Source organism: Arachis hypogaea, chromosome 12 (assembly GCF_003086295.3).
Source record: "Arachis hypogaea cultivar Tifrunner chromosome 12, arahy.Tifrunner.gnm2.J5K5, whole genome shotgun sequence".
NCBI lineage: Eukaryota > Viridiplantae > Streptophyta > Magnoliopsida > Fabales > Fabaceae > Arachis > Arachis hypogaea.
Genome location: NC_092047.1, coordinates 105,603,416 through 105,675,504, shown reverse-complemented (window position 1 = coordinate 105,675,504; position 72,089 = coordinate 105,603,416). Strand labels below are relative to the sequence as shown.

General features: G+C 36.6%; 3 protein-coding genes and 2 non-coding genes across 11 annotated transcripts; 2 read left to right on the top strand and 3 right to left on the bottom strand.

The window, feature by feature from the left end:
• The first annotated feature begins 11,992 nt into the window (after nt 1-11,992).
• On the top strand, nt 11,993-13,790 carry LOC112728040 (rubisco accumulation factor 1.2, chloroplastic). Its single transcript, XM_025778015.3, has one exon. The coding sequence runs from the start codon at nt 12,282-12,284 to the stop codon at nt 13,623-13,625; it is 1,344 nt and encodes a 447-aa protein (XP_025633800.1). The 5' UTR covers nt 11,993-12,281; the 3' UTR covers nt 13,626-13,790.
• A 17,108-nt stretch (nt 13,791-30,898) lies between these two features.
• On the top strand, nt 30,899-34,855 carry LOC112728039 (uncharacterized). 7 transcript variants are annotated; one of them, XR_003166093.3, is made up of 10 exons: nt 30,899-31,166; nt 31,571-31,712; nt 31,792-32,263; nt 32,443-32,560; nt 33,081-33,190; nt 33,412-33,497; nt 33,945-34,054; nt 34,136-34,163; nt 34,268-34,489; nt 34,584-34,855. XR_003166093.3 is itself a non-coding variant. In XM_025778014.3 (9 exons), exons 2-9 carry the CDS (start codon nt 31,622-31,624, stop codon nt 34,294-34,296), a joined length of 1,044 nt encoding a protein of 347 aa, XP_025633799.1. In that variant the 5' UTR covers nt 30,899-31,166; nt 31,571-31,621; the 3' UTR covers nt 34,297-34,597. The 7 variants fall into 7 exon arrangements, 3 of the variants coding, with proteins under 3 accessions (XP_025633799.1, XP_025633798.1, XP_072065716.1); XR_003166091.3 differs by having other exon boundaries at nt 34,131-34,163; XR_003166092.3 differs by having other exon boundaries at nt 30,915-31,166; nt 33,087-33,190; nt 34,131-34,163.
• On the bottom strand, nt 34,799-38,310 carry LOC112728038 (receptor-like protein 6). The gene has a single exon (XM_025778012.3). The coding sequence runs from the start codon at nt 38,308-38,310 to the stop codon at nt 34,990-34,992; it is 3,321 nt and encodes a 1,106-aa protein (XP_025633797.1). The 3' UTR covers nt 34,799-34,989.
• Nucleotides 38,311-55,109: 16,799 nt separating this feature from the next.
• On the bottom strand, nt 55,110-55,217 carry LOC112731882 (small nucleolar RNA R71). Its single transcript, XR_003167634.1, has one exon. It is a non-coding gene; the product is annotated as a small nucleolar RNA R71 (small nucleolar RNA).
• An 8,058-nt stretch (nt 55,218-63,275) lies between these two features.
• On the bottom strand, nt 63,276-63,383 carry LOC112730808 (small nucleolar RNA R71). The gene has a single exon (XR_003166616.1). It is a non-coding gene; the product is annotated as a small nucleolar RNA R71 (small nucleolar RNA).
• Between the last annotated feature and the right edge of the window lie 8,706 nt (nt 63,384-72,089).

Here is a 72,089-nt window from a genome sequence, read left to right as displayed (position 1 = left end):
TCACCTGTAAAACACAAGTTTCAACTTTTTTTACATTCTGTAAAACGCAAGTTGCATTTTATTTGTTTCAAGGAAAAAACGGTTTTTGAAAGTTTGTTACACAGCTGCATGCACTGCGTGATGTATATAAATTGCTTGTAAATTATAATGAATTCAATTTTTTTCTGTCATTTTTGTATCTTCTTTTTATTTTCTCTGATTTTTCTGTTTTGTTTTTTCTCTCTAGTTTTGTTCTTTCTCTGTTCTTTCACTCATTCAATAGAGATTGATGAGAGTTCATATCTCTTCTGCCATGCATTTTAACATGGTGCGGTGAGCGTGGAGAAGAGATAAGCACTCCGATCAACAAGACTGAGAGCAGAAGATCTGAATCCAGCAATAACGTGGATTCATCGACGTTTATCTTTATTCCATTCTTTCTCTATCAATTTTTCTTTTCTTGAACACTTTGTTCAGTAACAATGGCAGATCAATCCGTGGCTTCAACCAATTTAATGGATGCTCAATCGATTGCAAACTTCTTGAGCCAAATTTTTGCAATTCAGGCTCACATTGGCAAAAGTTTGATTAGTCCCATGCAAGATTCAGCAATCCCTTTCTTCATTCATCCAAGTGAAAGCCCTGGTAAACCTCTAATTTCGACTATTTCGAATGCCAACAACTATAGCTCATGGAGTAGAGCAATGCTATTGGCTCTTAAATCAAAGAACAAATTGAAGTTCATCGATGGATCAATCACAAAATTAAATGAAGATGATGCACTCTTCGAAGCATGGGAGAGATGCAATACCTACTTAGTTTCTTGGATAAACCTATCACTTAGTCCATAAATTTCTGAAAGCGTCATATGGAACAATGTAGCCTTTGATCTTTGGAAGAATTTAAAACATAGGTACTATCAAGGAGACAAATTTAGAGTGGCTGAATTACAAGAAGAATGATTTCAATTGAGGCAAGGGGATGCGAGTATCAGAACTTATTATACCAAATTGAAATCAATTTGGGAAGACCTGAGTAATTTTCAACCAATTCCAAGTTGCAATTCTTGCACTTAGGTATGCACGTATGGATTTAGAATAATGAGAGAATATAGAAGTGAAGATCACACAACTCGATTCCTTGGAGGTCTTAATGACCAATACGCAAGCGTTAAATCACAACTCATGTTGTTGAATCTTATGCCTGACATCAACACTGCCTTCTCTTAACTCAGCAATAAAGACAGTTCAATGACATGTAAGAATTGAAAGTTTTCTTTAATAAAGTAAGTTCAGCTGATTCAAAAAGACCAGCACATCAAGGCAGCAGTGATAGAAATGAAGGGAGAGACAGTGGAAGAGGAAGGTCTCAGGCTACAGGAAGAGGACGAGAAAGAATGCAATGTACGTTTTGTGATACGCAGGGCCACACCATCGACACATGCTACAAGAAGCATGATTTGCCACCACACTTAAGGCAAAGGCAATTCAGCAGCATTAATCACATTGCTGTTGAGACACCAACTGAGAAGAGAACTGATGATCTCATTACTAACAGCGCTAGCAATTATCTTCAGGAAGCTCATGATTCTTTACTATCTAACCTCACTTCTCAGCAAAAGGAAGCTATTATGATGATTCTCAAAGGACAAGAGGATTAGCAACATCCCCAAATCACAAATCAGGTTCAATATTCCCTAAACACCACTCTTTCAAACCAAGGTAAAGTCATCATTTTAAAATACAGCAGCAATATTTCATCCTTTGTCGCTGCAAAATCATCCCTGTAGGTCATAGATACTGGGGTTACAGATCATGTAACTTTTGATTTAAGTGACTTTCAATCTTATCACCAAATCAATCCTATAGTTGTTAGAATGCCTAATGGAAGCCACACAATTAGTATCATTGTTGGCACAATTAGGTTTTCGAACCAACTATTTCTCTCAAATGTGCTATTTATTCCAAGTTTTGACTTTAAATTAATTTCAGTTTTAAAATTAACTAACAGACTAAAATGCCAAATGCTTATAAATGATACCATTTGTGAGATACAGGACCGAGCTATTTTAAAGAGGATTGGAGTAGCTAAGTGTGCGGATGGACTCTATACAATGGATAGTCAAGTAAACTCACGCAATCCTCATCATATGCATGACACACACAAATCATCAATCACTCTTGCAGCAGTTGTCACAACGGATGGCACCCACACTCAAATTAGCACTGTATCATCTAATAAAGTGAATGCACTTTGGCATTCTCGATTAGACCATGTACCTCTACATAGATTGCAAATAATGCATAAAACGCATCCCTTTATTGATTGTAATGAAGGAATAAGTCCATGTCATTATTGTCACTTAGCTAAACAAAAGAGATTACTTTTTTCTTGTAGCACTTCAAAATCAAGTAACTATTTTGATATGTTACATCTTGACATTTGGGGTCCCATATCCACTCTTTCAATTCATGGTTACAAATACTTTCTAAAAATTGTCGATGATAAGAGCAGATACACTTGGGTACACTCCATGAAAGCAAAATCTAAAACTTCTAAAATTGTAAAGAATTTTGTCAAATTTGTACAAACTCAATTCAATAAAACTGTGAAATGTTTAAAAACTGACAATGGACCTGAATTTTCTTTAAAATATTTTTATGCATCAAATGGAATCATGCATCATACATCATACATCTTGTGTGAAAATCCCACAACAAAATGGAATAGTTGAGAGGAAGCATCAACATATCCTCAATGGTGCAAGAGCACTACTTTTTCATTCTTCTTTGCTAAAATACTTTTGGAGTTTTGCAGTTCAACATGCTGTACCTTTAATTAATGTGCAGCCAAGCCAATTTCTTAAAAATAAGTCCCGATTTGAACTATTTTTTAACAAAATTCCAGATTTATCAAACTTGAGAGTCTTTGGTTGCTTATCATATGCCTCTACTCTAACTAATGCAAGAAGTAAACTTGATCCGAGAGCTAAGAAATGCATTTTCTTAAGATTCAAAGAAGGGACTAAAGGTTTTACTCTTATGGATCTCAACTCCAAAAATATATTCACTTCAAGAGATGTAATTTTCTATGAATCTCAATTTCCATACTTAATAACATCTTGTGCATCTCATGTTGACTCATTGCCTCAACATTCACCATATCTGCATAGTTCAAAAATCATTCATTTGACCCATTCACTTATGACACTTATTATATCAGTGACACACACACACACACCGGCCCCAACTGCACAAACACCACTCACACCAAATTCACCAATTTCATCGCCACTAATCTCATCCCAAGAAAATCAAACTTCACAAAACATTCCATGTATTCATGACATTTCACACACACACACACACACACTCCAATTGAAACAAGAAAATCAACCAGAATTAAAAGACCTCCATCTTATCTTCAGGAATACCATTATAAGATAAATAGCACATACACTGCTGCCAACTCTCTTTGCAGGTACCCTATCTCAACATACATGTCTTATGATGCACTTAGTTCAACACACAAATCCTTCTCTTTGGCTGTTGCTACAACTGTTGTACCTAGTGATTATGGGGAGGCTGCTGTTCATCCTTGCTGGAGAGAAGTCATCCAAAGTGAACTTGAAGCTTTGAAGAGAAATCAAACTTGGTAGATCATGAAGCTCCCTGATGGCAAAAGAGCTATAGGTTGTAAGTGGGTGTTTCGAATCAAATTTTACCCTGACAACTCAATCGAAAGATAAAAGGCCAGACTTGTGGCCAAAGGTTTCACGCAAATAGAGTGTGCAGATTTTCTTGATACATTTAGTCCAGTCGTGCGCATGACCATGTTGAGGGTTGTTCTAGCACTAGCAGCAGCCAAGCATTGGCACATCAAGCAGTTGGATGTCAACACTGCTTTTCTACATGGTGACTTAAATGAAGAAGTCTACATGTCCCTTCCTCCAGCACTTCAACACTCTGAAACTGGTTCCAATTTGGTATATAAATTAGAAAAATTTCTCTATGGACTATGCCAGGCTAGTAGGCAGTGGAACTTGAAATTAACCGACACTCTCACCTCAGCTGGGTTCACAAAATTAGAATCAGATCATTCTCTCTACACTAAGGTTACAGCTCAGGGTGTGACCATTATCATGGTCTATGTTGATGCTTTGGTCCTAACCGGTGATGAAATCCATGAAATTAAATCAATTAAAGTTTTACTTGATGACAAATTCAAGATTAAGGAAATCTCAAATTCTTCTTAGGTATGGAGGTGGCCAGAACCTCACAAGGCATTCACTTGTGTCAATGCAAATATGCTCTCGACATACTCAAGGATTTTGGCTTCTTTAATTGCAAACCAGCAAGCACACCAATAGATTATACCTCTGTTTCAAAATTGTCAAAGGCAAAAAGGACAACGCTGGCCGATCACACTCCTTATTGGTAATTAGTTGGACGCTCTTATATCTCACGAATATTAGGCCAGATATTGCTTATGCAGTGGGAAGACTTAGTCAGTTTATTGTGCAACTAATATTCATATGCAAGCAGCACAAAGGGTTTTAAGATATTTGAAGGGTTTTTCATCGACTGGTGTTTTTTTTTTTTCAGAAACAAATGATCTAAAACTTATTGGATTCTTAGATGCGGATTGGGCCACATGCACAGACACTCGGAGGTCACTCACTGGCCATTGTTTTTATCTTGGGAGCTCATTGATCAGTTGAAAAAGTAAGAAACAAAGTATAGTGGCGAGATCTTCATCCGAAACGGAATATAGAGCTTTAGCCCTTGCTACATGTCAAGCTCAGTGGTTGAGTTACATCATGCGCGATTTAGGAATGTCTTTGAAAGAACCTATAACCCTGTTTTGTGACAATAGATCAGCTATACATATTGCAATAAATCCCATCTTCCATGAAAGAACTAAGCATATAGAAGTGGACTGTCACATAGCCAGAAATCAACACCTCTCTTGCTTGACACATTTGATGCCAGTATCCTCATCTAATCAGCTTGCTGATTTCCTTACTAAGGCTCTTGTACCAGGTCCCTTTACATCTAACATTGGCAAACTAGGCCTCTTAGACATACACAGATCTAGTTTAAGGGAGGCTATACCTTGAGTCTTAGTTTGAGAGAGGCTGTAATTGTAGTAGATAAATGTTGCAGCGTAATCAAACTAGTCATAGTTAGATTAGTTAGTGATTATTTATGCAAGCTAGCACTAGAGTTTGTTAGAAAAGTTAGTGAACTAGAAGATTAGGTTTTTGAAAGTTTGTTATACAGCTGCATGCACTGCGTGATGTATATAAATTGCTTGTGAATTATAATGAATTCAATTTCTTTCTGCCATTTTTGTATCTTCCTTTTATCTTCTCTGATTTTTCTGTTTTAATTCTTCTCTCTAGTTTTGCTCTCTCTCTGCTCTTTCACTCATTTAATAGAGATTGATGAGAGTTCATATCTCTTCAACCATGCATTTAAACACGGTCAATGAAGCAAAATTTATCTCGCGTATGGTGACATGTTTTCTCTCTCCAATGCATGCTGATTCTGCATCAATACAAAATGCAGATTGCATTATGATGCAAAGTATAACTTACATTTTGCAAGTCTGTTATATAATAGATCCACATTTCTACATAATACACCATGATGCAATAAGATTAAATTACAATATTTTTTTTATCTATTCTAAAATTAATTTCTGGACTTTTGTCCAAGATGCATATAAAAAATTTAATTGAAAAAAATAAATAAACTAAATTATCTAGTAAAAATAATTTTTGAGAATTTCTATTGAAAACTATATATAGTGCCCAATTAAAATTTATTGAAAACCAATTTAGATATTTATTTATTTATATTGATAAAGACTCCACGATTTTTAATCAAATCTTCATTTTCATTTTTTTTTTACAAATTCATAAATATTTCTTGTCATTTTATTTTAATAATATACCCCTAGCAAAAGTGATTTTGTGTGCACAAGTAAGAATTATTAAGGTTCTACCTTACCACCATCACATCAAAGAAGGCTGGAGCCACATGCCCTTGTGTTTTATTTATTTATTCATCCTTCCTTTTTGTTTTTCACCTTTGACTTCACATTTTGTTCTTCTTCTTCTAATTTTTTTTCCATCTACTATATAAATTACTACCACTAGCTATATTTCAGCTTTTGCTTTTGTGTTCCCACCAGCAGGAAGTTTCTGTCATCATGATTCATGAGTGTAACAGAACAAGTTCTGCTTCTGTAACATTGCAGTGTCACAAAGACAGTTAGACAAGAAGAACCAAACAGCTTTGCATAATAACCTTGTGATCCACCCAACAGTTTTTCAAGCACTCTTGCAAATTAAGGATAAAATATATAGTTATTTTATATTTTTAATTTAAAATTTTGACTCAATTAATGAAAGTTATTATGTTAGCCTTAATATTTAACTAAATAAATTCAAAAATTCTATGTATTATACAATAAAAATTAACTACTAAATCAATTATTATATATTTATATATAAATTTATATATTTTTTATTTATTTTCAATAAATATTTTATATTTTAATAAAGATTCTATATGCAAGACTGAGTTTGTGCCTAATTTTTAATATATTGTTAATACGATTGAAATAAATTAAAAAATTTAAGTGTTATTTTTTAAAAAAATAATAATCTAAGAATGTATTATGTATAATATAATTACAACGAATTTAGTAAAAATTAGTGAAAATTAAAAAAAAAGTAAAGAAGACAATGTTAGATGATGGTGCCATTTTGTTCAAATTTTCCATGCATGTTGGACCCTTCGATAAAAAAGAAAAATTAAAACACTCCGCTTGGGGAAGAAGGAAGAGACTTGGGTACCCCAACAAAGATACATGTGAAAAAACAAAACTTTGTTTTCTTTGGGATGTGTGTGATTTTAAAAATTGACTCTAAAGCCATTGTATTCATTCTAGTGGCTTCAAGCAAATTAAAATCTTGGTCTAATACCTTTTCTTCTTTCTTTCTTTTTTGTTTTTCCCTTCAAAAGAAGTGCTAATTGCTTGATTTGACCTTAAGAATCTTTTTCTTAAACAATTCTCGTTTCAACATATATGATGGTAAATCATTATTATTATTATTACTATATTATAATTAAATAGACATGCAAATTCTTACTTTTTTTTATATAAAAAAAAATCATCTTTCACTCTTTTATTAATGATCAAAATTAACTTGAAAAAAAAAACGATAAATAGATTCTGACTTTTTGTCTCAAAAATAAATAAATTTTTGACTAATTAAAAATACAAAAAAATTACTCGATCATTTTTTAAAATACGAGATATCTAAGTCTCTTTGAAAAATCTATTTGTCCATATATATTTTGGATAAAAAACTTAAGAGAAAAGGACAAATAGGTCCCTGACCTTTTGCCTCGCGGACATTTTCATCCCTGACCATTGAAAAATACTTCTAAGTCCCTGACCTTCACAAAACTTGGACGGATCAGTCCCTGACGGAGGCATTTGGACGGATCAGTCCCTGACGGAGGCATTTGGACGGAGGGACTGATTCGTCCAAATTTTGTGAAGGTCAGAGACTTAAAAGTATTTTTCAATGGTCAGGGACGAAAATGTCCGCGGGGCAAAAGGTCAGGGACCTATTTGTCCTTTTATCAAAACTTAAATATCTCATATTTTATATAGCGAGAGACGTTTTATTTTTATTTTTAATTAGTCAAAAACTTATGTTATCTTTGAATTATAAAGTTAGGGATTTATTTATCTTTGTTTCTTAATTTTATTATTTTAAATATTTTAAAAATGAGTTTAATCTTAATTTGTTAGCTTATTTTTTTTATAAAGATGAAATTGACTATTAATTGAGACCTACTCCATTCTCTTTTAACCAACATTATGTGTATGGGATCAAAAGCACAATCGTACACAATAAAGCGAAGCAACTAATGGTCTATTTTTGTTCTTGGGTATAGAATTTAGATACACCTGCAACTGTAATACACTTTTGCTTCGATTTCAGGACAAAAGATCTTACTTTGTTCATTGATCACCTAAGTGTAGTAGCTTTGGAATCAAAAGAAAGAAAAATGGAATGGAGGGCCTAATCAATAATAAATTAATAATCTCCTTTCACTCATTCACTTGCCCTCTTCATGCATGTGGGTCATAATGTCACTTTTTGAAGGGATGTATCATTTGTACTATTTTTATATATAGGTGGATATTATTATGAAATTTTTTTAATTATCTTTATATAAAAATATTTTTTATTATTATTAGATAATAAATTATAAAATTTAATTTTGATATATTAGAAAAATATTATTTTTTTAAAGTGTAATTAAATAAACAAAACATATTTTTAACATATAAAAATTTTTATAAAAAAATATTTTTAATATTTTTATTTGAGTAGGTGCTTTATATATATTATATACTTAATCAAAATTTATAACTCATAGAAGTCCCATGTTATAACACATGCAAATTAAAAAAAGAACATAGCTAAAATGAAGCTTACAAATCTAATTAGTTACATAATATTTTTTCATTATTGATTAATTAATATGAAACTATTTAACTTGTACCAATATAGAACTATGGCAATGGATGGTTCAATAATATTATAATTTTTTATTGGCAATATATGAGTATTAACTATAAAAAAAAGAACCTAGGTTCTTCTCCAACGGGCTTTAGCTCCGGGTCCCTACCAAAAAAACAAACATGTCCATATCCTAAGGCAAAGATTGGGCGACTCACATCACATGACAATATCACTTCTCTTTCATTTATTTGAAAAATCAAGTGAAGAAGTAATATAATATTTATGGGTTATGCTAGGTGTACACCAAAATCAGCCATCAAAGTCAACCATCAGTATAAAATACATATTAGAATATAAATACACATTAAAAATAAATTAAACCACACATGTATTTATACACAAATACATTGGTAACTGATTTTAGTGGCTAATTTTAGTATACAAATAGTATTTTTCAATATTTTTACTTATTTTTATCCTTCTATTGATTAAATACAAAATTATATCTCATATATGGAATAACTTGTAAAGTTCATGTAAAATAAATTTATTTCAAATCTAATAGTCAAAAATTATATTTAAAACTTTAATTATATCCATACAATTGTAATTGCAGCTGGAATATTACTGTTAACATTACAATAACAATTATATTTCTTTAATATATATGTTTTATATTTTTTTACAATATTTTTTAATTTGATAGACTAATAAGAATTAATCTATTACATATATGATTTATATTTAAAGTTAAATAATAAGTTGTTGTATAGATAAACTGAAAGTCAAACTTTTAATATTGGTTTAAGTAGACGAATATACTTTAATGGATGATTTATAAAAATAACAATTTTGTTAGATAGACAATGATTTTTGTAAATAATGTGAATAATAAGTTTTAAAAATAATCCAATAAAGTAAAAAAATACTCCACCCTCAAATTACCTCATAAACTTTAATAATATGATATCCATCTATACACCTAGTGAATTGAACATCCAACTATTGTTAACTGTGCATGAGTAAATCGAATCAAAAGAAATAATCATCCAATTAAAAATAATGAACATAATCATCTACATACCTATTGAATTGAATATCCAACATACATATTGTTCACATTATTTAGTATTCTTATTGTCTATACCTATACTTTTCCAAAAAATAAATCACAATATATAGTTTTCACGTCACTGGCTATAACAAAAATGTGATCACAATTTAAAGCTATAATTGCATAAACAAAGCAAAATAATTATACAAACCATTTTCCATCATAATCCTTGTACCTTGTTCATATTCATTTTCATCTTCCTATATATACTTGTCAAAATGGACACAACCCCCCTTACATACCCAAAATTATTAGAATATAACACACTATATCTACTACCATAGCAAAAAAAAGCACATGGATTGCATTGATCCAAGTGGTAACACCATCACATGTGCATCAATAGAAGAACAAGGCTCATCTTCAAACCCAAACAACAAGAGGAAGAAAGGTAATGCTATGAACAACAATAAGAGGAAGAACAAGGGAGTGATGAAACTCTCAACTGACCCACAAAGTGTGGCAGCAAGAGAAAGAAGGCACAGAATCAGTGACAGGTTCAAGATCCTTCAGAGCATGGTCCCTGGTGGCAGCAAGATGGACACTGTTTCTATGTTGGAAGAAGCCATTCACTATGTTAAGTTCCTCAAGGCTCAGATTTGGCTTCACCAAACTTTGATGATGAACTATGATCATGTGAATAACAACAATAATAATAATGATAATAGTATAAATGATCAGTGCTATTATTATTGTTACCCTGCTGATCAGGACATTGTTGTTCCTCTTCATCAGCAACAAAATGTTTCTTCATCAGTTTTTGAGACCTTACCGGAGCTACCATTATCTCAGTGTTGCATTCAAGGTGATGAAGCCACTACCAATATTGATCCTTCTGTTTTGAAAAATTGGTGGCCACCTTATTAATCTCTTAATTAATTTGTAATATGATGATTAAATTATAGTGTTTTATTTTATCTTTGTGGGCTCGTGATATATATGGTAATGTAGTGAGAGCTGCTTAGTTCTTCACATGTAATTGTTTTGTGTTGATGATGTTGGTGTCTTTTACTATCTATCACAAGCACCTCACTTTCAGTGCATTTATGTTTGGCTATGGCTAGCTATTAATTCAGAACAAATTAATTATGTGAATTAAGAGAAAAAAATTAATTTGTTATTAGTGTCAATGAGATATATAGCATATCATGGTCTATGGTGTTTAGAGACTTCTATGAGATATCTTTGCGGCTAAAAAAGTATGCTAGAATGTGTGAATTTCTCACACATACGGGCTTTTTTGTAATTGTCTAAAAATATGAGGACTAGTTTACAAAATGGCAAGAACAGATGGATCGATTTGTAATTTTTTCAATTCATACTTAAAGAAATTGGTCATTGGTGGTTGTGATTTTAATATGTGAATTTTTTTATTTTTTAAAAACACAATTCTCGGGATCTTTTAAAATTTTTGAATTTCTCAAACTAAAAATAGGTGGGTGCAATTTTCATTTAAAAATTTTTTTTCACGAAATTCAGTTGGAGTGAATTTTTTTTGGCATAAGAAATAGGGCGAAACCGTGGCCCATATACCTGGATTACACCATAATTACAACCCATTAGAAATTCACTTGTATATCTTTGCTTTGGGATACTAAAAAAAATTTGTTACTTTTACAGTTTTATCTAAATTTTACAAGTAATAATTAAATTAATTTTTCGATTTATCAATTTTAAAATATCAATCGATTTAAATTTTCTCTCAATTGATCGATCAATGATATTAATGAAAAATGGATATGAAATAAAAATTAATATAAAATATTAACTGACATAACACAAGATGTATTTCAATTTGTAACAAAAAAAAATTAACTTAATAATGAGGTAGTAATTGATAAATTATTTTAGTTATTATCTCTATTAGCAACCAATTTAAAAAATATTTTTTGCTATTAAATAATTACTGGATATTACTTCACAACCTTAATTAAATGTTTTATTTTTTTTTCAAAGTTACAAAACTCATCTTGTATGGTTTATATTTGCAAAAGAACTCAACATTATTTTATTACCAAATTTTCAAATAATTCATTTATTATTTATATAATTACATATTCAAATTTCATAATATAAATATAAATGATAAGAGTTTATTACTAAATAAAAATTTAATAATATGAACTTTGTAGTTTTAAGAAAAAATATTTAACAAAAATGGTGAATTAATATGCAATAAAACATAATCAATTTATATTTAAATAAATAAAATGCTAAATTGTGAGGCATTACAATATAATATTAAAATTTAATAACACAAATTATTCTTTAAATTGGTTGCTAAATAGATAGAGACTTACTTGCTTATATATTTTATACCATGTTAACTTGTCTAATAGTGTCGGTAAGTATATATAAAAAGAGTACCAAGAAGTATTAGACTATTAGGTGTTTTTAAGGTATTTAATAGAGTACTAGAGAGTACTAAGTGTTTTTTAATACATTAAACAAATCTTCTTATAAATTATTCTAACATTTATCCTTTTTTTTTTTTTTATTCTTATCATAGGAGAAAAAATGCAAGAAAATTAATTAAAGATATTCAAGAGAGTAGATAGCAATAAAGAGCTGCTCATGAAAGTTAGAATATATTAGGATAAGTGAGCAGATAAGGTAGAAGGAAAGGAAAGAAGGATGATGGCACTGTCAGTGAGCAGCGTGGTGAAGAGTCTCTACTTCTCTGGCAATCACAGCCGCAACCACGGCCCCAATCGCAACCACTCCTTCAAACACAACAAACAACATTCATTTTCAGTTTCGGCCTCTCTAAACCCATCGCCGTATATTCCCAGATCCAAACCCCCACAGCAGCAACAACTCTACCAGCCCTTTCGACCACCGCCTTCACCGCTCCCCTCGCAGTTTGCCACCCTCGACACCGCCGGCCGCATAGAAGTTCTCGCCAACCGACTCGGCACATGGCATGAGTACGCTCCCCTTATCTCCTCCCTCATCCAAGATGGCTTCACCCCTCCCTCTATTGAAGAGCTCACCGGCATATCCGGCGTCGAGCAGAATCGCCTCGTCGTCGCTGCTCAAGTCCGGGAGTCACTCCAACAGTCAAATACTGACCCTGACGTCCTCTCCGCCTTCGATACCAGCGGCGCTGAGATTCTCTACGAGATTCGCCTCCTGAGTGCTTCCCAGCGCTCTGCCGCCGCCCGTTACATAGTGGATAATAAGTTCGATGGAAAGGGAGCTCAGAATTTGGCGCGCGCTATGAAAGATTTCCCTGGCAGGAGAGGGGAGAAGGGTTGGGAGAGCTTCGATTACACTCTCCCCGGAGATTGTCTCTCTTTCATGTATTACCGGCAAAGCAGGGAGCACAAGAACCCTTCTGATCAGAGAACTTCTGCGTTGGAACAGGCGCTGAAGGTTGCCGTCACAGAGAAGGCGAAGAACACGGTTCTGGAGGAGTTGAAGGGGGAAGGAGACACGGATGAAGAGAAGGGGAACGAGGTCGGAAGAGGTGTTCTTGTGCCGGTGGTGAGGTTGAAGTACGGTGAGGTGGCGGAGGCTACCTCGGTTATTGTGTTGCCGGTATGCAAGGCGGAAAAGGGAGAAAAGGAGGTTATGGAGGCACCGTTTGAGTGCAGGAGCGAGGGTGAGTTCAGGATCGTGAGGGCAGAGAAAGCGTGGGGGAGCTGGGTGGTTTTGCCCCGGTGGGAACCGGTGGCTACGATGGGGAGAGGAGGAGTTGTGGTTTCATTTGTGGATGCGAGGATTTTGCCATGGAAGGTGAATAGGTATTACAAGGAGGAGCCTATTTTGGTGGTGGCTGATAGAGAGAATACGGAGGTAGTTGCGGATGATGGGTTCTATTTGGCTAAGGTTGATGGTCATGATGGTTTAATGGTTCAGAGGGGTTCAGCATTGAAGGAGAATGGCGTCAAGGAAAGTTTGGGAATGGTTGTATTGGTTGTTAGACCTCCCAAGGATGACACTGATGATCAACTCAGTGATGAAGACTGGAACTAATCCATTCATCATCCGTCTTAAATTTCAGATTTTGTTGTTGTAATTTTAATCTATTTGTATACACCTTTTAGATGGATTTAGTTGTATTCTTTGTTTTCTGTTGTGCTTTTACCATATATATATATTTATAAGGCAAATAATAAAGCAGGATCAATATTAAAAAAATTATAATCAATACTAATTGATTTTAATATATTTTAATAATTATAATACTATAATATATTAAGAGAGATTTTTGTTTTTTTTTTGTTGTGCTATGTGTTAATGGAAATTCTTCTAATAATAAGAAGTTATTCACTATAGAAATTTAATAAAAAGCTATTTACTATAGAGATTTAAGAAGAGTACTTCACAGAGAATTCCGTCGCAATTGGTTGTTGGTGATGCACTACAGTTTACAGGGTTATCTTTAAATACTTGGTGAATATTATGTTTATGATTATTTTTATATACGTCATCATTAATGCCTAATTATATTCATGATTTTAGCATTTGAACAAATATTAATTTATTGTAATATTTGAATGATCGAGAATAGAGGTTTATTTTCGCGAAGCTCTTAATTTATTAAATACACGTGAGACAACATATATATGATCTATAAAGGTCTTTTGTATATGAGTGAATAATGTATAATTGTATACTATATATCATATACATATAAATTTTTTGGGAAGGTGATGAAATTAAAATTTATCCTCACCTACTGAAATAAGGTGTCATTCTCTTTGTGTTACGCGTGTTCTATAAAAATACCTATTCCAATAAAATGATCACACTTCATCCCAGTACAAGCATAAGCGGGACCGAGTATTTATCCTTCGATGTATTTAGCGGTAAACTTAAAATTAGCCATAAACACATTAATGATTCGTTAAATGAAATGTATTTGATAATGCTTTATATTATTTTAGTTTATCTCTTTATGGACCTGACTTTGGATTATAATGAAACTTTCATGCAATTTAGGAATGGATTGTGTACAGTAAAATTGTTAATCAATTTAGCTAGAATTTGAACAATAAATAAATAATAGACCTCTATTACTAATAGAAAAAAAAAAAAGTTTATGGCCAGTAAAAAAAATCCAAAGAAAAAAATTTATGACTAAGAAATTTTTTCGATCATGTCATAAACTCATAATACTTAAACAAAAATGTTGCCTTCCTTAAAAAATTAAATTAGAAATTACACTAAATATCTGGTTATAGAGAAATATATATATATATATATATATATATATATATATATATATATATATATATATATACTCACACATGTATCATGGTTTAGTATATCACTATCATTTTTATTAATTGTGTTTTGTAAAAGTTAGATCTTTTACTTTTAAATAATACAAAAAAAAAATTTGAGTGAATCGTTAGTATACTTATGTCGATGTTGATTTTTTTTGTGACTTTATGTCGATGTTGATTATTTCTCTTACTCTTAAATATATTTTTGATATAAAATCGTCAAAGTTTCTTAATTCAAAATATAAAAATGAATTTTGGAATAATATTTCTATCCATTTATAAAATAAATTCGACATAATTAGTTAAAATTTATAATCAAATTGGTTCGATATTATTAGAGAATATTACAGATTTAATGTTAACATGATAAATAAGATTGATTTATATAATAACTAATTAGACTAATTATTTTTATAATTTTAAAGATAAAAATTACTTATATATGTTCTTTTAAAATAAACTATTTTGACTATAAATCTGGTAATTAAATTAAATTATATCACTGTCTTTTGAAAAATGATAAAACAAAAATATCGACTAAAAAATAAAAGGCCAAAATATTAATTATAAGAACAATTGCATAATGATAACCTAGCTACTATATACATCTCTATATTAATAGATACTTACACTTGAATACCTAATAAGTGATGTTTCTAATAGTGACCTTTAGTGTATTGTGATCTGTGGAGTTTAAGATTGTTCATAATTTATTAATAATAACAAAACATGAGAAAAAAATTTTTTATGGTGTTTGATATAGAATTTTAAAATTTGATATTTAATTAATAAAAAAGTTTAAATAGTTAATATTTAATTTAAAATATAGAAATAAATAAATTTTAAATATTATAAAAGAAAATTCAATATCAAATAATAGACACTAGAAAATTGATTTTTTTTTTATTATTTGGTCTTGCACTCGAGAAAAGATTCACACATTCTTAAGTTTCTTTTTTCTTATTTTAGTAAGAAAGGTCTATTTTTAATTAATTTATTTATTTATTGCTCAAACTCAAACTAATAAATTTACTGTGCACACCCACTCCTAATTCTAATCGTGCCAAAAGCCTCCGTTAGAATCCAAGACCAGGTCCACAAAAAAAATTTTAAAATAATATAAAGCATTATAAAATATATTTTTTTAAATGAATCGTTAACAATTTAACATGTGTTTATGATTCGTTTTAAGTTTATAGCTAAGTAATTTGAGGGACAAATAATATGATTTGTGGGTCTCGATTCTAATTGTATTGGAATCAACTGTGACAACTGCAATGAGACCGTCACTTCTATGGAACACACGTAGCCATTAAAGGAAGATATATTACTTCATTAGGTGAAAATAAAATTGAGTTTCAGCACCATAGAATCTCCCAAATCTTTTTAATGGGCTAAATATTATTTCTACATATTCTGTAGATTAATTTAATGCCAAAACCAATGTACATCTAATTAATTATTTAAACGACTAATCAATTAGTTATGTACTAAAATAATTGACATTTTAAAAGACTAACTTTATCAATTTAAATTAAAAAATGAAAACATTAAAAAAAAAGTTAAAATATGAGAAATCAAAATTTGATTATCTTATAAAAGTTAACTACATTTTTTTTGAGTACGTATTTATTTATTTTTTAGTTTATTTTTTCTCCTCATTTGACATTTTTTTAAAATTTTTTATCATTTTATTATTGTGCTCTTTTATTAATTTTTTATATAGTTATTAATATTTTTTCAAGAAACTTACGTATCTTTTACACATAAAGTTATCACAATTTTAGAAGATGCAATTTTTGGATATAATAAATAGAGGTGTACATACTACATATAACAAATCCAATTAAAAAGAACATTTGATTATGCTTCTACTTAAAAGGTTTATTCTTTAAATTTATGATTTTTTAAATATTTTGAATAGATTAGGAGAACTGAAGATCATAGAACAAGTTATTTTGAAACAAGAAGAGCTATCCAAGTGATTGTGGAGGAGGTAAACAAGTTGGATGAGAATTTTTTATAATTATCTTATAGAACAAGACAATAGTAAATTGAATGAATAAAAATAACACAAACGATTAATTTCTACAAAAATATCAATAACGTTCTTTACGATGATAAATGTGGATAAATTAAAATTAAGATTTTTATTTTAATTATAAAAAATAATTTAAAAATAATATATCCACGTATTATCCTAAAAATTTTATTAGTACTATTATTTTTAAAGATTAGTCTATCTGAACAATAAATTTTTAAAAATTTATTTATCATTGTGAATCACGTTATCAACCTAAATTTCTTGTTTTACAAATGACAATCACATTGTTAGATGACAATGACCAGGAGTTAGTCTCTCTTCTCTTCTTTCAAACACTAATATTAGTCTCTTTTTTCATATTGCCGTAGGTGGCTTCTTTGTTGCACAGGTCTATCCTAGCTCCTGCCTTTCAAAACTATGAGAGACATTAGTTTCTGGCTACATTTATTTATATTTCCTTATAATTTCTTTTTTATTTTAGGATAAAAAACCCCATTAAGCCAAGCCAAAAATAGTGTAACGTAAATACGCCAAACTGAAAATCGTTTCAGCAATAAGCCAGAAGCTATTTTTATGTAATTCGAACCAGGGTAGTTCGAACTACAAACGTTAGTAATTCGAATCAGGGTGGTTCGAACTACTTGGAGAGGATCTTTGAATGTAATTCGAACCAATGTGGTTTCGAACAAATGTGGTTCGAACTACTAACCCATGTAATTCGAACTGACCTAGTTCGAACTATAGCCAATTGTGCGACGTATGTAATTCGAACCAGGCTGGTTCGAATTACCCTTGGCGTGCTCCTTCATAAATCGAACCATGCTGGTTCGAATTAGGGGTGATTCGGCTATATAAGGAGTTCGAATCACCCTCATTCGAACTATTATTCCTTCCCCCTACCCCACCAAATCTCAGAGAAAACGACCCAGATTCTCTTCAAGGAAGACCTGAACGGACTACTCTGCTGATGGGGGACGATCCGGCACGGTTATATCGCTTGGACGGAGTCGCTCATATAGCCGGGGTCATCAACGACGAGGTTAGTACGGAAATATTTTTGATTCTAGCAGTATTTGTGACTTAGTGGTTTTGCATGTGGGTTATATGGTGGTATATGTTAGTGGTTTATGTAGGTGGTTTATGTGAGGGGATTATGTTGGTGGTTTATGTTAGTGGTTTAAGTTAGCGGTTTAAGTTAGTGGTTTATGTTAGTGATTTAGGTTGGTGGTTTAGGGTAGTGGTTTATGTTAGTGGTTTAAGTTAGTGGTTTCTGTTAGTGGTTTATGTTTGTGGTTTATGTTACCGGTTTTTGTGAGTGGTTTATGCAAGCGGTTTATGTGAGTGGTTTAGAGTACGTGGTTTTCATTAGTGGTTTTATGTTGGTGATTTGTTTGACTTGTTTGATTGTAGTTGTTTTACGCTAGATATTTTATGTAAACCGGTTTAGTTAAGGTTTTTCTTGTTAGTGGATCTCGTTTAGCCGGTTTATGTTAAAGGTTTAGTTGTGCGGTATATGGGTTTGTTTTCCAGTTCCTTATCTTTCATGTAATGTTATGCGGTTTTATTTAGCAGAATGGTTTGTTGATGATTTATCGTGTTGCTTACGGTTGTGGTTGGTTTTTAAGCTGGTTTTAACTATGCGGTTCATTACTACTCGCAGCCCCAGCGATGCATTAGGAGCATGCGGCAGCAGCAGGGCATGCGACTTGATGACAGATACGTTCCGTACTTGCAGATGGCAGGTCTATACCATCTTGCAAGGTTGAACGACCGATGGTTCCGGCTAGACGAGGCCCTTGTCAGTGCATTCGTGGAGCGATGGCGTCCCGAGACGCACACGTTTCATATGCCGTTCGGAGAGTGCACTATCACACTCCAGGACGTGGCATACCAGCTGGGTTTGCCAGTGGACGGCCGTTACGTGAGCGGATGCCTGTCAGAGTTCCATATATACATCGAGGGTGGCCGTCCAGCCTGGGTCTGGTTCCAGGAGTTGCTCGGAGTTATACCTCCTCCTAGTCAGGTTCAGAAGTACGCCGTGAACTGCAGCTGGTTTCAGAAGACTTTTGGCGAGTGCCCGGAGGATGCAGATGAGGAGACTGTGCACCGATATGCCCGTGCGTACATCATGATGTTGTTGGGCACGCAGCTGTTTGCGGACAAGTCCGGGAATCGGATTCACATCAGATGGCTTCCGTACGTAGCGAGGCTGGAGGAGCTGGGTACCTACAGTTGGGGTTCTGCAGCACTGGCTTGGTTGTACCGTTGCATGTGCCGAGTGGCGAACAGACATGTCGTCAAGTTAGCGGGCCCGCTTCAGCTACTCAGTCTTGGATCTTTTGGCGCTTTCCTCGGTTTAGGCCTGCAGAATATGAGACGTTCAGCTGGCCGTTGGCCTCGAGGTACTAGAAACGGCATTCTCTATTTCAATTTTACACACATCACTGCATTTCATTAATAGTCTATTGCATACTCTAAACACATATTTCAGTTGACGTAACACATGTGTATGTTGCAGATGGTCAGGTTACAACCCTTCCGGGAGCGAGAAGGGTCCTAGAGTGGCGATGTGGAGGCTCAGGATAGACCGGTTACAGGACAGGAAGGTGAGTATGCAAGTTAACAAGTGTCCTTTTATAAGCAACCTTTTCTATTTGGTTCCAACAGTTGCCCTGACAGGAATGGCTTCGTTGTGTTGTGCAGTTTATATGGATGCCGTACAGTAGCCCCGACGTCCTTCAGGTTTTGCATCCGGAGGTTTTGGAGCCTCGGCATATGGCGTTGTGGCGCTCTGTGACCGCGTTGATCTACTTTGCTGTCATAGAGTGGCATCAGATAGATCGTGTTCTTCCGCAGTTTGGAGGGGTACAGCCCCCTCCGCTTCCCGCCCTGAACATCGACTTTCTGATGTCCAAGGACGGTAGAGGTGGCGATCGGTGGTTCCCGTCTTATTTGCAGAAGTGGCATCTCTACTGGGACTCTCGTCAGGAGAGTGTGCTGAGGTTCGACGTTGTTGCCGACCCCGGACCGTCGCATGAGTTCCTTGAGTGGTGGAGTCAGCATGGGAAGAGGTTCTTGTCTCCGGACACGCAGCTGGGGGATCCGAGAGCAGTTCCGGTTCCAGTTGAGGCGTCACAGCGAGGTCCGGGGCGAGTTCCTGACATGGATCGTCCTGAGGACGTGCCGGACAGGCGTAGGGTTGAGAGGAGGATGGGTGTGGGGACACGGCGGAGCCAGCGTGAGTTTAGGTGGCCTGATCATGGTATGGACGATGATCACGACGCTGGTCCCGTTAGAGGCGGACGACGAGCCCAGGGAGGTAGGGCGAGGGGGCATGCTGACCGTGGGGACGACGACGATGATCAGCATGGGCACGTTGGCGGGGGTGGTTCAGGGGCTGTTGCAGCTGCGGGTACTAGTACACACGATGGCGGTCATGGGGGTGAGTGGTATGGTACAGGGATGGGTGACGGGGCTGACACGGGTGACGCTGGACTTGGATCGGGCCCTCTTGGACATTACTTCATTGGTGTGCCAGCCGATGACCAGCCTGAGCAGGGGGGTACACCTTGGGTTATCCCGGGATCTCAGTGGTCAGACTTTATTGGGTCAGAGACGCTTGTTGGGGACTTCGGGAGTCCACGCTTCCTAGAGGAGATCACCGCCATCATGCAGGGGGACGTCACTCCCCGCAGTGGTGGTCAGACCTCAGGCACACAGGCCCCGTTAGATGTTGATCTGAACGAGCCTCCATCGTCATCCGGTGGTCAGCAGTTCTGTCTCAGAGGTACCCCTCCATCTACCTTCACCGCTGCATCACAGTCTGTCGTAGGGGTGGCTGCAGCACCCCTGCATGTTGCGCCACCTGCACAGCCTGCCCCGCAGGAGGATGGGGATGACATCGAGGATGAGGAGCCGTTTATCCGCCGAGGTCAGAGGGCACGGGTAGCCCGTCGCTGTGGTACCGGATCGCATCTGTTTAGATGATGCACGTTTCATGTATTTTGTTCCCTATGGTTCAATTATGTATGATAATGATATGTACTTTCCTTGTTATGTTATGGTCTATTTACCTATGTTATTTGTTATTTGTGTTGTGGGACATTGACTATTTATAATCATGGAATCATGAAACAGTTTATTGTTTACTTTAGAATATTAAAATTTGCATCGACGGAACTTGTAACAGTATTCATACTGAAAGACAACATATTCATTACTACTCGCAACAATCAAAGTACAATGTTTAAAGATCAAACAGTTACATACGTGCTCAAACATTGCATCTAATAGGAAAACAAAAAAGTAAAAAATACTAATACTAACAACATGCCCACTAATGGCGTCCTGCCTGAGACGATCCTCCAACCTGTGGGCAACAACGTCGTGTGTGTCCGGGTTGGCGACATAGGCCGTACCTCTTTGGCCGATTCGGATCTGCCTCGTCCATATTCGTCCGTATCCTTGTGGATCTAGGACGAACCTCTCTCGCACGCCTCCTGTCAGGGTCCGGAATCACCGTGGGCCCGTCGTAAGGTGGCCAGAAGCCCTCTGGGATCGGAGGTGTGAATCCCATCCGATACACACTGAACACCGAGCTAATCTGATAGACGCTGTGAACGTAAGAGGTCCAGGTGAGCCGTGAGTAGGCACAGCATGCAAGTGCGTGCTTACCCGGGAAATGAAGCGCCTGGAAGTACCCGCAGTCACATGTCCGCGATGCAAGCGATACTCTGTAGGTACCCAAGGAGAAAGAACCAGTCGGAGTGGTCTCTGCTACGGTGAACTCGGAGTTATCCCGGTCATACAACGTCACCGTGAAGCACCTGGCCGTCTTCAAGTTGGCCTCAATACACTTCACCAAATGCTGACTGAATTGTTGTCCGGTTCCCATCTGCGCCTCAGCCTCTCTCCCCTTCCGAACAAAGAGTTCCGCAAGCCTACAATATGTTGCCTTTACCAGGGATACTACAGGGAGATTTCTGACCCCCTTGAGGATTGAATTCACACACTCGGAGATGTTCGTCGTCATGTGACCGAATCTCTGACCCTCATCACGATGTTGAGTCCACAAGGAGTAGTCAATCCGGTTCGCCCAGTCACACATCGCTGGGTCTTCAGACTGAAGAATATCAAACCAGTAATCAAATTCAACCTCAGTCTTCGCATACGCCGCATTGACTAGTAGCCTCCTAGCGTCTTTGCCCTTGAAGGTAAGGGCAAAATTAGCCGCTACGTGTCGTATGCAGAATGCACGGTACGCCGATGGCGGTAACCAACCTCCGTCAGGGGCCTCAAGCGTAGCCTTGATGCCGTTGTGCCTGTCCGATATAACCAGCAGACCGGGCTGCGGGTCACGTGCTCTCGAAGGTGCGAGAGAAAGAATCTCCAGGACTCTGCATTCTCACCCTCCACTAGGGCGAATGCGACTGGTAGAATGTTGGAGTTCCCGTCCTGTGCAATCGCAATGAGCAACGTTCCCCCATACTTCCCATACAGATGTGTGCCATCAATGCTGACTAGCGGCTTGCAATGACGGAATGCCTCGATGCACGGAGGGAAAGTCCAGAAAAGTCTGTGGAAATACGCTTGAGACTCGTCCACCTGTCCTCCAACTAGAACCGGGCTCGTCCTGAGGACCGCAACACTTCCAGGCATCGTCAGCTGGACACCCAACACCCACCTAGGGATGTCGTTGTATGACTCATCCCAGTCACCGTAGATGATGGCAATAGCCTTCTGCTTTGCCATCCATACCCTCCTGTAAGTCGGCCTAAATCCAAAGTGCGCTGCCGTGGCGTTTAGGAGCACCTTTATGCTCACGGATGCGTCAGCCCTAACCATTGGCATAATGAACGCCGAAATCACATGATAATCCAAACTCCTGTGGTTGCTCGAGATGGATGTGGCCAGGCAAGTGTGAGGTCCGTTGTACCGTTTGACCTCCCAAAGACCCTTGCGCTTCCGGAGACTCAGTCAAATCAACCATGTGCACCCATTCCCAAACTCGGAACACTTGCCCACATACCTGCGGTGATCGGACTCCAGCACCTTGTACTGTACCTCTCACCGGATGCTGTAACTCTTCACACTTAACAGGGCCTCGTCTTTATCCTGGAATTGCTGACCAACTTGGAACTCTGTCAGACCAGCAGTCCCTTCCGCATCTCTAGCTCCGAATCCAACAGCGTGCCCTAAAACCCCCTCATGCCTCATGGCGTCCAAGTCCAATGAGGAAAAATGTGGTGGATACTGCTGTGTGCCAGAGCTAGAACCACTGCCCGCCAATGCAGGACCAGTCGCTCCAACCTCGTCGCTGCTGTCATCCTCAATCGTATCCGGCTCGACATCGTCCTCATCTGCATCACCCAAGACTCCGTCTCCGACGCCAACCGGTGGAACGCCCTCTAAAGCGTTCGGCAGAATATCAAAGGATCCTACCTCGTCGCCTACGCCGTCATTCAGATCAACAGCAAAAGACGGGGAGGCGACAAGTTGGACCGCTGGCTCGTACACTGGGACGGAGGAAGAAGCCACGGCAGCCCTCGAACTGGAGCCAGCTGCCGTGGCTACATTGGTGGTATTCCGGTTGGAACCTCCTGAGCTGGATACCACATCAATAAGCTTTGCGAGCAATTCTGGTGTCCTCACCTCCGGAAACTGCCTCCGACAAAGAAACATGACTTGCAGATCCTCATCACTACCGATCGTGAAACAATCATACTTCACCGTATCGTGCAGGATCGTGACTGGAATGCGATAGAAAAACTTCTTAACCCGCTTCGCACCTTCCAGGCCAAGTTTCATCAGCACAGATCTAACAAGGTCATCATAGCTTGTCGTTGGATTCACGACAATACAGAGAGGATCCTTATCTGTGAACTTCACTCCGGAACGAGTTTTCCTCTTAATGGATCTTCTGTGGTGAACCAGAACAACAAAACTCTCCTCACTAGCCATCTCACTGGTCTAATGAGACCAACTCACGCTTAGAACGGTTATATAGAGGTCTCTCTCCCACTAAATCGAACCGGCCCGGTTCGAATTATGGTTTGTGTAATTCGAACCAGCACGGTTCGAATTACTCAGGCCGGATCTCTCTCTATAATTCGAACCACTCTGGTTCGAAATATGTGCAGCCAGGGTTCGAACCAACCTGGTTCGAATTATGAAGAACATTTTGGTGGGAGTTCGAACCTCATTGGTTCGAATTACATTCAAAGCTACTCTCCTCCTAATTCGAACCACCCTGGTTCGAATTACTAACGTTTGTAGTTCGAACCACACTGGTTCGAATTACATAAAAATAGCCTTTGGCTTATTGCTGAAACGATTTTCAGTTTGGCGTATTTAGGTTACACAATTCCAACGTTGACTTATTAGGGTTTTTTACCCTTTATTTTATTTTAGTATTTTTAGAATTATTTATTTAAATTCCTGTTCTAAAATTCTTAGTTATTAATTTTAGCTTTTGGGTTTTAGTAACCTAATGCGTGCTTTCTTCAGTAACTTGGCTCAAAATCAATCTTCCCTTTCAAATTGTACTTAGATGCCATGTCCTGTGCATAACAAGAGAGGCATTTGACTGCTATCCTACTAGTACTAGGTATTAACTACTTATTATTATTATTATTATTATTATTATTATTATTATTATTATTATTATTATTATTATTATTATTATTATTATTATTATTGTTAACCACCAAAAATACATTTAAATAATTTTATTATTGACAAAAATACATTTGAATTTTGTTATTAACAAAAATATTTTCAAATAATTTAAAAATACGACAAATTTTATATTTTTTAAAATTATTAAAAATTTTTTTATTAATAATAAAATTCGGTTATATTTTTGTCAGCGACAAATATATTTTTTGTAATTTATCCTATTATTAATTACAACCAATTTATTAGTCTATTTACATAAATTTCGAAATTCAAATTCTAACTTATATATGTAACAAACTCATTAGCAACAAATTCTTAGATAAAATTTAATTAACAGTAAAAATAAAAATATAACTTAATTACTTTTGTTATACTTTTTTATTTGTTATAATTTACAGTGATGTAAATTCTTAAAATATTTTTCTGTAAAAAATTTTACTTGTTGAAAATTAACTAAATCCATAATTATAAGAATTAAATTTATAAATAAATATTCTGTTATTTGCCTCTTTTTAGGGTACCTTTGATGGAAGAAGAAAGCCAAGGCAAACAAAGCATTAGTAGTTTTGTGGAAGATTGGGGAAGATTTTTAATTGGTGTGGTTGTGGAATGCTATTAGTGTTGTGATGGTATGGGACGAATGCCAATTCTAAAAGATTTTTTTATGGGTGTCCAAATTATAATGTAAGTTCTCAACATCTTTTTTTTCAATGTGTTACAATTGGTACTTTTGTTTGCCGAATATGCTTTAAATTTTTTCTTTTTGTTAGTTGATGTGGAATTGACAGAGTTTTAGGAGAATGTAATGTGGTTTCTTTATGTGGACAGACGCCGAAGAAGAACGAAGTTTAGTGGGCAAAGCACAACCTACAAGCAATGATGATAGTTGGAAGATGAATTTAGCATGAAAAATTATTTCAATGGAAGTTGAAATTAGGTGTTTGAAACTATGGATTAGTATTTTAAGTTTGGTTATTTGTTTAGGTGTGTTTGTGACTTTTATGTATGGTGTAAGTATGATTAAATTTTGATTAAAAGTGTGGACCTAAAGATATATATGTTGAGGGTGAATGAAAACATTGCATTCATCAATTATGAAAAAGAAGCATGTGTTAGCTCCTCTGGTACATATGTAATGTTGCATCAGTGAAGAAGTAAAGCTAAGTATTAAACATACTGGTACCATTTATAAATTTAAAATAAAGTCTTTATATTTAGGGTCCAAAAAAGGACATTTATAGTCAATATCCAAAGGCATTGTTTGCCAATAATTGAACAAATAACCATAAAGTTATGAACAAAATACATCTAAAAGGTCTTCAACAAAATAGTCAAGTATTTGAACACACATAACCATGTTCCTGTGACACGGGATAAACATAATTAAAAAAACAACTACTCTTTTTAGGAGGTTTGAATGCTGGCTTCACTTGACTTCAGCCATCTTTAAAGCTGTTCCAGAACTTACTCCCTGCAATTGGTCAACACTAGGGGTGTACATGGCCCGGCCCTGCTTGAAGACCCGGTCCGGTCCCGAACACTTTAGGAGCTAATTTAGTGTGATTTCATCGGGTCTAGGGCTAGATAAGGGTCTCAAAAATAGACCCGATCATTATTTCGGGTCGGGTCCAGGCCATAGCTCTGGTCACCCGAATTTCGGCCCGGTGACCCGGTCATCATACACAATTAATATTTTGTGTTATTAGTGATGGATGATGGTTATTCTTATGCGGAATTTAAATATTGTAAACCTTAATATTTTGTGTTATTAGTCATTATAAGATTATAAGTTAATGTTTTATGTTTAAAATGCATAAGACTTTAGACTAATGCATAATATTGTGTTATTTGTATTGATTTAAATATTTGGTATTATTAGACAATATTAGTATTTATTATGGTTATGCTTTAATTTTAGAGAAGGGTTGGTTCTTGTTATATTTTTTTAAGTGAATTTTACTATGTGAATTGTGAAATAATGGTTGGAGATTAGGTGATTTTTACATGCTAAAGACCCAGTTTTCACCCGTTTTTTTACCCAGTTTTAACCCGACCCGAAGGTGCGTAGGTTTCATCAGGTCTAGGATCGGGTTAGAGTCTAAAAATTAGGTCCGGTCTATATTTCGGGTCGGGTATGGGTTAAGCCAAACCCGGTGTGGCCCGGCCCATGTAAACCCCTAGTCAACACTTGCTCATCCTAGGGCCAGAAATGCTTTTTTCTTAGGTTGTAATTTGTTGGGTCTTGTTGTAGAAGTTATCTATAGTTGTATGAGTAGAATACAAATCCAAATCAATTTAACACACAATTAAACTAAACAGATATTTAAAATAAACCTTAAACCCACAAATAATAGGACAAATTAGATGGTTATTTGTTCTTGTTCTCCATTATCTGGTAGTGAAAAAAGTGTCTGTGATAGCACAATCTCTGAAGAAGCATTAGCATTTATTGGAGCCTCCCTTCTTGTACGGTGAACTCCCTCACTACCTCAAGAACCTTGTAGTAATTTTTTATTGAGAACACATCCATTGTATCTTCCTCTAGTCTAAATAACTATTCAATTTGGTCTTTAATATATACCACTTTTTCATCTTCTTTTGTCTCAAAACTTTCTCCATGGTGGATGACAATTGTTATATCATCATACATCTACATTGCAAAATAACAAAAATCTCAATAATGATTTCAAAAAACAAAGCATACTGGCTTAACTCAGTTCAAACTCCAAAAAATAAAATAGAACATCATTGATTTTTAAGCAACAATTTTTTTTTAAATACAAGCAATAACACAGATAATAACATTTATTCAAAGACAACAAAAGATATAAATGATATTTTCTTCTTTAGCAACAAAAACAAAAAACAAACCCTAGTATCATTCACATGTAACAACTTTCAATGCCTTAGATATAAATAACAGTTTGCTCTGACAAAAATAATGCAATACAAAAACTAAAACAAAAGCCAAGAACAAAGTATCAAAAAATTTGTAAAAAAAAAAACTTTATTTCTTGACCTGATCTTCGTCGTTTCTTTTCGCAGCAATACTACTTGTTCAATAATTTCACACAACAGTCCGATACACGACGAATGTTATCCTGATTCTCCTTTTTCACAGTCAAGTATGCGAAAAGAATAAAAACGTGGGAAAAAAGAATAGAAAAAAGAGAAAGAAGAAGAAGGGTCAAGTTACGTTTGTATCTTTATCTATAGGGTCAAGTTACGTTTGTATCTTTGGAGGCTAGAAGAAAGGCGTTGGTTAAGTGCTGTGAGCGATGGTATGTGAGGAAAGAAGTACATTGGAAGCAGATGTCGCGGTCCCGACACGTGAATGATATGGACAGAAATACAAGATACTTCCACAATATAGCTTCAGCTAGAAGGCGGAACAATAGGATTGATAATCTGGTGATCAACGGCAGATTGGTTCGGAATCAGGCTAGAATAAAGGTTGCTATCAGAGAGTTTTATAAGGACTTATACCATCAGGAAGACTCTCCTATGATGGGGTTCAGGGATGGTCTGGTGGTTCGAATAGGTGAGGAGGATGCTATGGCTCTAGAAGTGATGCCGTCGGCAGAGGAAATCAGAGAGGCAGTGTGGGACTGTGAGTCCTCTAAGGCGCCAGGGTGTGACGGATACAACATGAACTTCATCAAGCGATGTTGGGATGAGATTGGCCCTGAATTCACAGCTGCAGTGACGGGGTTTTTTCAGACGGCCAGGTTACCGAAGGATGCCAATATCACTTGGGTGGCGTTGTCACCTAAATTCATAGGTGCGAAGGAGATTAAAGACTTGCGACCTATCAGTATGGTGGGGTGTGTGTATAAGGTTATTTCGAAGGTGCTAGTTAGGAGAATGAGATCAGTGATGCCAGCATTGGTAGGAGAGACTCAGAGTGCGTTTGTACAGGGAAGGAAAATCCATGATGGGGCGCTTATTGCGTGTGAAACAGTTAGTTGGCTTAAACTGAGGAAAAAAGAGGCTGCCCTAATTAAGCTTGACTTCCAAAAAGCATATGACAGAGTTAAGTGGAGCTTTGTGAACATTATTCTGCAGAAGATGGGATTTGGGCATATATGGAGAGCATGGGTGATGGAGTGTGTAGCCACTGCGTCTATGTCGGTACTGATAAATGGATCGCCATCTAAGCCTTTCAACATGGAAAGAGAGTTGAGACAAGGGGACCCACTATCTCCGTTCCTGTTTGTACTGGTGGTGGATGTGTTGCATCGAATGATTGGAGAGGCAGTCAGGAATGGTCGTATATCACCATTACTGGTTGGTAGAGATAGTGTAGCATTGTCACATCTTCAGTTTGCTGATGACACTATTTTCTTCTGCCCTCCAGAAGAGGAGACTATAAAAAATTATAAGAGGCTTCTGAGAGTCTTCGAGTTGATGTCAGGCCTGAGTATCAATTTTGATAAGTCTAGCCTGATTCCAATTAATTGTGAGGAGCAATGGGTCGATCGTATGTGTAACTTACTGGGGTGTAAGGGGGATGCCCTCCCAGTCAAATACCTTGGAATATCATTAGGAGCAAATCCGAGGTTGGTGAAGACATGGAAGCCTATCATAGATAAGGTGGAGGAGAAACTCAGCCTGTGGAAGGCCAAGGTGCTAAACAAAGCTGGGAAGTTGGTACTTATCAAATCTGTGTTGAACAGTCTGCCAGTATACTATTTGAGCTTGTTCAAGATGCCGAGAGCTGTTGCTGAGAAACTGATTTCGCTGCAGAGAAGATTTCTGTGGAGCTCAGAAGAGGGTAGGACTGGTATGGCATTAGTAAGGTGGGAAGTAGTACAGGCACCGAAGAAGTTAGGTGGGCTGGGAGTTGGGGATGCTATGGTTCGCAACACAACACTGCTGTTTAAGTGGTGGTGGCGATTTGCGAAGGAGGATTGCCCACTATGAAAAAAAGTTGTAGTCTCTTGTCATAATCTAAACCCCAATGAGCCTCTGTCGACTCATGACCCGCCTACTAGAGGAGGACCATGGAAGGATATCTGCCAGTTACACATCAGGAACCAACCTTTAAGGGATAAGATGATCGCAGGCCTGTCCATGGAGGTTGGGGATGGGTGTAGGACACGATTTTGGGAGGATGCATGGGTGCTTGGTGGACCTCTGAAGAACCGGTTCCCGATGCTTTTCTCTATTTCAAACCAGTGTAGATCCTGTATAGGGAACTGTGGGTTTTGGGATGGGTTTGAGTGGATTTGGAACTTCCAATGGAGGCGAGAGCTTTTCCAATGGGAGTTAGAACTCTTGAGTGCGTTGCATGAGGTTTTGAGACCTGTGAAATTAGTTCATAACAGAGAGGATAGAGTGGTGTGGAAATATGATAGGCGAGGTGTTTTTACAACTAACTCATTTGTGCAGGTATTACAGGAGGAACTGGTCCCAGCGCAGGTAACTAGTTACAGCTTTGCCAAGACTATCTGGAAGGGGTTGGTCCCGCCTAGAGTGAAGCTGTTTGTCTGGTTTGTTCTGATAAGAAGAGTGAATACAAAGGACAGGTTGAGCCGGTTTGGAATCATCAATCAGGAAGATGTTACTTGTGTTATTTGTAACAACGAGGTGGAGGATGTACATCACTTGTTTTTAAGGTGTGTATTTGCATGGCAGGTGTGGAGTGCTTGGATCTCAGCATTTGGCCGACGATGGTCTTACCCGGGATCGATGAAAGAACACTTTCTTAGTTGGACAGAAAAACCGAGGAGGAAAGAAGAGCGTAATCATAGGTTGAGGTGTTTCTGCGCGATCGTCTGGAACTTATGGTTGGAAAGAAATAGACGGATTTTTCAGCAAACAAGCAAAGGAGTTGAAGAAATCATCAACATGTCTTCGAATAGTACTAACGAGTGGAGCAGTGGGGATTCCTTTAGTTGTTGATGGCTATGCCGGAGATGACATGGGTACGGATTTGTTTTTTTGCTCTGTTTTTATTTTTGCTCTGTTTATGTTTAGTTGTAACACTCTACTTGCTCCACTTCTATTGTGTTGAGCTGTTTGCTTTCAAAAAAAAAATCCAACAAAATCCTTAAACCGATGTCACATTGAGTGAAAATTGAGAAAGAACATAAAACAATAGCGTTTTAAAATTTTTTACGTGTCAATTTAATGTATCATATCAAATTTTTATTAACAGAAATAATAACCAGGATAAATATGAGACACGATCTAATATTTAAAAATGTTAATAAGGTAACTAGAATTTTGGGAATAAAAATTAAAGCCAGGTAAAAATTTCAGGCCAAAATGGTTGCAACTTTCAACTCAGTTTTGTACATTCTTTTCATCAGGTCAGAATCATTTATAACTTCCACTAAGCGAACCCGACCCGGAAAAGATTCTACCCATCCCCATCAGAGACACACCCAGTCGGGCAGTCCCCACCCCGGTTCTAATCCAGCGCCATGGTCGCTGATGAGAGATGAATATCCTCCTTGAGGCGCCGTTCTGTTTCCGACGAAGCCATTTCCGCTGCGACGCCGTTCCGCGCCTAGGGGCTGCTCGTGGATTTCCACCATCTTCAAATTCAGTTTGATTCAGGTAATGACCTTTTCTGATAGGTGTTTTAATATGACTAGTTGAGCCTAAACAGAACACATACATCAAGGTTCATATTTTTGAGTGACCACTGATAGAAGGGAATGTACTCAGTAGAGGCATGTGCAAAAACTGCATCATGTATTAATAACAATAGTGGTGCTACTCTTGCATCCATTAATGCATTCTTTGTTACATTGTCCCGGGAGCCAGGAATGTAATACGACACTTGTCTCATCAAACACTGCTCCTTCCCTTCATGTCAAATCCCATTCTGTTTGAACCAAAATAATACATGCTCGCTACTATTCTTCCTTTCCCTTGAACCATGAACATTAAGTTGAAAAGAAAGCAAAGCAATTTCTTCTTTTATGTTCAAAGTTGATGCCATAATTGACATTAATCAGGTAACGGTAGACTCAACAATCTTTCACCTTTGGCTACTCTGGAAAGTCAGAATGTCAAGTTCAAGGTTTTTATTCAGTAATGGCATTCTATCAAACACCTTAGATACACCACCAGTCAAACTCTTCTTAGAAGCACAACCAGGTATATGCATTCACAGTTGCTATGAATCTTATTAAATTATGGCTTTTTTCGAAACTGATTCAGGGGAACTCTGATCCAGGTGCTTACACAACATCACGTACTCATAACAATGCCTCATGCTTGTTGTTTTGGGAGAGACACATGAAAAGACTTTCAGAATCCATACGAATTCTATCAACGCTGGCTCCTCATCTTCTATTTAAATCTAATAATTCTGCGATTGTGCCACCATCATCGACAACCTTGCCAATATGGCAACCCACTCTACAAATGCTTGTTGATGATTCGATGCAAAAGGTTATGCCAATTGCAATAAAGGAGAGGGTTGATTGTCGAGAGCTGGCTGTTACAACTCTTGTGAGTGGTAATTTGGAGGAATTGAATGCATGTGAGACTATAGATGAGGACAGAGTTTGTAAAATTCTTGATGTGCATGTGCATATTGAGACTTATGTGCCTCCTGCATTTGGTATCTTGGGAAATGGTGCACATTTGGCTTTGGCAGGCTATGGGAGGCATGTTGCAATTGCAAAATATTCAGATTGGGTAAGGTCAGTTTATGTCTTCCCAATTAGGATCATTATTGTTATCAATCTCTTCAATTGGCCATGCACCTACTCGCACTGTATCCTTTCATTTTGACTATTTAAAAGTGCCATACACATTTTCTAGCTGAATCAGTGTTTATATTCTTTCAAATAATTAATTTGAAATTGTGTCTACAATGCAGGATAAGGAAGAGTCTGGAAAAGCTCAGGCCTCCTTCAGTTACAGAACTGTTGCTATCTAATGATGGTAATCACATACTTGAAGGTTGTGTCACAAATTTTTTTGTTGTTTGTTGCAAGGTGAGCATGATTTCGAATATGGCTTATTATATACTAGCTTATATTCTCTGTACATTTTTTTATTAGAATTCCTACAGCCTACTTTGCATCACCTCCACAACTTGAACTTAATGTTGTTTATTCCTGTGTGGTTGGGTTGCATGTAGTATCATACTTTAGGATTCTAATTGAGCCTTTTAAAAACGAGTTTGTTGTAGTGCTAAACTAACACAGTAAGCTTTCCTCAGAATGTATTAGTTACATGTACTTCCTGAAAACCGTTTGGTTTATATTATAGTCCTTTGCTGGATGGTAATTTTCTAATTTTCAGTGTGACTATACTTTCTTTTGGTTATACTGATGAATAAAAAGAAGTCAATGAGTTTCAAGCCTTTATTCATGACTTTCTCCTCTTTTTCTGCCTTTTTTCTTTTATATCTATTTAAAACATTTTATAGTTTTAAACTTGTGGAACATAAATTTTACTTTAGCATTCTAGTTGTGGATCACATGCATGTATTCATTCCCTGCTTTATAATAGGGTCAGGATTCAGATGATAAGGCCAATGGAAACAAATATCCTTTTGAAGTACAGACTGCTCCTTTAAGTGACGGTGTTCTTCCAGGAATAATACGCCAAGTAGTAATTGAGTATGATTTAATTATAGATCGACTAATATCCTTTGCTGCTTTATTTTCTTAAACCATAAAGCAACTATGCCATTTTGTAGAAATTTTAGTAAAATGAAACTGGAAAGATTGTATCTTCAAGAAGATCAAACACAGGATGGAAGTAAAGGAAAAAAATGGGAATAAAAAAAAAAATTATCAGTGATTGAGCCATTGAGGTCTGATTTGTATTTTGTGAGCAGAGTATGCAGGAGTGAAGGAATCCCAATTCGAGAAGTTGCTCCATCATGGTTGGAACATGGAATCTGGGAGGAGGCATTCATCACAAGTATTTGTCTCTTTTCATTTGTTCTTCTTAGTGTTATTGAAGATGGAATTCAACTACTTAAGATTTGCATGAGCTGTTGTAAAATAATTTTCTTTAAGAGATGTGGATGTCAATTACGTTCTAGGAACTAATGCGACTCAGATGAAATATGTCTAACTTATTAAATGCATCCTGAATCTGAATGGTTGAGGCTTCTGATATAGTTATCCATTCACCGAGCATTACCGTCTAACATAGTTATTCCAAGCCACCAGTTTTGATATGAGACATCATGACATGTCTCTTCAAATCATCAAGCCTTTCTAAAGTAAAATGCGTTGTAATAAGGAAGAATTGCTTTCAATTTTTATTCTTATATATAGCTATCCAGATTCCAAATATAAATGTACCCTGCAAGTTTGTTTTCTTTAATTTCAAACGTTAACTTGGGAACTAATGATGTTGTAGGTGGCTTGAGGATTTTGCAACATGTCGAAAGTATTCAGGTTCCAACAGAATGGCAATCAGTCCATTCCAAAACGTGGAAGGATATATCATGGACAAAGAAGCAATTTCAGGTGGCTATTTCTCCTTTGCTACAAGCTGCAATTATATTAAGTTCAATTAAGATTTTCTCACTTTGAGTTACTGCAGGGTAGATCAGGGATGATCACAACTATAATTCAAGTAAGTTTATTTACTACTGAAAAGATCCAATAATGCTTAAAGCTTTACTTGTTTCTGAATTATTTGCAATCAGAAAACCAACAAGCTCATTTTATTTTGACCAGGAAAAGATTATGGAAAAAGCAACCCTTGAAGGATATTCAATTAGCAACATATGCAAAGGGTGAAGATCCATTGAAATGAAGAAGCTGGCCCTTCTATTCTTCACCTCATTAGTTTGTCCTAGTGCTGATAAATAATGTATTGTATTCTTGGTTCAATAGGCAGAAGAAAAAATGTGATCTGATATCCATTTTATTGCTCGGAACAGAATAATGAATATATAGGTAATCTTTGTATTTTTACTATCTTTTTAAATTGTTGGTTTATGGTAGGACTGTAATGATATTCTTAGATATGTATAATTGATTTTATTTTCAGAATTCTGAAATTGATATTTTGGGCCTCATGGAAAGAGAACAAAACAAAACGAAACGAAACAACAAAAAGCCACCGCTCAGTTCACTCATCCGCCAGTGTATTTTCTTTCTATTACTCTCTGGTTGTGATTCGCTCTTACACTATTTTCTTACATATTTATTCCACCAATGCTATCCATAACTGCAATTCGTTATTTTGGTGGTGCCTCCCAAGTATTTGATGAAAATCCTCAGTGAAAAATCAGCGGGGACATTGTTCTTTTATTGCTCAAATTTTCTGTTGCAAACTCTGAAATGATTTTGTGTGTATGTACAGCATGCATATACAATAAATGATTCCATCTTGCATGTATGCATTCAGGAAAAAATGATATGAAAATAACAGAAACATATTAGCATGTTTTCAACTAAGGAGAATAAGAATCTGATGAATGTGTAGAAGTTGAAAGCGGTGATGAGTGATGGAAGCATGTACAGCTTGGATCATGAATTACCTTCATCTGAGTGATACTAAGTTTGGAGCAATAAACACAGTACCACCCTTTGAGCCTTCCATAAGCCTCACTGTCTTCATCATCATCTGTCATATACGAATTCCTGTCTTCTCTGTCATCATCATCATCATCATCATCATCATCATCATCATCATCATCAATGGGTGGTGTGTATGATAACCCAAACATTGGAAGAACAAGAAGAAGAAACCTGTCAATGCTGTTGTTGCTCCATTTTCTTCCTCGATCCCAAATCATCAACAGCGAAACAATTAGTCCTGCTCCAACCCCAAAACCAACTCCGGTGGATACAAACTGCCAATCAAATTCAGTAGCTGATTTTGTTCTTGGAGCTCCTGCTGGATTGACATCACTGCATTTTTTAGTCAAAGGAGCCCCACATAATCCTTTATTATCAAGGAAAGAAGAATTTGAAAATGTTTGGATTTGGCTACCCATAGGGATTCTTCCCTGCAGCTGATTGAATGAGAGATTCAGGACTGAAAGGAAATTCAAACTTGCAAGCCCAGAGGGAATTTCTCCTTGTAATGAGTTCTTTGAGAGGTCTAGTGACTCAAGCTGTTTCAAATTCCCTATAGATGATGGAATCTGGCCATAAAGAGCATTGTTTGATAAGTTAAGCACATAGAGTGCTTTGAAATCAAACAGTTCTTTCGGTATTTCTCCTTGGAAATGATTAGATGAAAAGTCGATGGAAGTGAAGACAGTTAGAATTTTAACTAACTCCATCGTTAGACCTTTGCTTGTAACTGTTACCGAATCCTGATAATATTTCGGACCAAATTTAAGTACCTCAAATCGGAGATGATTTTCTTCGGAATCAGCATTGTCTTCATCATGCATCATAGCCTCCCACGTTGTGAAGCATTTTGCAGGTAGAATACCATTGAAACGGTTAAAGGCCAAATCAACAATTTGAAGCATTTGCCATGTACTATTGGTTTTTGGACATCGAATGTTGCCATGGAAGTTGTTATTTCGCAATACTAGCACACGGAGAGTGGATATGTTTTTCAATGAACATGGAAATCCATCGGTAATTTGATTGTTCCCAAGGTCCAATACCTCAAGTCTCGAGCAATTAGCAAGAGATTTTGGAATCTGCCCTTCTAAGATATTTCCAAGGAGATCAAGAGTCCTCAGAGCACAAGATGCTGGAAACACATCGGGGATAAGCCCTGAGAGATTGTTCTGGCGCAGATTCAGCACCCCAAGCATCTGACTCAGTGTTATTAAACAATAAGGAATTGTGCCTGAAATGTTATTATTGGAAAAATCAAGAACTTGAAGACTAGAGGCATTGCAGATGGAATAAGGGATGCTGCCACGGAATCTATTGTTTGCAAGAGAGAGATAAATTGTGCCAGACAGGTAACCAGTTTCAAGTGCGATAAGGGAGCTAAAATTATTGTTTGAGTAATCAACATAGGCAGCAGATTTGGGAAAAACAGGAGCTGGCCCCAGTAGTTGATTGCTATGAAGGTCAAGGAATATTAAATTGGAACTAAGATTCTGTAAAGGCCCTTCCAAACTAGTCAGATAATTGTGAGACATATTAAGGCTTTCAAGACTATCCAGTTTCCAAATCCAGTTGGGAACTGCTCCTTGAATTTGGTTATTGGATAGGTCTAGAGTGCTCAACCTAGACTGGTATCTCAAGAAACCAGGGATAACCTTCAAACTGCAGGATGCCAATTTTAGAGTGCTAATGTTTGGAATGGAAGATAAGTTGAGATTCACGCTGACTGACAAGTTGTTGTATGAAAGGTCCAGTGTGGTCAAATTTCTGAGCTCCAGAAACTTATTTAGCTGCATCAAACCATTGAACTTGTTTGAGGAAAGCTGGAGGATAGAGAGTCCTGTGAGCTGGAAGAGGGATGTTGGTATTGGACCTGATATGTTGTTGCTACTTAAATCAAGAATCTTTAATTTAGAGGAAGAAACATTCTTGAGTTCATCCAATTGACCAAATTGGTTGTTGGAAAGTTGAATCTTCTGCAGTAATGGGAGTCTAAAAAGAGATGAAGGAATTCTTCCACTGATGGAATTGTAACCCAGGTTGATGCTGATGAGATTTTGTAGTCCTTCAAAGTGAGCAGAAGATGGAATTGGCCCACTAAAATTATTATGAGAAAGATCTACGTAGGAAAGCTTTCTCGCCATTCCAAAAGATGGGATTGGACCAGTGAAGTTGTTATGTGACAAATCCAAGTAACTGAGGCCGTTGAGGTTTGATAGTGAACTAGGAAGTGTTCCAGAGAAGCTCGTTTCACTTACTATCAAAGTATGAAGAGCTCCACTCAGTTGGAAGGATGGAAAGACACCTTGAAGGTTAGAATTGAATGATATGTCAATGGATGACAGTGTTCTAACCTGGAAGATCTTTTGTGGAAACGTTCCAATTAACCCACATGAAGAAAGGCTAAGGGTGGTCAAATTCTTCAAATTGGCAAAGGTTTCTGGCACTGTAGATGATAAATTATTCTGATTAAGAATAATGACTGAGAGATTCACAAGATTTGCCAGGGAAGCATCAATGGGTCCTGAGAGATTGCAACTTGACATGCTCAATTCTTGCAATCCACGCAGCGACAACATAACATTGCACCATTCATTTCCATGAGCGGTTATAGTTACACCATTCAGATACAATTGCTTAATACTGCTCAGATTACTGACAAGCATTCTTAGATTTGGATTCTCAAGTTTTAGATCTTGCCCTGCCAAATAGGCAAGAGATGAGATATCAAGACTAACCAACCTCGTCAGCTTAGAAATCTCTATTGGAATCTGCCCCACGAACCCAGCATATGACAAATTCAGGTACGTTAACTTGTCCAACTTGTCAAATGCTGAAGGAATCACAGAATTGAAATTATTAGCTGCCAAGCTTAACCTCTGCAGATGACGGAGACTGAATAGGCTGCTTGAATTGTTGAATCCACCAGTGATTGATTCTCCACTAAGATCAAGACCAGAAACATGTCCTTCATTATCACAACTTACACCACTCCAATCACAGCAATCAGAACTTTGATTCCAAAAGTTCAGTTTGCTGGAACTTGTACTGTTGAAAGCAAGGCTCTTCTTCAATTGCAGCAACAATGATTGTTGATCTGGAAGACATTGGCCAGAGATGACAGAAATGTGAATACTGATAAATATCACATAGCAGAGAATGAAGGGAAGCAATGAATGTAATCTAATTCTCATTGGTGTGTATTCTTGGGTACGGTCCAACACAAGACAAAAGAAGTGAGTAAACTAATAATTGTATCATCAAGTGCCAGACCCATGAACAAGATCCTTCTACTCTGTGTTTTAGAGCATTTATTTTCTAAGTTTGGGAAAGAGCGTCCGCCAAAAAGTGTAGAAAGTAAAAGAAAAAGTAGGGTGGCTGTGGAGTAAGATAGAAGGTTATAGCAAGAATTGTAATTGGTCAAAGTTAACATAAGTACATACTATGAAGTTTTGTTGCAGATTCATTCAAAGTAAACCATGTCCTAGGTCGTTGTTTTGGTTCAACTATCTATGTATCTGTGTATGCATCTGTAGAATCCTATTTGCCAGAAAACAAAGAAAAAATAATAATAAAGAAATAGAATACTATTAATCGATAAGAAATTAATGTTTCTACGCGCTTTTATGTCGGCCCTCTTACAAGAAATTTCATCTCTCTTATTAGATATATTGTTGACTTAATCATAGCTTCTTAGATTGGAATCCCTTTCAATTTTGGATTATTAAAGACGGTGTGAACCCTACAACGTTTTAAATAATGCATTTATGATTTATGACATTTTGTTGTTTTGTTAAGGTCTTGGGGTGTATGATGATTAATGATGTCCATTCAGTGGAGTATTCTAAACGTTAGGCATCAATTCATTATGGAATAAGAACAGTCTTAACAATAATTAAAGAATCGACAATGAGTTAAAGAAACTTTAGTTGGATCAAACACGATGAAGAAAAATGTTTCTTGAATTCTTAATTAGTAGTAGTAACTTCAATTAATTTACTAGTATTTCTTCTTTCTTTTTTTTTTCTTTTTGATTTTCTTTTATTTATCCCCTTTACCTATCAAATGCTTTCATTTTGAAACTTGCTTGTATCTTTGCTATTTATATCCGAATGAAAAAAATGCATCGAAAAATTTAGGCGTTGATAAAAATACTTTTTAAAATTAAAAATAACAAAAAAACATCAAAAGATAGTAAAAACATAGTTATTAAAATCGAAATAGTAATTGATCTAGTTAAAATGCTAGATTATTGAGTTATTGATTCAATTATTTTGTTATTGATTCTATCAGTTAAGGTGCTGTTTTATAGAACTAACTAAATGTTCTTTTGATAACCTTACACTAAATTGTTTTTTTTATTGAGTCATTGGTTCAATCGTTCGATTATTGATCAACCGTTTATAATAATTTATTTATTTTTTTAAATTAAATGTCATAAAATATTTTTTTTTCTTTTATTAATTTGTATTTTTAATTTTACCGAAGGTGCTTTCCTTCCTTTAATTATTAGTGTAGGAAGAAAAAGACCCTAAAACCCTTCATATGTACTGTAATTAGTTTTACCTTTTCAACCCTTTCAATTAGCATCTTCTTGGGAATTGACCTCAAATTTTTTAGAATTCTAGTCTACCTCTATTATTAATTACACCAATAATTTAATCTGTTTGTTGGGAAAAAATGTTGCGAAAAGTTATTTGTTCTTAGGCCCAACTTTGGTAAATAATTTAATTAAATTATTTTTAAAAAAATAATTTAAATAATAAATGACTATATTAAAAGTAGCTTATAAATAAATTATTTTGTATTTAGATTTTTAGTTCTAAAAGTACTTATTTTATAGAAATATGATAAAAATAGTAGCATTATAAGAAAAGTCATTTTTTTTAAAATTCTTTATAAGTTCTTAAATAGTTTTTTTAAAAAATTATAATTTACTACTACTTTTCATAAGTCAAAAGATAAAAAAAAAATTACTTTTAAAATTTTTTAAACATCTTTTGAAGTTCGATTCAAGTTTTCTTCCTACCATTTTATTTATTATATAGTAGACCATTATAAATGGATACTTTTTCTTACGCTGCACATGCAAGAGCTGAATTCAGAAACACGAAAAAAAAAAAAAAATCTACAGTGACAAAATATTGAAATGTTTTGTTGAGGTCTAATACAAAAACAAAAAAAGCTGAGACTTTACGTAAAATTAAAAAAATAAATTAAATATGTAAAATAAAAAAATCATAAAAAATATTTAATTTAATAGAAATATTATAAAATTAGTTGACGTATTTAAAATCATAATGTCAGAAGATTTTAAGATTTAAATCAAACTTTTAGCTATTATATAATATCGCTTTATAGTCTTTGTAATTTTCATTAATTAGAAGTGTAGCTTAATTTAAACTTAATTCTTGACATAGATTGAGAGTAAAATGTTATTTAGTATAGCTACAAATATATGTATTAAGCCTTCCTTTAATTAATGAAACCGAGAAAAAAAAACTGTCATATGCTAGACCTGCTTATTTATGATTAGTTTTTTTTTATTATTTATTATCTATTAATTATTTTTTATTTTTTAAAAAAATGTTCAACATAGAAGGCAGCAGGGGTGGTAGAGTAGACACTAGACAGATCCAAAAAGTAAAAATCTAGACTAATAATAAGTTCACCTGGTCATTAAGTGTTATTTGAACAAAAAGTAAATAATTAACAAGAAATCCTAAATATGCAATACCTAAGAATCTAAGAATGTGTGTATTAACCTTCAAATTTTGTCTCTCTTTAATTTACTGTTTGTCTTTTATACGCACTCTTCTACTTAAACCTTCCTCATGATCTCCATATTGCACTAATTGTATTTTCATGTTGTTGATCTCAATGCTAAATGAGATAAAACAAGACACAGTTACAATTATAAAATAATCTGGTAAATAAATTTTGGATTACTATCAGTAGAAACTATTAAACTTATTATTTTATAAATGAGCAACATTATTAAAACTTTAAAACTTCGTATATTTTTTTATACTCCCATTATTATCAAGGCTTTCTGGTATAATTTCAGTTCTTATTCAATGTGGCAGAAAGTGGTTGCTTTGTCTTATTCAAGAATGTTGAATACAATTAATATTATTAAGAACCAAAAGTCAAAGAAATATTATAAGCGAAAACGGTAAATGAGAGTACATTATTCATATGTTTTTAGTAGGTTAGTTTTATTGTCATAGTCATCGGTGATAATTAGGGGTCATTTCATGATAGGTGTTGTGAGGGAAAAATCAACATTTTATGAAGTGTGTTAGTTAAAGGTTAGATTGGTTTAATTTGACGGTACTCACATGTGATTATACCATAATAGTTAAGATAATACAAAAGTCAAGAGTTGGCAACAAGTAATTTTCTTCTTAAAATTTGTAATTTATGGTAATTGAGGTGACCTATGAAGCATGGACACTTCGCTGATTTGCCGTGTCTGCGTGTCGGACACATTTTAGACACGATATTCACCGACACTTGTTCGACACGCGTGTCTGCTGTGTCCAAACCGTGTCTTAATAAAAAAGAAAAAATTCTTCACCGGACACACTTGAACACACCTAAATACCATCACGTGTCAGTATGTCCAATCTTATTCTTAACATATATTTTTGAAATAAATTTAGATATAGTATATATTATTATTTATTAAAATAAAAAATATTTTAAATACTTGATATAATTAAAATAAGATATTAAAAATAATTAAAAAATTAATTTATATTTTAGTATGAATAAAATATCAAAATATCATTATGATTTATCTAAAAAATACTTTATATTTTATATGTATGCGTGTCCTCGTGTCTTATAAGATTTTAAAATTCGCGTGTCAGTGTGTCCCGTATCGTGTCGTGTCCCGTGTCGGTGTCAGTGTCTGTGCATCATAGGAGGACCATTATAATTTGGTTAAACATTATAATTTGACTATAAACACTATAAGTCGCTTATTAAACAATTAAATTCTAAAACGTATTATAACGTTTTAAAATGCTATTATTTTTTATTTAAGTAAAATGTTTGGAAAATGTAACTACTATGAAGCACGGGCACTTTGCTGAGTTGCCGTGTATGCGTGTCGGACATATTTTGGACACGATGACACTCACCGATATTCGTCCGACACGCTTGTCTGCTGTGTCCAAACCGTGTCTCAATAAAAAATAAAAAATTCTTTTTCAGACACACTTGGACACACCTAAATACCATCACGTGTCAGCATGTCTGGTCTTATTCTTAATATATATTCTTAAAATAAATTTAAATATAGTATATATTATTATTTATTAAAATAAAAAATATTTTAAATACTTGATATAATTAAAATAAGACATTAAAAATAATTTAAAAAATTAATTTATATTTTAATATCAATAAAATATTAAAATATCATTACGGTTTATATAAAAAATACTTTATATTTTATATGTATGCGTGTCCCCGTGTCATGTAATATTTTAAAATTCGCGTATCGGCGTGTCCCGTGTCGTGTCGTGTTCCGTGTCCGTGTCAGTGTCCGTGCATCATAGTGCAACTATATATACCTCATCCTAAATATAAAAAAGAGATAAAAAACTTTTTGAAGATATATTAAAATAAACAGAATTTATTATTCACTCACTAACTTGAGCGTTGGAGTGTCTTTTGCAGGTTCCCACCCATTTGTTCTCCTGCTGTTGAAGTATGACTCATCTCGAGTCTCAACTGAAAGTTCTTAGTTATTCACCGGCGGACAAACTATACCGCGGCCAACCTTCACAAGAACAATTGACACCCATTGTGGGGCCTAGAAACAAAAACCTTTTTTCTTTAGGCCCCAAAATTACCAAATCTGCCTATGGCTAACCAACCTCCTCCCACACCATTCGAGCTCCTTCGAACGGTAACAAAGTTACAACAGGCTAATCAGCGCATGACAAAAGAAAACCAAAGAATGGCAAATCAAATAACTGAGTTAACCAATGTTCAGATTGCTAATAATGGTGATCACAGTGAACAAACGGATGACGAGGAAGGAAATTATGATCCAATGTATGTCATTGAAACTCAACAACCAGAGGGAGATCAACAAACCAATGAAGACGACGAATTAGACAATGCAGTTGGACCATTCACAGCAGATGTCATGAATTTCAAACTGCCTGAAAACTTTGTGTTACCAATAACTTTGACCCCCTATGATGACATGGGTGATCCAAAAAAATGCATCAAAAATTCTGCTCCATGATGATAGTAAACGGTGCTCTAATCGTATCTTATGTCGTTGTTTTCTTATTTTTTTAGACGGTCCTGCACTTGATTGGTTTTCATCTTTGCTTGCAGATTCTATTTCACGTTTTCAGGAGCTCGCAAAAGTTATTTGAAGATCAATTCGCTGCATCTTCCATATATTTACATGACTCCGATTATTTGAACACTATCAAGCAAAGATGTAAGAATCGCGAATTAATTAACCGATTAATTAACGTAAAATAATAATAATTTAATTACCCGGATTAGGTTCAAAATTTTAGAATATTAATTAGAAAATTTAAATATGATATTCAGACTCATTAGATTTTTCTGAGTTGGAAAATGTAATTTTCTTCGGAAAATTGCGTAAAAACGCGTATTGGTAATTGAACCAGCAGTACTGGCCTAAATCTGTCTGGTACTGTGTAAGAGCAGTAAAAACAGTAGAAAAACTTAGGAAAATAATTAAAGTTGAAAATCGGACACTAATTTTAAAGGTTTGGCCCGAAATTAGGCCAAACGGACTAAAAACGCTAACGGATTAGACCGGACCCGAATTGGACCCAACCTCAACACATATATAAGCCTAAATGAAGGCCATTCAGCCTCATTCTTCATTAAATAACACACACACCAGCAGCTGAAGTGAGGAGAAGAAGAGAGAAAAATTACTATTCACATCCACATTCAATGGATCATATCTTGAGCTACAGTGCTCTGACTCGCGTGCCGTCAGCGGCTACGCGAAACTCTCGCCGAGCCAGTTAGTTCTATCTAACATTTGTTGGTAAAATTTCGAATTTTTATCTCTTTCCCTCTGCCCTAAAAATCCGAAAATGTGGGTAATGATTTTGAATGAATTTTTGTGTTTTGATTATTTAGGTAGTACTTAAGGTTGGGCTATTGATGGTTTGTGCCCCCAAACACCATCGGAAAAGGTAAGAAAACTCTTTACCTTGTGAAATTATGATTTTGATGAACCCTAGGTATTGATTTGTGGTAATTATGTTTATAGCTTGAAAAAATTGGTTGTTGATGCTTGTTGGAGTTAGTTGGTGAATTGTTAGAGACTGATTTTGGGTTGAAAGCTTGCTTGGACTCAAATTGGTGTTTTGTGCATATTGGAAATCGGCCAAGGTATAATTTCGATTTCCTCTATGTACTATGTAATATCTCTGGACACTTAGGCTAGTGACCCATATAATAGGTTTGGATTGAATTGATTGTTGAATTTGAGAATGCATGATGGTGTTGTTAAATTGATAATGTGTGATGATGTTAATGCTTGTGATGGTTTTGATATGTTGAGATGAAAATTTTGATGAGGCATGACAAATGAAGCTTATGAGTAGTGGGATTTGATGCAAGTTGTTATTATTGATTAGTGAGATGCAAATTATGGAATTGTTGGTTATAAAGGTGGAATTAATTGATAGAGGTGTTGAATTGGTCAAAATGTGATGGAAGGGTAAAGTATAATATTTAGTAGTATTTTATGGTGAGATGGACTAGGCTTTGATTTGGTTTGGTTGTAAATTTTGAAGTTTTGAGCGCTTAGTGAATTTTGATAAAAATAGATTTTTAGTGAACTTTGACGGATCATATCTTGAGCTACAGTTTTTGAAATTGAACGATTTTATATCAAATGAAAGATATTTAACAAGCTTTAAAATGGTTTGAATTTTGTGAAAATTTGAATTTTGTAGAAAAAGATATGATTGTTGAAAGTTTGGCGTTGAAATCTGAATTCTGTGAATGTTGCAGAATTGGTGATTTCTGGTTTGTGTGCGCACGCACATCCTGTGTGTTTTTGAAAGTGTGCGGACGCACACTTATGTGCGCATGCACACACGGGGCAAGGCTTGCTGTTGAGAGCGCTAGCACACCCTGCGCGCGCACACAACCAACGAAAATTTACAAGCTATGCGTACGCACAGCCCTATGCACACGCACACGTTGGAAGGTGCACCCTGTTGAGGGTGTTTGCACGCCTTGTGCGGATGAACAGAGTTGAGATTTTACCCCCTGTACGTACGCACACCTCTATGTGTACGCACATGTTTTGAAAATTCTTCTGGATGTGCGCACGCACACTGCCCTGTTTTTCAATAAAAACCTTGTTTTCAACTGTTTCACTTTCCAAACAAGCTTGTAAACTTCTATGAAACTTATATAGGACTCTTTGGCTTATTTTCGGGTATCAGAACATAGAAAATATCCTAGAAGATTTAATTTGGTATTACTTTGAAAAGTTAGAGAATGGAGGTTTAGGTTTCTGGTGTACTGAGGATGGGTTTGGCGGAGTGAGAAGAGAGAATAGTATATGAATTGAGAGACTGATGAACTAATCAGTTCGAAATGAAAATTATGAATTGGCAATGGTTGAGATGAGTCTGGGACTCGGAATGGAGTGATGGATCCATGATATATTGAAAAATTATTTTTTGAAAACTACTGAATCATTGTTTTATACTGAGATTTTGAGACGCTATGCGCCTGGCAGGGACGGTTTGGTTGGATCCCGCCTGTCGAGGTAGCGGCGGCGGCGTAAGGGCGGTGGTTTGTCCCGCTTACGTTGAGATGTGAGATCCGTGGCAATAGTATCCTGCTCGCATCCCTTCGGATCACTAGTGTGCTGGCACAAAATCCTGGACGGTGTTCCGAGCACCATATCTCGGGGGTTCCCAATTATGATTCCGAAGGGTGACATCTCCATGGAGATGTGTCGGGTTGGCAGTTGAACCGACAATGTGATATCACAGCCTATAGGACAGGCATTCATCATGTGCCGACTTGAATTATATGCCTAATTGTATAACATGCCTAATTGCCTATTTAAATTACTTGACATATATACCTATACTTGTGTTTTACTTGCATTGTAATTAATTGTGCTTTCTACTGAGATTGAGGAGGCTCGGTAGGCGGTGACGATGGGATCACATGGCGGTTAGGCTGGTGAAGGCTGTGGGACAGCGGTGATCTGATAGTTAGAAATCCCTTAGGATAGTGTACCCTATTTTGTAAATGCTAAGTTTTAAAGTTATGGTTTTAATTTTAGTTATGCATTAAGCTTGAATCTTGTGTTGATATGAAGTTCTAGGATTGCCTCTGGCGTCCCGGGGTCTTATATCTTACATTACTGGGCACTGTTACCATACTGAGAACCTCTGGTTCTCATTCCATACTTTGTTGTTGTTTTTCAGATGTAGGTCGCAACCCACCTCGGTAAGTTGCTTTGATGGTGACAGAGCGGAGGATTCTTTACCATATTTTGGTAGTCTTTTGATTTATTTTTATTAGTACTCTCCTTCTTGTATTTATTTGCCTTAGAGGCTTACTTTATGAGAGATATTCTGTATAAGCTGTTTACCTTTAATACTCTGTATGTCAGTATTTAACTAGTTGGCCCAAACTCCGTGGGCTTTTGGCTAGTATCTTATGATTATTATACTCTCATATAACCAAGGTTCTGAAAACCAGACCGGACCGGCCGGTCTGACCGGTTTAACCACAAACCGGTGATTTTACGGTTTGGTTCAACATCAAAAACCGCCAGAATCAAAACTGTTTTTAAACCACTACACCGGCCGAGAACCGGTCGGTCAGACCGAACTGGGACCTGGCCGATTTTCTTATTTTGCCCAAAAATGCCAAAACGTAGCCGTTTAGCATTCAGTGAAACACCCCCAACCCTAACTCCCTCCAACTCTCCAACAGCGCAGCACACACTCCCTCTCTCGTCCCTCCCATCACCCTCGAACTGGCCGTTCTTCTCAACACCGGCGAGCTCAATCCCTCCCTTTCGTTCAGCCGCCGGACTGCTCCTGACGCCGTTGCCGGTTGGAGCTTCGAAGCTCAGTCGGTCCCTCATTTAGCTAACGTCTCAGACTCTCAGCAGTGGAAGCACAGTCACCGGGCTCGCCTCTTGCCTTTGTCGCGTAGCTCTGTTCCTCCGTCGCAAGCTCTGTTCCTGCCTCCGTCGCCAGTTCTGTTCATGCCTCCGTCGCCAGCTCTATTCTTCTAGGTATTTACTATTTTTTTTAACAATAATTGTTGAATAATCTCTGAACTTGTTATGGCCTTATTGGTTGAATAATAGGTTGAATAATGGTTGAATATTGTTAATTAATAATTTTGAATTTGTGATTTACTGATTTTTCATTTTTCTTCTTCAATTATTGTTGTCTTTGGTTTAGGATTGATAATTTGTAGTTCTATTGTCTTTAATTTCTATTTTGAATTTTAGTTTTTTCAGTGATTGACTAATTTTGTTTGATTCTGTTATGGTTCTGCTTCTGTCTTTCGTTGTTAATTTTTTTTGTTGTATATCTGTTGCTGTCCTTGAGAGTTGAGAACTTGAGATTATTGAGTTGTTGTATTTGGATATTTGGATACTGTAAAGTGCATTTGCGCATATTCCAGATGAATTAGAAGAGAAGCTGGTGAATAAGATTTTAAACTGTGAAATCATGTGTTGTTGCTTGAATTTTAGAAGAAAGAGCAATGTAATGTATTCCTATTTATGATTCCATAAGACCAAGGTTAAATTAACAATTCAGGTGGAGTTGAGTTTTGTTTATGAGTAATTAAGTGCACGAAACAAGAATAGGATTGCTAATTAAATTTGGAATTTCTTATTAGTGACTTGTTAAGGTGCTGTTGTTGTTATGCTGCTGTTTTGTTATGGCACGATTGTTGTTATGCTGTTGTTTTGTAATGGTTGTTGCTGAATGCTACTCTGTTTTCCTGAAAACTTACTCTGTTTTGCAATATTGTTGAATGCTATAGGCAGAATTTAGGTTAAGAAAACTTACTCTGTGTTGCTGTTTGTTAATGCTGAAAACTTATTCTGTTTTGCTGTTTTGTTAATGCTGAAAACTTACTCTTCTTAGGTCTTGGCTCCTATTTTTAATTGCTGATGGCTCCTGCTTTAGGTTAAGAACATGGTTAATCATTGTAGTTACTGGTTGTGTTAGTTTTGCTAGCTTTGTTTGTAATTGCTGGGTGAAGGTTTAGTGTTTTGTAATTGCTGGCTTTGTTTTCTAATTGCTGGTTTTGCTGATGGCTCCTAATTTTTTTGTTCAAATTTGCTAATGGCTTTGATTTGTAGTTGCTGGTTGTGTTGGTTTTGCTGGCTTTGTTTGTAATTGCTGGGTAAAGGTTTAGTGTTTTGAATGTCTGATACTCTGATTTGTGATTTCTAAATCTGAAATTAATTAAATAATTGATTTTGTGTTGTTAAAATTGTTGATTAAAATGGATTTTTTATGCTGCTGTTGCCGTTTTTTAATTTTTAAGTATGATATTTCTGATTTTTTGTTGAAATAGTTATTGATTTCAGGGTTTAGAGTGATTATTTGTTGCTGGTATTTAACTTTTGTTGCTCTTAAGTTCTGTTAAGTTGCTACATTCAAACTTGTGCATTGGCCTATTCATCTTCACTTGCAATAACAAAAAGCTTCTCATTTGATTATCCATTAACTACCTCATTTTCTGGTACCATTCCTTTTGTTATCGTTTTAGCTGAAAAAATTTGAGGGGCTGGATGAGGAGACATTGATGCCTCAGAAGACACCACCACCATCAACATATCCTTGTTACTTGAAGGTTTCTTTAGCACAATAGTTGAAATCACAATCATAATTACATAATATGTTTAAATAATTATCCAAAAAAAGAAACTCACAAGAACATCTTGAGGTTTTGATGATTGATAAATCTTTATGTTGACATTTAATATTTTAAATTTCTTTATAGTATTTAACTTGAGTTTGTATATTAATAAGATTATATGAATTTGATTGATGACATTTAATGTAGTTTTTTAAATTTAAAAATTATTTTAATATTTATATTATACTATAATTATATTTTAGGATATTTATTTATAATTTATTTATTATTTTATTTTAAAACAGTTTTTTCGGTTGAACTACCGGTTAGACTGGTTGGACCAGTGAACCATTAAACCAGTAGTTAGAGCGGTTTGATGACCGGTCTGGTTTTCCGAACCTTGCATATAACTACATATATCTTGTTATCTCATATAGTGGATCTTGTCTCTTACGCTTGTAGCTTCGTGTGAACGTTCGCGCTTTGTAATTCACTATTTGAGCTTATTTTTTTCATCGAACTTCTAGAATGATTATTCCTTCTATATATATTCATGTATAAGTCTTAGAATTGTCATAACTTTTAATTAACCTTTGCTTTACAGCATGAGGTAAGGCTTAGGATAATTAGGGTGATACAAAAGACAACATGAAAGCATCAAGGAGTATGTTAGTCGCTTCACCAAAGTAGCAATGAGCATCCCAAACCTCCACCAGAGGTACACCTACATGCTATAAAGAGTGGACTTCGCCTAGAAAAATTCCAAGAGGCCATCACAGTGGCCAAACCTAGAATCTTGACCAAGTTTCGAGAGAAAGCCAAGGAACAAATGGAGATTGAGGAGCTACGCCAAGCTTGGAGGTCAAAAAAAAGCCAAACCAATAAGTATGACGACAAAGCTCGGGACAATAAAAAACTTTTCCGGTTAACACCCTGTTATGATTCTTATACCCAATTCAACACCAAAAGGGAGAAAATCATCAAAGAAATACTAAATGCCAAACTAATCAAATCTCCTTGGAAGGATGTAACTTATCAAGATCTGAAAAATGTGGATAAGTCGAAATATTGTGCTTTTCATAAAAACACGGACATACCACTGATGAATGTGTCGTAGCCAAAGACCTGCTAGAGTGATTAGCTCGGCAAGAATATTTAGACAAATACATCAGCGGCCATATTCAAAAGCGTACAACACATTCAACCGACCAATCACGGGACAATCTTCTCGTGACAAGGAAAAAGCAACTCATGTTCAACCCAATCAACCCCGAGGTATCATCAATTGTATATCTGGGAGCTTTGCTGGTGGCAGAACTACAAGCACCACCTGAAAACGTACCTACCGAGCTATGTTCACTGTTGAAGGCACCCTTAACAATCCTTAGCCTTTGCCCAACTTCCCAGAAATGACGTTCCAACTGTCTGACTTCCATTCAAAGGAGACCAACTTATATGATCCAGTTGTCATCTCTATTCAACTAGGGGATCTAATAGTCCGCAAAGTGCTATTGGATCTCGGGAGCAGCGCCGATGTCCTTTTCTACTCCACATTCTAGAAAATAAAGTTGAGCGATAACATCCTGCAACCATCCAGTGGAGACTTAGTGGGATTTTCAGGTGAACAAGTACCTGTCTTGGGATCTGTGTGGTTACAGAATGCACTTGGTGATAATCCTCTAACAAAAACTCTAGATATTCAATCCCCTATGGTTGATTGTTTCAGTCCTTACAACTTAATCCTTGGCCGACCTTTTTTGAATAAGTTCAGTGCTATAATATCTATAATTCATCTCTTCTGTGTTAAGTTTCATGTGCAGGACAACCTTATTGCAACAATTCACAGTGACCATCGTGAAGCTCGGAATTGTTATAATATCAGTCTAAAAATGCCTATATCTAACTGAGCTATAGGTGCGCAAATAAACGTCGTCCACAACTCGCTCGAACTTCTATCATTAACCAAGTTAGACCCACGAGCCGAACTCAAAACCAACCCACACCAATAGAGGAGTTACAAAAAGTTTCTTTAACTAACGATCCAAACAAGTTCACTTTTGTAGGTTTAGCTTTGCAAGAAGACGAGAAAGATAAGCGCATCCAATTTCTTCAACAAAATGCCAACCTATTCGCTTGGACCCCTACCGACATGTCCGGCATTGACCTTTCCATCATATCTCACAACCTGGCATTAAACTCATTAGTCAAACCTATAGCACAGAAAAAATGCAACCTCGGCATGAAAAAAAAACAAGCATCCCTAGAAGAAACTAAAACGCTCATTGATACCAATTTCATCCGAGAAATCAGGTTCACAACATGGTTAGCTAACATTGTGATGAGCGGATAATTTATACGCTTTTTGGCATTATTTTTACATAGTTTTTAGTATGATTTAGTTAGTTTTCAGTATATTTTTATTAGTTTTTAAATAAAAATCACATTTCTAGACTTTACTATGAGTTTATGTGTTTTTCTGTGATTTCAGGTAATTTCTGGCTGAAATTGAGGGACTTGAGCAAAAATCAGATTTAGAGGTTGAAGAAGGACTGCAGATGCTGCTGGATTCTGACCTCCCTGCACTCAAAGTATATTTTCTGGAGCTACAGAACTCCAAATGGCGCGCTCTTAATTATGTTAGAAAGTAGACATCCAGGGCTTTCCAGCAATATATAATAGTCCATACTTTGCCCGAGTTTAGATGACGCAAACTGGCGTTCAACGCCAGTTCCATGTTGCATTCTGGAGTTAAACGCCAGAAACAGGTTGCAAAGTGGAGTTAAACGCCAGAAACAGGTTATAAACTGGCGTTCAACTCCAAGAAAGACCTCTCCACGTGTAAAGCTCAATGCTCAGCCCAAGCACACACCAACTGGGTCCCGAAAGTGGATTTCTGCATCATTTACTCATTTCTGTAAACCCTAGTAACTAGTTTAGTATAAATAGTACTTTTTATTATTGTATTCGAAGTCTTGGTTACTCCGGTTCCCCTCTGGGGCTGAGACCAATGAACTCTATTATCACTTATGTATTTTCAAAGGTGGAGTTTCTACACACCATAAATTAAGGTGTGGAGCTCTGCTGTTCCTCATGAATTAATACAAAGTACTATTGTTTTTCTATTCAATTCAAGCTTATTCCGATTCTAAGATATTTATTCGCACTTCAACATGAATGTGATGATCGTGACAGTCATCATCATTCCCAACCTATGAACGCGTGCCTGACAACCATTTTCGTTCTACCTTAGATTGAATGAATATCTCTGGAATTCCTTAATCAGAGTCTTCGTGGTATAAGTTAGAATCCATGGACGGCCATTCTTGAGATCCAGAAAATCTAAACCTTGTCTGTGGTATTCCGAGTAGGATCTGGGAAGGGATGGCTGTGACGAGCTTCAAACTCGCGAGTGCTGGGCGTAGTGACAGACGCAAAAGGATCAATGGATCCTATTCCAGTATGATCGAGAACCGACAGATGATTAGCCATGCAGTGACAATGCATTGGACCATTTTCACTGAGAAGACAGGATGTAGCCATTGACAACGGTGACGCCTAACATACAGCTTGCCATAGAAAGGAGTATGAATGATTGGATGAAGACAATAGGAAAGCGGAGGTTCAGGAGGAACAAGCATCTTCATACGCTTATCTGAAATTCTCACCAATGAATTACATAAGTATCTCTATCTTTAATTTACGTTTTATTTATCTTTTAATTATTAAATCTCCATAATCAATTGAATCTGCTTGACTGAGATTTACAAGGTGACCATAGCTTGCTTCAAGCCGACAATCTCCGTGGGATCGACCCTTACTCACATAAGGTTTATTACTTGGACGACCCAGTGCACTTGCTGGTTAGTTGTGCGAAGTTGTGACAAAGAACTAAGATTATGAACGTGCGTATTAAGTTTTTGACACCGTTACCAAGGAATGAACTGTCACGATTTCTGCGCACCAAGTTTTTGGCGCCGTTGCCGGGGATTGTTCGAGTTTGGACAACTGAAGGTTCATCTTGTTGCTCAGATTAGGTAATTTTATTTTAATTTTAAGCTTTTTGTTTTTATTATTTTTATTTTCGAAAATTCTTCAAAAAATTTTTTTTCTTCTTTTTCGTTTTTCCCAAAATAATTTTCGAAAAAACCAAAAAAATTCTTTTAAAATAAAAAAAAACCAAAAACTTTATGTTTCTTATTTGAGTCTAGTGTCAATTTTTAAGTTTGGTGTCAATTGCATGTTTTTTAAAATTTGTGCATTTTTCGAAAACTCATGCATGTGTTCTTCATGATCTTCAAGTTGTTCTTGACAAGTCTTCTTGTTTAATCTTCATATTTTCTTGCTTTATGTCTTTTGTTGTTTTTCATATGCATTTTTGTATTCATAGTGTCTAAATATGAAAAATCTCTAAGTTTGATGTCTTGCATGTTTTTCTTTTCTTGAAAATTTTTCAAAAATAAGTTCTTGATGTTCATCATGATCTTCAAGTGTTCTTGGTGTTCATCTTGACATTCATAGTGTTCTTGCATGCATCTTTTGTTCTAATCCAAAATTTTTATGTTTTGCATCATTTTTATGTTTTTATCTTCCCTCATTTAAATTCAAAAATAAAAAATATCTTTCCCTTATTCTCTCATAAATTTTCGAAAATTTGGTTTGATTTAGTCAAAAAGTTTTTAAATTTAATTGTTTCTTATGAGTCAAATCAAATTTTCATTTTAAAAAATTATATCTTTTTCAAATCTTTTTCAAAAATCAAATCTTTTTCATTTTTCTTTTATGATTTTCAAAAATTTCAAAATAATTTTCAAAAATCTTTTTCTTATTTTTATCTCATATTTTAGAAATTAATACTAACTATTAATATTTTGATTCAAAAATTTCAAGTTGTTACTTGCCTATTAAGAAAGGTTCATTCTTTAAATTTTAAAATCCTATCTTTTAGTTTCTTGTTAGTCAAGTAATCAACTTTAATTTTCAAAAATCAAATGTTTTTAATTTCCTTTTTAAATCTTTTTCAAATTAAATTTCAATCATATCTCTTTCAATTTCAATCATATCTTTTTCAAAATCAATTTCAAAATCTTTTCTAACTTCTTTTCTAACTTCTTATCTTTTCAAAAATTAAGTTTCAAATCTTTTTCAATCAATCTTATCTTTTTGTTTGATTCTTATCTTTTTCAAAACTACCTAACTAAACCTCTCTTTCTAATTTTTGAAAATCCCTTCCCTCTTTTTCAAAATTTCTTCTTAATTAACTAATTATTTTAAACTTTAATTTAATTTAATTTCATTTTTCTTTTTAATTTTTGAATTATAACTTTGATTTTAAATTAAAAATAAAAAAATTATTTTTTTATTTTAATTAATTTTCGAATTCTCTCATCTCTTATCTCCTTCTATTTAATTATTCATCTACTAATACTTCTCTTCCACCCAAAATTCGAACACCATCTTCCTCTCTGTGTTCGAATTTTTCTCTTCCCCTTCTTTTATTCTTCTCTTCTACTCACATAAAGGAATCTTTATACTGTGACATAGAGGATTCCATATTTTCTGTTTTCTTCTTTTTCATATGAGCAGGAACAAGGATAAGAACATTCTTGTTGAAGCTGATCCTGAACCTGAAAGGACTCTGAAGAGGAAGCCAAGGGAAGCTAAAGCACAACTCTCTGGAGAAAATCTGACAGAAATTTTCGAAAAAGAAGGAGACATGGCCGAAAATAATAACAATGCAAGGAAGATGCTTGGTGACTTCACTGCACCAAATTCCAATTTACATGGAAGAAGCATCTCAATCCCTGCCATTGGAGCAAACAACTTTGAGCTGAAACCTCAATTAGTTTCTCTGATGCAACAGAACTACAAGTTTTATGGACTTCCATCAGAAGATCCTTTTTAGTTCTTAACTGAATTCTTGCAAATCTGTGATACTGTTAAGACCAATGGGGTTGATCCCGAAGTCTACAGGCTTATGCTTTTCCCATTTGCTGTAAGAGACAGAGCTAGAATATGGTTGGACTCTCAACCTAAAGACAGCCTGAACTCTTGGGATAAGCTGGTCACAGCTTTCTTAGCCAAGTTCTTTCCTCCTCAAAAGCTTAGCAAGCTTAGAGTGAATGTTCAAACCTTCAGACAGAAGGAAGGTGAATCCCTCTATGAAGCTTGGGAGAGATACAAGGAACTGACCAAAAAGTGTCCTTCTGACATGCTTTCAGAATGGACCATCCTGGATATATTCTATGATGGTCTGTCTGAATTATCTAAAATGTCATTGGACCATTCTGTAGGTGGATCCATTCACCTAAAGAAAACACCTGCAGAAGCTCAAGAACTCATTGACATGGTTGCAAATAACCAGTTCATGTATACTTCTGAAAGGAATCCTGTGAGTAATGGGATGCTTCAGAGGAAGGGAGTTCTTGAAATTGATACTCTGAATGTCATATTGGCTCATAATAAAATATTAACTCAGCAAGTCAATATGATCTCTCAGAGTCTAAATGGATTGAAGGAATCATCCAATAGTACTAAAGAGGCATCTTCTGAAGAAGAAGCTTATGATCCTGAGAACCCTGCACTAGCAGAGGTGAATTACATGGGTGAACCCTATGGAAACACCTATAATTCCTCATGGAGAAATCATCCAAATTTCTCATGGAAGGATCAACAAAAGCCTCAACAAGGCTTTAATAATGGTGGAAGAAACAGGTTTAGCAATAGCAAGCCTTTCCCATCATCCACTCAGCAACAGACAGAGAATTCTGAGCAGAATCCATCTAGCTTAGCAAATATAGTCTCTGATCTATCTAAGGGCACTGTAAGTTTCATGAATAAAACAAGGTCCTCCATTAGAAATTTGGAGGCACAAGTGGGCTACCTGAGTAAAAGAGTCACTGAAATCCCTCCTAGTACTCTCCCAAGCAATACAGAAGAAAATCCAAAAAGAGAGTGCAAGGCCATAGCCTTACATGGTGTGGCCGAACCCAAAGAGGAGGAGGAGGATGTGAATCCTAGTAAGGAAGACCTCCTGGGACGTTCAGTGACCAATAAGAAGTATCCCTTTGAGGAACCAAAGGAATCTGAGACTCATCTAGAGACCATAGAGATTCCATTGAACCTCCTTCTGCCCTTCATAAGCTCTGATGAGTATTCTTCCTTTGAAGAGGATGAAGACATTACTGAAGAGTAAGTTGCTAAATACCTTGGTGCAATCATGAAGCTAAATGCCAAGCTATTTGGTAATGAGACTTGGGAAGATGAACCTCCCTTGCTCACCAATGAACTAAATGCATTGGATAGGCAGAAATTGCCTCAAAAGAAACAGGATCCTGGCAAATTCTTAATACCCTGTACCATAGGCACCATGACTTTTGAGAAGGCTCTGTGTGACCTGGGGTCAGGAATAAACTTAATGCCACTCTCTGTAATGGAGAAACTTGGGATCTTTGAGGTGCAAGCTGCCAGAATCTCATTAGAGATGGCAGACAACTCAAGAAAACAGGCTTATGGACAAGTAGAGGACGTGTTAGTAAAGGTTGAAGGCCTTTACATCCCTGCTGATTTCATAATCCTAGACACTGGGAAGGATGAGGATGAATCCATCATTCTTGGAAGACCCTTCCTAGCCACAGCAAGAGCTGTGATTAATGTGGACAGAGGAGAGTTGGTCCTCCAACTGAATGAGGACAACCTTGTGTTTGAAACTCAAGGATCTCCTTCTGTAACCATGGAGAGGAAGCATGAAAAGCTTCTCTCACTGCAGAGTCAACCAAAGTCCCCACAGTCAAACTCTAAGTTTGGTGTTGGGAGGCCACAACCAAACTCTAAGTTTGGTGTTGAACCCCCACATTCAAACTCTAAGTTTGGTGTTGGGAGGTTCCAACCTTGCTCTGATTATCTGTGAGGCTCCATGAGAGCTCACTGTCAAGCTATTGACATTAAAGAAGCGCTTGTTGGGAGGCAACCCAATGTTATTTAATCATATCTATTTTATTTTCTTTTTGTTATTTCGTGTTTTATTAGGTTGATGATCATGTGAAGTCACAAAAACTACTGAAAAATAAAAAAACAGAATGAAAACAGCACACCCTGGAGGAGAGCAGTCTGGCGTTTAAACGCCAGAAACAAGCATCTGTCTGGCGTTTAATGCCAGAAACAGGCACCAAGCTAGCGTTTAACGCTAGAAACAAGCATCTGCCTGGCGTTAAACGCCAGAAACAAGCAGCAATCTGGTGTTAAACGCCAGGATTGCACAGCAAGGGCGTTTTACACGCCTATATTGAGCAGGGATGTTAAGTCCTTGACCCCACTTGATCTGTGGATCCCACAGGATCCCCTCAGGATCTGTGGGCCCCACAGGATCCCCACATCTTCTTCTCTCCTCTTCACACCTTTTCATAACTCTCTTCCCTAAATACCCTTTACCAATCACCTCAATCACTCTTTCCCATCACCCCCTCATCACTCACATCCATCTTCTCTTCCCCACTAACCCTACCTACCTTCAAAATTCAAACTATTTTCCCTCCCAAACCCAACCCTAATGGCCAAACCCTAACCCTCCCCACACTCTTATATAAACCCCTCATTCCTTCTTCATTTTCACACAACACAACCATCTCTTCTTCCCCTTGGCCGAATACACCCATCTCTCCCTCTCCTCCATTTATCTTCTTCTTCTCCTTCTTTCTTTCTTCTTTTGCTCGGGGACGAGCAAACATTTTAAGTTTGGTGTGGTAAAAGCATAGTTTTTTGTTTTTCCATAACTATTAATGGCACCTAAGGCCAGAGAAGCCTCAAGAAAGAGGAAAGAGAAGGCAATTACTTTCACCTCTGAGTCATGGGAGATGGAGAGATTCATCTCAAAGGTCTATCAAGACCACTTCTATGAATTTGTGGCCAAGAAGAAAGTGATATCTGAGGTTCCTTTCAAGCTAAAAAAGAATGAGTATCCGGAGATCCGACTTGAGATCCAAAGAAGAGGTTGGGAAGTTCTCACCAACCCCATTCAACAAGTCGGGATCTTAATGGTTCAAGAGTTCTATGCAAACGCATGGATCACTAGGAACCATGATCAAAGTGTGAACCCGAATCCAAAGCATTGGCTCACCATGGTTTGGGGGAAATACTTAGACTTCAGTCCGGAAAATGTAAGGCTAGCGTTCAACTTGCCAATGATGGAAGAGAACGCATGCCCCTACACAAGAAGGGTCAACTTTGATCAAAGGTTGGACCAAGTCCTCATAGACATATGTGAGGAAGGAGCTCAATGGAAAATTGACTCAAGAGGCAAGCCAGTTCAATTAAGAAGGCATGACCTCAAACCAGTGGCTAGGGGATGGCTAGAGTTCATTCAACGCTCAATCATTCCTACGAGTAACCGGTCTGAAGTTACTATAGACCGGGCCATCATGATCCATAGTATCATGATTGGAGAGGAGGTGGAAGTTCATGAGATTATACCTCAAGAACTTTACAAGGTGGCTGACAAGTCCTCCACTTGGGCAAGGTTAGCCTTTCCTCACCTCATATGCCACCTCTGCAATTCGGCTGGAATTGACATAGAGGGAGACATCCTCATTGAAGAGGACAAGCCCATCACTAAGAAAAGGATGGAGCAAATAAGAGATCATGGACCTCAACATGAGCATGAGGAAATTCCTCACCATGAAATCCCTGAGATGCCTCAGGGGATGCACTTTCCTCCAACATGGGACAACTAAAGATGGAGCACCAAGAGCATTCCATCATCCTCCATGAAATTAGAGAAGATCAAAGAGCTATGAGGGAGGAGCAACAAAGACAAGGAAGAGATATAGAGGAGCTCAAAAGCACCATTGGTTCTTCAAGAAGAGGAAGACGCCACCCTCACTAAGGTGGACTCATTCCTTAATCTCCTTGTCTATTTATTTTACTGTTTTTTGATTTTTGAGCCTTATGTTTTATTTATGTTTGTGTCTTTACTAGATGATCACTAGTGTCTAAGTGTCTATGCCTTAAAGTTATGAATGTCCTATGAAAAAGAAAAAGAAAAAGCAAGCAGAAAAAGTCAATAGCCCTTAAAACCAAAAGGCAAGGGTAAATAAAAAGGATCCAAGGCTTTGAGCATCAGTGGATAGGAGGGCCTAAAGGGATAAAATCCTGGCCTAAGCGGCTAAACCAAGCTGTCCCTAACCATGTGCTTGTGGCGTGAAAGTGTCAAGTGAAAGCTTGAGACTGAGCGGTTAAAGTCAAGGTCCAAAGCAAAAAAAAGAGTGTGCTTAAGAACCCTGGACACCTCTAATTGGGGACTTTAGCAAAGCTGAGTCACAATCTGAAAAGGTTCACCCAGTTATGTGTCTGTGGCATTTATGTATCCGGTGGTAATACTGGAAAACAAAGTGCTTAGAGCCACGGCCAAGACTCATAAAGTAGCTGTGTTCAAGAATTAACATACTGAACTAGGAGAATCAATAACACTATCTGAACTCTGAGTTCCTATAGATGCCAATCATTCTGAACTTCAATTGATAAAGTGAGATGCCAAAACTATTCAAGAGGCAAAAAGCTACAAGTCCCGCTCATCTGATTGGAGCTAAGTTTTATTGATATTTTGGAATTTATAGTATATTGATGAGCGGATAATTTATACGCTTTTTGGCATTGTTTTTACATAATTTTTAGTATGATTTAGTTAGTTTTTAGTATATTTTTATTAGTTTTTAATAAAATTCACATTTCTGGACTTTACTATGAGTTTGTGTGTTTTTCTGTGATTTCAGGTATTTTCTGGCTGAAATTGAGGGACCTGAGCAAAAATCAGATTCAGAGGTTGAAGAAGGACTGCAGATGCTGTTGGATTCTGACCTCCCTGAACTCAAAGTGGATTTTCTGGAGCTACAAAACTTCAAATGGTGCGCTCTCAATTGCGTTGGAAAGTAGACATCCAGGGCTTTCCAGCAATATATAATAGTCCATACTTTGCCCGAGTTTAGACGATGCAAACTAGCATTGAACGCCAGTTCCATGCTGCATTCTGGAGTTAAACGCCAGAAACAGATTGCAAAGTGGAGTTAAACGCTAGAAACAGGTTATAAACTGGTGTTCAACTCCAAGAAAGACCTCTACACGTGTAAAGCTCAATGCTCAGCCCAAGCACACACCAAGTGGGCCCCGGAAGTGGATTTCTGCATCATTTACTCATTTCTGTAAACCCTAGTAACTAGTTTAGTATAAATAGGACTTTTTACTATCTTTGTAAGGGATTGGGGATTAGTTTTTATGCTATCTTAGACTTTCATGGGGACTGGCCATTCGGCCATGCCTGGACCATTATCACCTATGTATTTTCAAACGGTAGAGTTTCTACACACCATAGATTAAGGTGTGGAGCTCTGCTGTTCCTCATGAATTAATACAAAGTACTACTGTTTTTCTATTCAATTCAAGCTTATTCCTTCTCTAAGATATCCATTCGCACCCAAGAACATGATGAATGTGATGATTATGTGACGCTCATCATCATTCTCACCTATGAACGCGTGCCTAACAAACACTTCCGTTCTACATGCAAACAAGCTAGAATGAGTTTCTCTTAGATATCTAATACAGAGGACCGAGTCTGAGATATTAGAATCTTTGTTGTATAAGTTAGAACCCATGGATGGCCATTCCTGAGATCCGGAAAGTCTAAACCTTGTCTGTGGTATTCCGAGTAGGATCTGGGAAGGGATGGCTGTGACGAGCTTCAAACTCGCAAGTGCTGGGCGTAGTGACAGACGCAAAAGGATAGTAAATCTATTCCAGTATGATCGAGAACCGACAGATGATTAGCCATGCAGTGACAGCGCATTGGACCATTTTCACAGAGAGGATGGGATGTAGCCATTGACAATGGTGATGCCCTACATAAAGCTTGCCATGGAAAGGAGTAGGAATGATTGGATGAAGACAGCAGGAAAGCAGAGATTCAGAGGAACGAAAGCATCTCTATATGCTTATCTGAAATTCTCACCAATGAATTACATAAGTATCTCTATCCTAATCTATGTTTTATTTATCTTTTAATTATTAAAACTCTATATCCATTTGAATCCGCCTGACTGAGATTTACAAGGTGACCATAGCTTGCTTCAAGCCGACAATCTCCGTGGGATCGACCCTTACTCACGTAAGGTTTATTACTTGGACGACCCAGTGCACTTGCTGGTCAGTTGTGCGAAGTTGTGACAAAGAATTAAGATTATGAACGTGCGTATAAAGTTTTCAGCGCCGTTACCAAGGAATGGAACCGTCACGATTTCAGCGCACCAAGTTTTTGGCGCCGTTGCCAGGGATTGTTCGAGTTTGGACAACTGACGGTTCATCTTGTTGCTCAGATTAGGTAACTTTATTTTAATTTTAACCTTTTTGTTTTTATTCTTATTTTTGAAAAATACAAAAAAAATATTTCTTCTTTTTTTTTGTTTTTCCCAATTAATTTTCGAAAAAAAAAATTTCGGAAAATCATAAAATCAAAAATATTTTTTGTGCTTCTTGTTTGAGTCTAGAGTCAAGATTTAAGTTTGGTGTCAACTGCATCTTTTTAATTTTCTAAAAATTATTTTCGAAAATTTCATGCATTGCATTCTTCACGATCTTCAAGTTGTTCTTGGCCAGTCTTCTTGTTTGATCTTCATATTTTCTTGTTTTGTGTTTTTTCTTGTTTCTCATATGCATTCTTGAAACATTAATGTCTAAAGAATAAAAATTTTTTAAGTTTGGTGTCTTGCATGTTTTCTTTTCTTGAAAATTTTTCAAAAATAAGTTCTTGATGTTCATCTTGACATTCAAAGTGTTCTTGGTGTTCATCTTGACATTCATAGTGTTCTTGCATGCATCACATGTTTTGATCCAAAATTTTCATGCATTGAGTCTTTTTGATGTTTTTCTCTTTCTTTATTAAAATTCAAAAATAAAATAAATACTTTCCCTTTTTCACTCATAAATTTTTGAAAATTTGAGTTGACTTTTTCAAAACTTTTTAAAATTTAGTTGTTTCTTATGAGTCAAATCAAATTTTTAATTTAAAAATTCTATCTTTTTCAAAAATCAAATCTTTTTCAATTTTTTTTTCATATTTTCAAAAATTTCAAATTAATTTTCAAAATCTTTTTCTTATTTTTATTCCATATTTTCGAATTCAATGCTAACAATTAATGTGATTGATTCAAAAATATTAAGTTTGTTACTTGCCTAATAAGAAAAGTTCAATCTTTAAATTTTAAAATCAAATCTTTTTGTTTCTTGTTAGTCAAGTAATCAACTTTAATTTTCAAAATCAAATCTTTTTTTAAAAAAATTTCTTTTTCAAATCTTTTTCAAAATAAATTTCAAATCACATCTTTTTAAAATACTAATTTCAAAATCTCTTTCTAACTTCTTATCTTTTTAAATTTATTTCTTATCTTTTTCAAAACCACCTAACCACTTTTTCTCTCTCTAATTTTCGAAAATCACCTTCCTCTTTTTCAAAATTCCTTTTTAATTAACTATTTGTTTTAAATTTTAATTTGATTTAATTTTATTTTTCTTTTTAATTTTCAAAATCTAAATAATAATTAAAATAAAAACAAAAATATTTTCCTTTTATTTTAATTTAGTTTCGAATTTTTTTCTCTTCTCCTTCCTCTACTCTTTTATTCTTCTACTCACATAAAGGAATCTCTATACCGTGACATAGAGGATTCCATATTTTCTTTTGTGTTCTCTTCTTTTTCATATGAGCAGGAACAAGGATAAGAACATTCTTGTTGAAGCTGATCCTGAACCTGAAAGGACTCTGAAGAGGAAGCTAAGGGAAGCTAAAGCACAACTCTTTGGAGAAAATCTGACAGAAATTTTTGAAAAAGAAGGAGACATGGCCGAAAATAATAACAATGCAAGGAAGATGCTTGGTGACTTTACTGCACTAAATTCCAATTTACATGGAAGAAGCATCTCAATCCCTGCCATTGGAGCAAACAATTTTGAGCTTAAACCTCAATTAGTTTCTCTGATGCAACAGAACTGCAAGTTTTATGGACTTACATCTGAAGATCCTTTTTAGTTCTTAACTGAATTCTTGCAGATCTGTGATACTGTTAAGACCAATGGGGTTGATCCCGAGGTCTACAGGCTTATGCTTTTCCCGTTTGCTGTAAGAGACAGAGCTAGAGTATGGTTGGACTCTCAACCTAAAGATAGCCTGAACTCTTGGGATAAGCTGGTCACGGCTTTCTTGGCCAAGTTCTTTCCTCCTCAAAAGCTTAGTAAGCTTAGAGTGGATGTTCAAACCTTCAGACAGAAAGAAGGTGAGTCCCTCTATGAAGCTTGGGAGAGATACAAGGAACTGACCAAAAAGTATCCTTCTGACATGCTTTCAGAATGGACCATCCTGGATATATTCTATGATGGTCTGTCTGAATTATCTAAAATGTCATTGGACCATTCTGCAGGTAGATCCATTCATCTAAAGAAAATGCCTGCAGAAGCTCAAGAACTCATTGACATGGTTGCAAATAACCAGTTCATGTACACTTCTGAAAGGAATCCTGTGAGTAATGGGACGCCTCAGAGGAAGGAAGTTCTTGAAATTGATACTCTGAATGCCATATTGGCTCAGAACAAAATATTGACTCTGCAAGTCAATATGATCTCTCAGAGTCTGAATGGATTGAAGGAATCATCCAACAGTACTAAAGAGGCATCTTCTGAAGAAGAAGCTTATGATCTTGAGAACCCTGCAATAGCAAAGGTGAATTACATGGGTGAACCCTATGAAAATACCTATAATCCCTCATGGAGAAATCATCCAAATTTCTCATGGAAGGATCAACAAAAGTCTCAACAAGGCTTTAATAATGGTGGAAGAAACAGGTTTAGCAATAGCAAGCCTTTTCCATCATCCACTCAGCAACAGACAGAGAATCCTGAGCAGAATCCATCTAGCTTAGCAAATATAGTCTCTGATCTATCTAAGGCCACTTTGAGTTTCATGAATGAAACAAGGTCCTCCATTAGGAATTTAGAGGCACAAGTAGGCCAGCTGAGTAAAAGAGTCACTGAAACTCCTCCTAGTACTGTCCCAAGCAATACAGAAGAAAATTCAAAGAGAGAGTGAAAAGCCATTGATTTAATCATCATGGCCAAACCTACAAGGGAGGAGGAGGACGTGAATCCTAGTGAGGAAGACCTCCTGGGACGTCCAGTGATCAATAAGGAGTTTCCCTCTGAGGAACCAAAGGAATCTGAGGTTCATCTAGAGACTATAGAGATTCCATTGAACCTCCTTATGCCATTCATGAGCTCTGATGAGTATTCTTCTTCTAAAAAGAATGAAGATGTCACTGAAGAGCAAGTTGCCAAGTACCTTGGTGCAATCATGAAGCTGAATGCCAAATTATTTGGTAATGAGACTTGGGAAGATGAACCTCCCTTGCTCATCAATGAACTGAGTGATCTGGATCAACTGACATTGCCTCAGAAGAAGCAGGATCCTGGAAAGTTCTTAATACCTTGTACCATAGGCACCATGACCTTTGAGAAGGCTCTATGTGACCTTGGGTCAGGGATAAACCTCATGCCACTCTCTGTAATGGAGAAACTGGGAATCTTTGAGGTGTAAGCTGCCAGAATCTCATTAGAAATGGCAGACAACTCAAGAAAACAGGCTTATGGACAAGTAGAGGATGTGCTAGTAAAGGTTAAAAGCCTTTACATCCCTGCTGATTTCATAATCCTAGACACTGGGAAGGATGAGGATGAATCCATCATCCTTGAAAGACCCTTCCTAGCCACAGCAAGAGCTGTGATTGATGTGGACAGAGGAGAATTGATCCTTCAACTGAATAAGGACAACCTTGTGTTTAAAACTCAAGGATCTCCTTCTGTAACCATGGAGAGGAAGCATGAAAAGCTTCTCTTACTGCAGAGTCAACCAAAGCCCCCAAAGTCAAACTCTAAGTTTGGTGTTGGGAGGCCACAACCAAACTCTAAGTTTGGTGTTGAACCCCCACATTTAAACTCTAAGTTTGGTGTTGGGAGGTTCCAACCTTGCTCTGAACATCTGTGAGGCTCCATGAGAGCTCACTATCAAGCTATTGACATTAAAGAAGCGCTTGTTGGGAGGCAACCCAATGTTATTTAATCATATCTATTTTATTTTCTCTTTGTTATTTCATGTTTTATTAGGTTGATGATCATGTGGAGTCACAAAAACTACTGAAAAATAAAAAACAAAATGAAAAAAACAGCATTAAAAATAGCACACCCTGGAGGAGAGCAGTCTGGCGTTTAAACGCCAGAAACAAGCATCTGTTTGGTGTTTAACGCCAAAAACAGGCACCAAGTTGGCGTTTAACGCCAGAAACAAGCATCTACCTGGCGTTAAACGCCAGAAACAAGCTACATTTGGGCGTTTAACGCCAGAAACAGGCAGCAGTCTGGCGTTAAACGCCAGGATTGCATAGCAAGAGCGTTTTACACGCCTAATTGGAGCAGGGATGTTAAGTCCTTGGCCCCACTGGATCTGTGGACTCCACAGGATCCCTACCACTTCTTCTCTCATCTTCACACCTTTTCATAACATTCTTCCTCAATTAACCTCCACCAATCACCTCCATTACTCCTCCAAAACCATCATACAACCCACCTACAACCACCCACTTAAATTCAAACCATCACTCCTTCCTTTTCACACATCATAACCACCTAAACCCCCTTGACCGAACCATTCAAACACCTCCATCTCCTCCATTTTCTTCTTCTTCTACTCACTTCTTTCTTCTTTTGCTCGGGAACGAGCAAACCTTCTAAGTTTGGTGTGGTAAAAGCATTGCTTTTTATTTTTTCATAACCATCTAGGGCACCTAAGGCCAGAGACATTCTCATTGAAGAGGACAAGCCCATCACTAAAAAAAGGATGGAGCAAATAAGAGATCATCGACCTCAACATGAGCATGAGGAAATTCCTCACCATGAAATCCCTGAGATGCCTCAGGGGATGCACTTTCCTCCACAGAATTATTGGGAACAAATCAACACTTCCGTAGGAGAATTAAGTTCCAACATGGGACAACTAAGGGTGGAGCACCAAGAGCACTCCATCATCCTCCATGAAATTAGAGAAGATCAAAGAGCTATGAGGGAGGAGCAAGAAAGACAAGGAAGAGACATAGAGGAGCTCAAGAGCACCATTGGTTCTTCAAGAAGAGGAAGACGCCACCCTCACTAAGGTGGACTCATTCCTTAATCTCCTTGTTTATTTATTTTCCTATTTTTCGATTTCTGAGCTTTATGTTTATTTATATTTGTGTCTTATTACATGATCATTAGTGTCTAAGTGTCTATGCCTTAAAGTTATGAATATGAATCCATCATCTCTCTTGAATGAAAAATGTTTTAATTACAAAAGAACAAGAAGTACATGGTTTTGAATTCATCCTTGAAACTAGTTTAATTATTTTGATGTGGTGACAATACTTTTTGTTTTCTGAATGAATGCTTGAACAGTGCATATGTCTTTTGAAGTTGATGTTTATGAATGTTAAATATGTTGGATCTTGAAGAATAAGGAAAAAGGAGACATGTTATTTGATAATCTGAAAAATCATAAAAATGATTCTTGAAGCAAGAAAAAGCAGTGAATACAAAAGTTTGCAGAAAAAAATGGCGAAAAAAGAGAAAGAGAAAGAGAAAGCAAGCAGAAAAAACCAAAAGCTCTTTAAACCAAAAGGCAAGAGCAAAAAGCTGATAGCCCTTAAAACCAAAAGGCAAGGGTAATAAAAAAGGATCCAAGGCTTTGAGCATCAGTGGCTAGGAGGGCCTAAAGGAATAAAATCCTGGCCTAAGCGGCTAAACCAAGCTGTCCCTAACCATGTGCTTGTGGCGTGAAGGTGTCAAGTGAAAACTTGAGACTGAGCGGTTAAAGTCAAGGTCCAAAGCAAAAACAGAGTGTGCTTAAGAACCCTAGACACCTCTAATTGGGGACTTTAGCAAAGCTGAGTCACAATCTGAAAAGGTTCACCCAGTTATGTGTCTGTGGCATTTATGTATCCGGTGGTAATACTGGAAAATAAAGTGCTTAGGGCCACGGCCAAGACTCATAAAGTAGCTGTGTTCAAGAATCAACATACTGAACTAGGAGAATCAATAACACTATCTGAATTCTAAGTTCCTATAGATGACAATCATTCTGAACCTCAATGGATAAAGTGAGATGCCAAAACTATTCAAGAGGCAAAAAGCTACAAGTCCCGCTCATCTGATTGGAGCTAAGTTTTATTGATATTTTGGAATTTATATTATATTCTCTTCTTTTTATCCTATTTGATTTTCAGTTGCTTGGGGACAAGCAACAATTTAAGTTTGGTGTTGTGATGAGCGGATAACTTATACGCTTTTTGACATTGTTTTTACATAGTTTTTAGTATGATTTAGTTAGTTTTTAGTATATTTTTAATAGTTTTTAAATAAAATTCACATTTCTGGACTTTAGTATGAGTTTGTGTGTTTTTCTGTGATTTCAGGTATTTTCTGGCTGAAATTGAGGGACCTGAGCAAAAATCAGATTCAGAGGTTGAAGAAGGACTGCAGATGCTGTTGGATTCTGACCTCCCTGCACTCAAAGTAAATTTTCTGGAGCTACAGAACTCCAAATGGCGCGCTCTCAATTGCGTTGGAAAGTAGACATCCAGGGCTTTCCAGCAATATATAATAGTCTATACTTTGCCCAAGTTTAGACGACGAAAACTAGCGTTGAACGCCAGTTCCATGCTGCATTCTGGAGTTAAGCGCCAGAAACAGATTGCAAAGTGGAGTTAAACGCTAGAAACAGGTTATAAACTGGCGTTCAACTCCAAGAAAGACCTCTACACGTGTAAAGCTCAATGCTCAGCCCAAGCACACACCAAGTGGGCCCCGGAAGTGGATTTCTGCATCATTTACTCATTTCTGTAAACCCTAGTAACTAGTTTAGTATAAATAGGACTTTTTACTATCTTTGAAAGGGATCGGGGATTGGTTTTTATGCTATCTTATACTTTCATGGGGGCTGGCCATTCGGCCATGCCTGGACCATTATCACCTATGTATTTTCAAACGGTAGAGTTTCTACACACCATAGATTAAGGTGTGGAGCTCTGCTGTTCCTCATGAATTAATACAAAGTACTACTGTTTTTCTATTCAATTCAAGCTTATTCCTTCTCTAAGATATCCATTCGCACCCAAGAACATGATGAATGTGATGATTATGTGACGCTCATCATCATTCTCACCTATGAACGCGTGCCTGACAAACACTTTCGTTCTACATGCAAACAAGCTAGAATGAGTATCTCTTAGATATCTAATACAGAGGACCGAGTCCGAGATATTAGAATCTTCGTGGTATAAGTTAGAATCCATGGATGGCCATTCCTGAGATCCGGAAAGTCTAAACCTTGTCTGTGGTATTCCGAGTAGGATCTGGGAAGGGATGGCTGTGACGAGCTTCAAACTCGCGAGTGCTGGGCGTTGTGACAGACGCAAAAGGATAGTAAATCCTATTCCAGTATGATCAAGAACCGACAGATGATTAGCCATGCAGTGACAGCGCATTGGACCATTTTCACAGAGAGGATGTGATGTAGCCATTGACAACGGTGATGCCCTACATAAAGCTTGCCATGGAAAGGAGTAGGAATGATTGGATGAAGACAGCAGGAAAGCAGAGGTTCAGAGGAACGAAAGAATCTCTATATGCTTATCTGAAATTCTTACCAATGAATTACATAAGTATCTCTATCCTAATCTATGTTTTATTTATCTTTTAATTATTAAAACTCTATATCCATTTGAATCCGCCTGACTGAGATTTACAAGGTGACCATAGCTTGCTTTAAGCCGACAATCTCCGTGGGATCGACCCTTACTCACGTAAGGTTTATTACTTGGACGACCCAGTGCACTTGCTGGTCAGTTGTGCGAAGTTGTGACAAAGAATTAAGATTATGAACGTGCGTATAAAGTTTTTAGCGCCGTTACCAAGGAATGGAGCCGTCACGATTTCTGCGCACCATATATTCTCTTCTTTTTATCCTATTTGATTTTCAGTTGCTTGGGGACAAGCAACAATTTAAGTTTGGTGTTGTGATGAGCGGATAACTTATACGCTCTTTGGCATTGTTTTTACATAGCTTTTAGTATGATTTAGTTAGTTTTCAGTATATTTTTATTAGTTTTTAAATAAAAATCACATTTCTGGACTTTACTATGAGTTTGTGTGTTTTTCTATGATTTCAGGTAATTTTTGGCTGAAATTGAGGGACTTGAGCAAAAATCAGATTCAGATGTTGAAGAAGGACTGCAGATGCTGCTGGATTCTGACCTCCCTGCACTCAAAGTGGATTTTCTGGAGCTACAGAACTCCAAATGGCGCGCTCTCAATTGCGTTGGAAAGTAGACATTCAGGGCTTTCCATTAATATATAATAGTCCATACTTTGCCCGATTTTAGATGACGCGAACTGGCGTTCAACGCCAGTTCCATGTTGCATTCTGGAGTTAAACGCCAGAAACAGGTTGCAAAGTGGAGTTAAACGCCAGAAATAGGTTATAAACTGGCGTTCAACTCCAAGAAAGACCTCTCCACGTGTAAAGCTCAATGCTCAGTCCAAGCACACACCAAGTGGGCCCCGGAAGTGGATTTCTGCATCATTTACTCATTTCTGTAAACCCTAGTAACTAGTTTAGTATAAATAGGACTTTTTATTATTGTATTCGAAGTCTTGGTTACTCCGGTTCCCCTCTGGGGCCAAGACCAATGAACTCCATTATCACTTATGTATTTTCAACGGTAGAGTTTCTACACACCATAGATTAAGGTGTGGAGCTCTGCTGTTCCTCATGAATTAATACAAAGTACTATTGTTTTTCTATTCAATTCAAGCTTATTCCAATTCTAAGATATTTATTTGCACTTCAATATGAATGTGATGATCGTGACAGTCATCATCATTCCCAACCTATAAACGCGTGCCTGACAACCACTTCCGTTCTACCTTAGATTGAATGAATATCTCTGGGATTCCTTAATCAGAGTCTTCGTGGTATAAGTTAGAATCCATGGACGGCCATTCTTGAGATCCGAAAAGTCTAAACCTTGTCTGTGGTATTCCGAGTAGGATATGGGAAGGGATGGCTGCGACGAGCTTTAAACTCGCGAGTGCTGAGCGTAGTGACAGACGCAAAAGGATCAATGGATCCTATTCCAGTATGATCAAGAACCGACAGATGATTAGCCATGCAGTGACAGTACATTGGACCATTTTCACTAAGAGGACAGGATGTAGCCATTGACAATGGTGACGCCTAACATACAGCTTGCCATAGAAAGGAGTATGAATGATTGGATGAAGACAATAGGAAAGCGGAGGTTCAGGAGGAACAAGCATCTTCATACGCTTATCTGAAATTCTCACCAATGAATTACATAAGTATCTTTATCTTTAATTTAAATTTTATTTATCTTTTAATTATTAAATCTTCATAATCAATTGAATCCGCCTGACTGAGATTTACAAGGTGACCATAGCTTGCTTCAAGCCGACAATCTCCGTGGGATCGACCCTTACTCACGTAAGGTTTATTACTTGGACGACCCAGTGCACTTGCTGGTTAGTTGTGCGAAGTTGTGACAAAGAACTAAGATTATGAACGTGCGTATTAAGTTTTTGACGCTGTTACCAAGGAATGAACCGTCATGATTTCTGCACACCACGTTGTCATGGTAAAAAAACATAATGGTAGATGGCTGATGAGCGGATATTTTATACGCTTTTTGGGGATAATTTCATATAGTTTAGAGTATGTTTTAGTTAGTTTTTAGTTTATTTCCATTAGTTTTTAGGAAAAATTCATATTTCTGGACTTTACTATGAGTTGTGTATTTTTCTGTAATTTCAGGTATTTTTCTGGCTGAAATTGAAGGAGCTGAGCAAAAATCTGATTCAGGCTGAAAAAGGACTGCTGATGCTGTTGGATTCTGACCTCCCTGCACTCAAAGTGGATTTTCTGGAGCTACAGAACTCGAAATGGCGTGCTTCTAATTGCGTTGGAAAGTAGACATCCAGGGCTTTCCAGCAATATATAATAGTCCATACTTTGCACAAGGATAGACGACGTAAACTGGCGTTCAACGCCAGTCCTCTGCCCAATTCTGGCGTCCAGCGCCAGAAAAGGATCAAAAGCTGGAGTTGAACGCCCAAACTGGCATAAAAACTGGCGTTCAACTCCACAAATGGCCTCTGCACGTGAATTTCTTAAGTCTCAGCCCCAGCACACACCAAGTGGGCCCCAGCACACACCAAGTGGGCCCCAGAAGTGGAGCTCTGCATCATCCATCATAGTTTATCCAATTTTTGTAAACCTAGGCTACTAGTTTAGTATTTAAACAACTTTTAGAGACTTATTTTTTATCTCATGACATTTCAGATCAAAACTTTATATTCTCTGACGGCATGAGTCTCTAAACCCCATTGTTGGGGGTGAGGAGCTCTGCTGTGTCTCGATGAATTAATGCAAGTATTTCTATTTTCCATTCAAACACGCTTGTTCCTATCTAAGATGTTCATTCGCGCTTAACTGTGATGAAGGTGATGATTCGTGACATTCATCACCTTCCTCAAACCATGAACGTGTGCCTGACAACCACCTCCGTTCTATATCCGATTGAATGAGTATCTCTGAGATCTCTTTATCAGAATCTCCGTGGTATAAGCTAGAATTGATGGCGGCATTCATGAGAATCCGGAAAGTTTAAACCTTGTCTGTGGTATTCCGAGTAGGATTCAAGGATTGAATGACTGTGACGAGCTTCAAACTCCTGAAGGCTGGGCGTTAGTGACAGACGCAAAAGGATAGTAAATCCTATTCCAACCGGATCGAGAACCAACCGGTGATTAGCCGTGCTGTGACAGAGCGCGTGAGCGTAGTTTTCACTGGAAGGATGGAAGGTAGCCATTGACAACGGTGATCCACCAACACACAGCTTGCCATAGGAGGACGTGCGTGCGTGAACAAGAAGACAGAGGAAAGCAGAGATTCAGA

What these genes read in the sequence shown, in the direction of transcription:
- LOC112728039 (XM_025778013.3), top strand. Translation starts at nt 31,622, where the DNA reads ATGTCAAGTTCAAGGTTTTTATTCAGTAATGGCATTCTATCAAACACC. An exon ending in GGACAAAGAAGCAATTTCAG is followed by an intron (nt 34,055 to 34,130) that starts GTGGCTATTTCT and finishes GAGTTACTGCAG; the next exon opens with GGTAGATCAGGGATGATCAC. An exon ending in TGATCACAACTATAATTCAA is followed by an intron (nt 34,164 to 34,267) that starts GTAAGTTTATTT and finishes TATTTTGACCAG; the next exon opens with GAAAAGATTATGGAAAAAGC.
- LOC112728040 (XM_025778015.3), top strand. Translation starts at nt 12,282, where the DNA reads ATGATGGCACTGTCAGTGAGCAGCGTGGTGAAGAGTCTCTACTTCTCT.
- LOC112728038 (XM_025778012.3), bottom strand. Translation starts at nt 38,310, where the DNA reads ATGAGAATTAGATTACATTCATTGCTTCCCTTCATTCTCTGCTATGTG.